Source organism: Poeciliopsis prolifica, unplaced genomic scaffold, assembly GCF_027474105.1.
Source record: "Poeciliopsis prolifica strain line A6 unplaced genomic scaffold, Auburn_PproV2 SCAFFOLD003, whole genome shotgun sequence".
Lineage (NCBI taxonomy): Eukaryota > Metazoa > Chordata > Actinopteri > Cyprinodontiformes > Poeciliidae > Poeciliopsis > Poeciliopsis prolifica.
In genome coordinates, this window is record NW_026562378.1 from 20,065,543 (window position 1) to 20,137,631 (window position 72,089).

The 72,089-nt window shown below is 35.9% G+C and overlaps 3 protein-coding genes across 7 annotated transcripts; 1 reads left to right on the forward strand and 2 right to left on the reverse strand.

Moving 5' to 3' along the window:
• Window positions 1-15,824: 15,824 nt before the first annotated feature.
• Window positions 15,825-31,007, reverse strand: tfap2c (transcription factor AP-2 gamma (activating enhancer binding protein 2 gamma)). Of its 4 annotated transcripts, none has more exons than XM_055026996.1 (8): window positions 30,945-31,007; window positions 27,495-27,944; window positions 27,093-27,141; window positions 26,062-26,133; window positions 25,306-25,528; window positions 24,123-24,241; window positions 21,766-21,907; window positions 15,825-21,530 (listed from the first exon to the last, which is right to left on the reverse strand). In XM_055026996.1, exons 1-8 carry the CDS (start codon window positions 30,972-30,974, stop codon window positions 21,236-21,238), a joined length of 1,380 nt encoding a protein of 459 aa, XP_054882971.1. In that variant the 5' UTR covers window positions 30,975-31,007; the 3' UTR covers window positions 15,825-21,235. The 4 variants fall into 4 exon arrangements, with proteins under 4 accessions (XP_054882971.1, XP_054882970.1, XP_054882973.1 ...); XM_055026995.1 differs by lacking the exon at window positions 30,945-31,007 and adding an exon at window positions 28,503-28,967; XM_055026998.1 differs by lacking the exon at window positions 26,062-26,133.
• A 2,520-nt stretch (window positions 31,008-33,527) lies between these two features.
• On the forward strand, window positions 33,528-50,816 carry gcnt7 (glucosaminyl (N-acetyl) transferase family member 7). 2 transcript variants are annotated; one of them, XM_055027052.1, is made up of 6 exons: window positions 33,528-33,581; window positions 45,999-46,225; window positions 46,474-46,512; window positions 46,605-47,346; window positions 49,592-49,687; window positions 49,809-50,816. In XM_055027052.1, the coding sequence occupies exons 1-6, from the start codon at window positions 33,563-33,565 to the stop codon at window positions 49,997-49,999; spliced, it is 1,314 nt and encodes a 437-aa protein (XP_054883027.1). In that variant the 5' UTR covers window positions 33,528-33,562; the 3' UTR covers window positions 50,000-50,816. The 2 variants fall into 2 exon arrangements, with proteins under 2 accessions (XP_054883027.1, XP_054883028.1); XM_055027053.1 differs by lacking the exon at window positions 33,528-33,581 and adding an exon at window positions 42,820-43,117.
• Window positions 36,550-54,263, reverse strand: rtf2 (replication termination factor 2). Its single transcript, XM_055027054.1, has 9 exons — window positions 54,121-54,263; window positions 53,734-53,828; window positions 53,491-53,584; window positions 53,243-53,382; window positions 52,063-52,141; window positions 40,759-40,869; window positions 40,249-40,303; window positions 38,261-38,335; window positions 36,550-37,814 (listed from the first exon to the last, which is right to left on the reverse strand). The coding sequence occupies exons 1-9, from the start codon at window positions 54,187-54,189 to the stop codon at window positions 37,618-37,620; spliced, it is 915 nt and encodes a 304-aa protein (XP_054883029.1). The 5' UTR covers window positions 54,190-54,263; the 3' UTR covers window positions 36,550-37,617.
• Between the last annotated feature and the right edge of the window lie 17,826 nt (window positions 54,264-72,089).

Genomic DNA, 72,089 nt, shown 5'->3' on the forward strand with positions numbered 1-72,089 from the left:
AGGGGCCCCCAAACGTCTCCCAAGGCTCCACTACTAATTGGTTAATTAATCCTCACAGAGCTCGTCTGTGTAGCCAAGGGCTTTTAGTGTGGAAGATGAGGGAGCGAGGTAAGGGCAGAAGGCTGGAGGGATATTTGAGTGTGGGGGGACAGAACATGTTTGACAATGATATCAAGAGAATAGAAACGATCCCTCAAAGTACCACATGTCTCCCATTATGTTGTAACCACTTTGTTCTTAAGAACCCATTCCAGTTTTTTTTTTTTTTTTTTCATTTTTTGAAACAATTTATGATCATTATTTTAGATTTGAATGGTGGGGTTTTGAGTACTATTTTTTGCTTGGAAAGTTTTTTTTCCCCCTTTCTTCAGTTTCTGCTTAGGCCTTCTTCTGTCTCAATTCTGTCCTTCTCTGTCTCTTTTGTCTGGTTTGCTGAGATGGGTTATAGTGGGCCAGAGGGAAGGGCAGCCAAGTATAGAGTTTGTCTTAGTGATACTCACTAAAAGAGACAAGAATGTAATTTGCCCTTAGCTGCACCACAACACATACATCATTCTTGCATAATTTGTTGATTACACAGGATTAAATTAAGAGTTTGAAATGTTTCAGTGTGTTTCCACATGATATGATTTGCTTATTTCACTTTGAGATGATTTCTGCACAAAAGTGGGATATTTGAGTTTTACAAAATCTAGTAAAGAAGGAAACAGAATTTAAGAGTGTTTTACATCAGCTTACTTGGTTACTTTTAGTTCCTTCATAAAAGCAATAAGCAATAGTAAGCAGGAAAACAAACCTTTCCAGACAATGGGAAAGCATGGCATCCTGCTGGACTTTTTCCCATTGTAACCAGACCTTGTGGGCTCGAGAAATCCCTCGTTCAGAGTCTTGCTGATATCAGATCACTTCAATTGGAAAAATGTTCCCTGATTTCAAAACATTGACTGAATGGTGCTTGTAACTCCAGTGTGGAAACAGAGCATGGTTTCAGCCTCCAGATCAACATCAAGCTCTCATGATAGTCATCTGTCCCAGAGAAAAGTCTGAAACCTCATTACAGTAACCTCTGCAGCACTTGATAAATTTGATAGAGAACAACAGGTGCACAATTTAGTTCCATGTGGATCAAGCAGAAGTTGTGAGATTGTGAATCATTCATAATTTAAGTTCTACTATTTCATTTTATTGTTTATGGGGCCACAATCAGTGATTTTTGTCTCTGTGGAGAAAAGGTTACATGTATTCATCTGCCTGATGTGAGAAGGCACAATGTTGATTATCTGGCTACTTGTTTAGAGTGAATATTAATTAAACTGAATGAAATTAAATACAGTTGATTATTTTAAAATTGTACGAGTGAAAATTCATTGTGACTAGATTCTTTTTTTCAAACCAAATGGTAGACAAAGGAAAAGTCTACTGCTACCTCTGATTTAAATGTAAATATTTAAGTTAAATGTTTATAATTGAATAATAACTGCTGTATGGACTAATTTTTTTAATAATCAATAGAAAAGGCCCCCAAAAAAATTTATGACTTATTATTGAAGATTAATATAGACATCAAAAGTCGTCTTTTTGGAACAACAGCAATGTCATATTTCAAATGGATTCCACAAATGTAAATTCACATGAGTTGACAATCATTTTCTCTTTCTCCGCCCTTGCTTTTCCGGAGATTTATTTGTGCATGTATTCTAACAGTTCTGAGATTTTATGACTCAGGAAAGTGTTCACGGATTCTCATTTTTCATTTTTGTCAGGAACTGGCTTTCAGAACAAGGAAAATTGTCATGTTTTGGAAAGCATTAACTTCTGAGCCCTTACTAGAGAGCAATGCTCCTGCCAACCATACCTCCAAGGATTGCAGGTAGTATTACTGATGCTTTGTGAGTAAGTGTGTGGAAGTTTATTGCTCTAAAACAGCATGATGCTGTTTACCACTTAAAATATCAAAATGACTTCATATTCACTGACACAATAGGACCAAAACACATGGCCCACACACGGATACTGAACCAGTGTATGTTTAAATTTAGCAAGGAGTTACAGCCATGAAAACTTTTCAAACTAAACTTTTCAAACATGAACAGACTTGAAAAAGATAGTGAAATCTTCTGCTTGGGAAGAGGTTCAATGATTACAGTTAAGAGATTTTGATGACTGAAAGAGAATACACACACATCCAATCCCCTTCACGTTGTTGGTAAAACAACCAACAGGTATGGATCCAGCTGCTTCATAAACACTGGCTTTCTAAGAGTCTGTGCAAAAGTGCAGAAGTATCCTAGTAAAGATCTAATGTGCATTTTATCCCCAAAGGTTTGTAATTGCTGTTTAAGCAGGCAGGATTACATCATATAAAGCTTGACTATATTTAGCTACAAAGCCTATTGCACAATATGTTGGTATAAAAGTGAGTGAGAAACTTGAGACTGAACTTAGTCCAAAACCACCAAATTGCTCATCAAAAAAGCAAAACTATTGTTTGGATCCCTAACAAAAAAAAACCTTCTTCACCCTCGTAGGTTGTGAATGTGACACAATACTCAGCCTGCCGACCTTGGAGTTCTCATCACGGACACGCTGCCACACCATAAATCAACCATCAACCACCAGCCGCAACACTGTTTTTAATTCCTTGCTCTGTGTATGGGGATTCTGTTACATGGAAAAACTTTTTGCAATTTCAAGTTTTGTTTATTTATCCATCTTTAAATCAGGGGGAAAAAAAATACAAGTAAAAACTTCCTAAAAACTGTTTATATATTTTACTATTAAAAGTAAGATTTACTAACTCATACCATAAACTGAGCATGACTAATTGACAAAAATGAGAGGCTATGATAAATCTTAGTAATACATTTATTAATTTCTAAATGTTTGACAGAGGTTAAGCAAGATTCCCAGACCAGGTGTCTTCACTTTTTAAACCACAATAAAAAGGTTTGACTCTTGTTTGTGCACTATTGGTTGTCTGAAACCACAACTCAAGCCTTTTAAACTAAGAAAAATTTCTATGACAGAAAATGGTCTCCATACCTTTAATTTCTGCCCTTAAAACTCTGTTGTTGCTTCTTTGTCATAAAATGTATCAGTAGCAACCTAATTATCTTGTGGACTGTCTGAGGTAGTACACAGCACGCTTTTTCTTCTGCATATCATGTCAGGTGAATTTACTGACCAGTCAAACACAGCAATGTTATCGTCATTAAAGCAAGCAGTTGTGCTTTGTGCCCACGTCCCAGGTCCTACAGGAAAATTAAATCATAATCTCCATAAAGCTTAGGGAAAGTTTGAAGACTTTGAATGTTTTCTGGTAGATGGCTCCGCTGATTTTGGACATGGAAAAAAAACTGCCTTGTTCTATCTCAAGTAATGACAAGTGCTACTTTAAGCAGACTGTGTGTGAAACTGCATGGCATCAAGGAAACCCAAAATGATTTCACACTGACAGCCAGATAAATAGTTTATGCATGTGTAATTTACCAATTAGACGATGGATACACAGTGAGGCCCACATTTCATGTAATCCTTGCATGTTTGTTAGGAAAGCACCATGTGTTTTCCTATGATTGTCCCTTTCTCAAAACGCTAACTAGCTAAGATTAGGATGTGAATAGACCATTTCTAATTCCCCTGCTTCGTGAGACAGAAGAGCATCATATTTTTTTTTTTCAATTTACCACTAGTAGACACTATAGTTGTCATTTGAAACATCTTCTCAAATTGTCTAGTTAATGTTAGGTTTTAAACAGCGTTTTCGTGAGTGTTGTTATTGACAAAATTAATGTTGGTGTCCCACGTATGGCATTATGTGTCTTTGTCGCCTTGTTTCTTCAGACATCAAAGAACAAGGCGAGGAGTGTCAAAAGTTATTTGGCCACGATGGAGCCACACGGCACGCTGCCATTCACTTCGAATCAGCCCGCACACTGAGAGATCCAGCTCAGCCTGCAGGGCACTGCCACTGCTCCACACTTACATCCAGAAACAGGGAGCGCACACACCTACATCACCCCTACTCATTTTGCCCTGCAGATTCACAAAACACAAGGCCCCTTAATAAGTCTCATAACTTAGCCAATGGACATCCCTTTTTGACCTGCTTGTATGTGTGTATCTCAAAAGACCTGTGCAGAAACACCTGTAATTTCCACATTAGCATAACAGACACTGAACCAGACGAGAAGTGTCTTTCCCATTGATTGTTCTTCTATCCCTCAAAATTTCTGAGAATTTCATCCTTCCCCACAGGCTTTACTATCTTTCCTCTTCCTTTCTCCTAGCATCCCTTTTCCCCCTCCCATTCAGAGATTTCAGAGAAAATAACTGAGGGGCAGATTAGAGGTTGGCTGCCTCTTTACATTACCAGCAAAGATAAATATTCCCAGGATGACTCGCAATGCCTGGAGGATGTAAATGTGTATGCATGGAGCTCTCCAGCCCAAAATACTCACATGCACACATACGTATTAACACATAGACACGTATATGTAAGTATATGTGTTATAAAGCACACTGCTTCATTTCTGTTTTGAGTAGAGTGACAGAGCAGATTGAGCAGAGGGAAATTACCAGCTATGTTTGCGTGTTGCTGGCTGTACTCACCTTTACCTGTGTATCTGGAGTTTTGAGAGCGCACATGCAGCAAGTGATGAATGGAAACAGCTGTGTTTCAATTTCAACTGTTACTGGCCACAGGAAGACAGAGACAAGGAAGTGTTGGTCCAGAGCAGCAGGCACAGCAGCGTTTTCTGGATTACTTCATGTCTTTCATGTATGAATTATGATCCTTCATGTGGTTGTGTCCTTTATGTTGATTTTCTTAAGGCATAAAAGAAAAAATGAGAAAAAAATGTAAGAAAAAAGAATTCTAGGATTGTATTTTTTTTTTTTTGTCAAAATGGTCAATGTAATTTTCTCTGAAAACAAAGTTATTAATTGGAAAATATATCAGCTGTATTAGTCTATTATATTTGATGTCACTTTTTTTTTTCTTTTACCTACAAGAGTCCTCTACCGTAGTTGGTCAACATGTTTTGTTTTTTTATGAATAAAGTTTCTGGAATGTGTGTTATAAGTTGCTATTTGAGACACCTGACATTCAAATACTTAAAGCATAAAAATTCTGCCATCATTAATTATTAACTCTGTTTTACTTGCATGTTTTGTAATACAATAGAGTAAAAATAACCTTTGTTGTTCTTCAGTGAGGATATTACAGCAACAAGTGACAGGCAAGTGTGCATGGCATAATCTTATTCAGTTACAAGCACTTTCATTGGTAAAATTATCAATGAGTCAGAAATGTATTTTTAGCCTCAGTTTTACAAAAAACTTGATGTTACATACACATTAAAAGTAAACCAAATAAAGGAAATTATATGTCTTAAAAAGTTTGTATGTGGCTGTGAAAATACAGTAAACTCAAAGATGTGAACTTTATTAATGAGAAAGAATCAAATCTTAGCATTTCTGTAAAACTGTATAACAAATATTTAGGAACCATATTTTAAAAAATACATGTGCATCTTGTATCTTATGTTTCTATACAGAATAAAAGAGGTTAGTTACATTCCTAATCTTAATTTTTTTAAATAAATAAAAACAGAAAAATAAAGAGCGTGACAGAAAATATGAATTAAATAAACCTTGTTTAGCAGCAGTTGTTCTACGTTCCGGATCTTTTCATAAGCTGATATTGACATCATGAGGAATAGCGTTGCAGTTGTATTGCTTTTTCAGATGCATAACACACAGTTTTAAACAGATAATGTTTTTACAGAGGACATGTTTATATTTATTAACAACACATAGCAAAAATGCTTTAGTCAATTCCATAACTATTAGCTACATAACTTGACAAGAATTTTACTTTTAGGTGGTTTATTGACTGTATTGAGCAGCGCTGGTGCCTTATGACGATCTTTACAAAAAAGGGGTTAAACACAACATTCTGAATTGACAAAACACACTCCCCACAGTCACTTCACCAGCATTTTTGTTGCAAGATAATAAACAATGGGGATAGATTCCCCAAATGTCTGACATTCTTAGAGAAATATTTCATAAGTTCTCAAGAGTTTCTGTTGAAGCTTCACTCTGAAAGAGCGTAAAAAAATGGCAAACAAATCAAGTCTTAAGGTGAGAAATAACTTTAGTTTCTGTAAATGTTTTACTCTTTCAAGCTTCTGTTCACACTTAAAAGGCTAGTTTCTTCCAAAGAGACACAGAACCATTTATGGATACCACCAGCAATGCAGGATGATCAGCTGCTATAGAGAGGCAACTTGAGTAGGCTGCCAACCTACAAACAGATGAGATATATTAAACATCACAAAAAAACAATAAGTTATTTTTTAACTTTGAGCAGTTTTTGAAATCTCACAGTTAATGTTTTACTTTTAACTTCACATTGAACAAAACAATTAAATTACCTGTATTGTAAACTGTGCATACTACTCTGTGCATGCTATTCTAGACTTGACAAATATATTCCAAAAATGAATCTAGCTTTAGCTTCAATCATGTAAACTTTGAATAATTTTGTCCGTTTCTTACCAGTGGCGTCACGATGGAAGCTTTCAGCTGAAACTTTGTATCTGAAGAGAGTTTATCACCTGATCAAGGTTTATTTGTAGTTTTGTCGGCTGAGATTGAGCAAAGAAAGGAATGGGTGTATTTGATTCTGTGTAAAGTGCACACAAATTGGGTGGAGATAGTGAAAACTGTCAGAGTCATCAGATTTGCTGGTTTAACTTGACAGTTTCAGAACTAACATACGTTTTTTTTTGTTATGACTACTGGATACTGATCACTGAATAACATGCTCTGCTAGAGGTCCTTTGAGTACGTACATGAATGTTGGTCCATACGTTGTGAACACAATTCCTGAAAAGTAGCATAGGTTATAAGAATAATTTGAATGCACCAAATTCTTAGAATATAGTGAGAGAGAATGAGTGATCTAAGAGCTTTTAAGTTGATCCAAGATTTAATGAATCTCAAGTCAAGACAGGCAACTGTTGAGTCAAAACCCAAGTCTTAAACTTGGAATTTCAAGTTCTTTCTAGTCTTTTTTTTTTCACAATGTTGCAATAATATGTTAAACGTAAATAACAGACCATTTTTTATCTGTATTGCTGAAATATATGCAACCTAACTTAAAAAGTGCCAAAAAAAAATTATTCTAAAATAACTTGCTGCACTGCAACTCGTACAGATGTACATACAGAGTATGGAGAAAGGCTCTTGGTATTCATTAAAATAGGTGAAATTAATTAATGGTGTGCACTTTTCAAATATCTGTTATAAGCTTTAGATTTTGTGCAAAATGTCAAGTATTTTCAGGAAAAGAGATTTAAGTCCAATTCAAAACCCGACCAAAGGTGTAAAAGTCCAAGTTAAGTTACAAGTCTTTGAACATTTGGGTCCAACTCCTCACCTCTGGAAAGCATGACAAGTACAGTCCATGTACCATTGCCATCCTGAAATGTTACATCTGAATGCAAAGCATTCTAGTTAATAGTCTGATTCAGCATTAAACTTGAAATTATATCCTACACTGGTCTTTATAGTGTCACTACCACAACATTTTGTGGAACTGTAATTTATACTTTGGCATAATTCATGCATCTGTGGGGAAGCCCTGAGGAAATCTAACCTCATGATCTGAGCTGCCTTTGCTGCTCTGCCCAGAGAGAATCAACGTCTCTATCATGGCATTTCTTCAGAACACTAATTGCATGGAAGAGAAAGAGTTGGCAAGATTTGGCCATGAGCCAGTGGAAAAAAAATAGAGAATATTTAATCCGTTTTTGACTTTTCAAAGCGCTGGTGGGATCTGATCTGATCACAAGTCAGCAAGGACATGTGGCTCCACAGGCAGCAGACTGTTCAACAGGGTTACTGAGTAGCTGCCAAAATATCAAATTTTACAGACTTAAAGAATTTTTTTTAATGTGTGTTAAAACAGTCCAAATATTTAAGAACTGCTCACAATTTATTGGTCAGATGAACTATATATAACTCTAAATGGAAAGTAAGGGTTTTAGAGTTAGATCATCCTCTCTTTCAAAATACTGCCTGAAGAAAAATAACTGTTGGACATGTAATATTATAATGCTTGCTTTAATTTACTGGAAGGGAGCAATGTATATACATTTGCATGTCCAGGGGTCTATATATAAATATGTATACAGTATATATCATCAGTCTGTCTAATACATTCATCAACACTTAAGTAATTTCTCGTGGAAAGTTGAGTTACTTAATTAAACTTTTCAATGATTTTCCAATGTATTGAATGGGTTTGTACATTACCTTTGCTGATCTTTTCACATATATTACATACAGAAATATTATATGCAGAAATAAAATAAAACTGTTTTATGATGTCAATGCTACCACAAAAAATTCAATATAAATAAATAATTTTAAACTCCATTAAACAAATTATTACACTTCATGGTGAAATAGGCTAATGCTAGAATAAGATAGCATCATATGAAGACCAATTGACACGTGAGTAAATTATTCCAGTTAAAAATATCAAGAAAATCACAAGTCGGCATAACTGTTGGCATCATGGCTGATGGAGCATCAGACAGTCAATCAAAACAATGAGTGACAACATAAAGAATGGGTCCAAAAAATATGCCGTACGTCACTACAACATCATGATGTGATTTGATGGTGGTTGTATGTTTGTCTGCATGAGCCTAGGAAGTGGAGCTTATTCATGAGGACACTCATTATGGGAAGGTTTGTACATATAATCTTATTTTTGGTATCATTTTTCTCTAATTTACGTTGAAAAAATAATTTGGGGTTTTTGCCATACCAACTGATTAAGGATGTATGGATTTCTGAGTTGAACTTATGGGTTGTTTAAGAGAGTTTAAAGATTTCTCATCATAGATTTTTTTGCTTAGATAGCAACAGCGTTAATTTGATCATTTGGTGGCATAAGTGCTGCTACTGTCAGGCTGAGAGTGCAGCCATGTTTGTGTGCAGCAGAAAAATGAAGAGACGTGTCAGAACAAGACTGATACTCCCAAGCTGCACTTTTTTTTCTTATGCTAGATACCAACGTTTGTCTGTTTGGACAAAGACCTAAACGAGAACTAAGCTCACACACACAAGCACACACACACATCGACATGAGCTCATGCATGCATACATAGTGACTTATACACTGACACAAAATTTAGTAATCAAACACTCATGGTCCTATTCACACTCATTCATGCATGTAAAGAGAAAAAACAAATATGCAGAAGGATTTGCTGCTAAGGATCTTTGACATGTTCTACTCCTTGTTTGGTTCAGAAAAGATTTGTTGTCTTAATTTTAAAATAAATTTGTGTTTAAACTATAAATTTTTCTTTATATGGTAATCTTTGAAAACATTCTGATGTATTTTCTCTTTTAGCATCTGCACATTGTCACAGTTAGTAGCACTGTTACTTTGCAGTAAAACGGCCCCTGAATTGAATCCTGGTCAGGGATCTTTCTTCCTCTGTCCATGTGTGGATTCTCTCCTGGTACTCCTGCTTCCTCGCATAGTCCAAACAACATGGAGAAGTGGATAAAAACAATATTTTTGGTTAGTTTTAAAATACAATGTAATTTTGCCTTTTTTTTTTTTGTTTGCCTTCTGCCCAATTTAATATTCTGTTTAAAATTGATTATTAATTTCAGTATTAGTTTGAGGAGGTGAACTTGAATGGCTAGATTGGTCGATATCTTTTTTCTTATTTTTTTCATGACCATATAGTATTTTCTATTTTGAAAATTCTGCTGGATGTCAAAATATGAAACTTTTAATATTATTCTATTTAATTGCTGCCCTACTGTTTTATATATTTCATGATAGAGTAGTCAAAATAAGTTTGACTACTCTAAATAATTTTGTTTGGTCATGTAAACATTAAAAAGTTAAGCTCAAACTTTGGACATCTTGTGTATCTTGTGATAAAAAGTTTAAAGTATACTCTGCTTCATATGGAGCTCAAAATTATTCATACTAGTGGAATGTGTAGATTTAACGTAATTGTCTTTTTATTTTTCCAACATGGTTCTTTCGACTGGATTTAATATTAACATTCTGTGTCAGTCAGCAACCCAAGTTGAATCTCAATGAGTGTCTGTGGAGGGAGGTTAGACTTATGGTTGAGACAAGGAGGGCTTCCAACTTCAACTCAGGTAATGATGTCCAAATGTTTAAGAAAATATTCTCAGCAAAATAATGTGAATTTCCCAATATGGAGAAAGTAAAAACAAAGTCTAAAAAAGAACAGATTCTTCGTATTCTGCCATTTAATAAATACAAGCAATTTTGGTCATTGTAATTGATCTAAAATAGAAAAACATTGCTTTTGATTTAATGTAGGAAATAAAAAAGATATCTTATTAAAACAATCATACCTACATTAGAATTATTATTTTAATTATTTGATCATTATGAATAATAACAATTACTAGAAAACAATACTAATTCTAAATTTGTCTTAGACTGTACTATTGTTGATTGATATCACGCAGTGTCCAAAAATATGTTCATAATAAGTTGAGGCTTGGCTTAGCTTGAGAGCACATTGCATGTGCTGCAGTATCAGATGCTTAGAAAGCTGATGCTGAAATGTAAGATCGAAAGCTGTAAGGCAGATATGTGGGAATATTACTAGAATATTGGCTGGAATATTGTTTTTTTTGTTTGTTTTTTCGGCCTTGTGAAATGTGGTTGTGCTCTCATTTAAAGATGCAGTGAATGTAAGTGCTCTGGTAAAAGGTTCAAATAGGATTCTTCTCGGATTGTATATCTTGTTTGTTTTTCTTTCCTTGATTTCAAGGGTTACATTTCTTATCTGTCCATGTAAAACAACTAAAAGGCCATCATCACGGTTTGATATCATGCATTTCATCAGCTATAACCTCCATACAGTAGGTGAAGCCTTTCAGTTATTTTTGAATAAAGAGCACCGTGTCCATTAACAGGAAGATTTTCTAAAAGTGACGCCTCTGTTTCTCACCAAACAATCAGATAGTATACAGCAGCAGTTCTCTGAGTATAAACATGCTGAGATATGAGCTTTATCGCCCTCATTTATCTGACATCTGGGATCTCTCTTTTCAACAGTGGTTGCATCAGCAGAACCGTTGTCCACAGCAGTCAAACCGCTTTTGCTTCCCCTCTTTTTTGTATCCCAGATGGGCAGGTGCATGTGTATATATACAAATACCCCTCTGTCATGTGCTCGCTCACTTTTTCTTTTTTTCTGTCTCATGCACAAGTATCTGTATAAAGGCACGCCACTGAGTACGGACTACAGCATTCTTCACAGAATTTTAACCATTCTTTCCTTTTTTGTATTTAAAACTTGTCAATCGAATGTTGTGATTTGAGAGGTCCAAGAAGCTACATTAAATTCTGCCTCAATCGCCAAAAATCTAACGACAGAGGAGAAAATAGTTTTGCTGTTTCACTTTCCTCCTCCCACTGTTTCCCACTTTCTGTTGTTTAAAGGAGAAGTACACCGATCTGACAAGGGACACTGACACCTTTCATCACCCCCTTCCCTCTTTATGCAACAACTGCATTGTGGCCGGATGCCATGGGTAGGTACTGTAAACATCGCTGCCTTTCTCCCCCTCTCTCTAACACAATAGCATCCAACGTAATTGAGGCATGCAAGTTTTGTGGCTGCCATATGCCAAACATGGCCGAGATAAATTGCTTTGGAGGGAGGAAAGAGTAAAGTAGAAAACTGTTGTTCTGTGATTAAATCATTCAGGAGTAATTCTTTAACATTTTGCAAGACAAACAGAGCAGTTTAAAGATTTCTTTTTACTATCAGTTGATGCTGCTACTGCAACTCATTTTTGGCTATAATTTGTAGGATTAAGCACCCTATCAAGCTTCTTTTCAGTTAAGTGTGATATTACTTAAATGTGGGCTTTTCTTTGTCTCTGAAGAGCATATAGCCCTCTCTCTTTAGCCTATCCTGCACACTGCAAACAAGTCTGGACAGCTATGTATCTCATCCCTCTGCGGATAAACACTGGCAGGAAATGAATGCGGTTTTACAGTGATTCACTCCATACTGGAAGCATTTGTTGTCAAAGAAAAACATTCAGTGCAGCCTTGGCTTCACATGTTTACTATTTTCTCCTGTTTCGGTAGATTTGTATCTTTTCAGTTGGCTGTTTTCTATGCTGAAGTTGCTGTGATTATGACATTCATATCATATGGTAGTTTTACTATACTATATGTATATTTTTGTAGTGAAAAATATATCAGGTTCCTGAATTGTATTTTTGTGTCTTGACTTGTTCTCACACTGTCTATTGCTATTCTCTTCCCTTTCTGCTTTCCCCACGATCCCATGTATCTTTATGTCTCCTTTTAAACTTCACTATCTTTATTAGTCAAAAGTCGACGTGCCCGAGGCCAAAGCTTAAACCACAAAGTACAGCTGGTTAGGGACTGTTGGAAAGAGTAATGAGTTTTACCTTTAGCTGAACCATAAAGGCTGGTTCCTGCCATTGGGGATTCCTAATCTGAAGTGAAGACAACACAAAACCAAACGTACTTGCATAATTTAAAGCCCTATCTTCCTGGCTGTAATAACCACCATTTTAAAAGCTTTTAAATGTCTCTTTTTGTCATAATTGACAACAAAACCTGAGTTTTTGTTGAGTTCTGGAAAGACCAGGATTTTTTAAATTGTTACTTGATAAGTTATGTAAGATAAAATTTAACTCTACACAGATGTGGTGTTTAACTTAAAGAAATTGAGTTTGAGAAACTTGTAAGTAATCCAGTCACCAGAGTTACTCACCTCTCGTGATTGTTTAGGAATCTTTCACATCAAACTATTTTTGTATTACATCTTTCGCTTTTGCACTTTCCAAAAGCTTTCACCATTCTAGATTCTGGCCGCAAATGTTTTCAGCCTTGATCATTATTTTTCTGTGATCATGTTTCTGTTTTTTTATTTACTTTATTTTTGATATCTGTTATATCTGTTTAATCGGGTTCAGAGTTGTGCAGGTACTGGTTCCTTTCACTTTTCTGTCTTTCACTACCCACCAACTGGATTCAGTTCCTCCTGTCACTCTCTGTTTTTTAGGCCACACATACACAGCCTCAATTTACTGTCCTTGGGAATCAGCCATATGTAGGCCACAGATGATTAAATCCCAACTCTGGAATCCTGGACACAAAGACAGATCAATAACCTCGACTAAGCCATAATCCCATTTATAACAAAAACAACTAGGAGGAGTATCGTAACTGTTTCTCCTCAAGACTTGTCTTTTGTCTTTTGATCCACGGAAACATTTTGGGGAGGCAAACATCAGAGTGACCAATAAGACCACATGTACAGGGTCTTTTTATCCAACCCTTATGCTCATGATTTAGCCCTTGGTAAACCAGTAAACATCACTGAGAGTGAAATACAGTATATTTTGTGTTTACAGGCCTGTTCGTTTCCCAAACAGCTTGTACGAATTACTGCACTGAAAACCAAAGTGAACAAGAACCGCTTGTATGGTGTTTTAGAGTTGGAGAAGCCAGATGCCTTTCATTAGATAGGATGAGCATCAGAAACTATATCTTGCCATTTCTCTGCCTTTGTGTCAGTGTGAATGAGGCGGAAGACAGTGTTTTGATTCTAGTTGTGTTTGATTTGGTAGTTGGAAATTAGAGCCTTGTTAACTGCCAGGCTTTCTACAGTTTGCCTAAGGTGCTTGAGTCTATTTTACGAGAATATTCTTTTTTTTTTTTTTTTGAGGTGGAGGGTTGAGGTAGAGGGGGGTCTTTTGCAGGAGCCCAGCAAATATACACATGTTCCCTGAGAAACCAAGACATCTGTTGTCTGTGAGAAGAGAGCACCAGGAGAGGAGGTCTCTGCTGAGGGGTCTCAGTGATTCACTTGGTACCCATTGTGACTACAGTGCTGAGTAATTGGTAAGAAATCGACACATAAGATGTTAAAGGAAGGCGTGTCAAGTCAGAAAGGAAGGAAAACAGGCCACCTCATTCCCAGAGAAAGGAAAAGAAGAAAGAAAAAAAATAACATGAATACAGAGCAGAATAGGAGCAAAGATCTTCACCCAGATCCCACTCACCCTCCTCCCTTCCCCTCTGTATCCCTTCCAGACCTAGACTCCAGACTAGCTTCATCCTTGTAATTTAGATTAATTTCTTCCACATTTTCCTCAGGGATTAGGCTGTACCTCTCAACCCCACCCCCTGCCTTTCTACCCAAAGCACGGCACACACATAAACATGCACAGCTCACCCCCTGCCACAGTTTCCTAATACTCTCATTATTAGACTACATGCCCTTTATGTCTAGCCCCACCCAGTCTTGACTTTCATACAAATCACCCCAGAAATGTAAAAAACAAAAATAATAAGTTTAGTTGAGGAAAGTCAATATATCACTCCACTGCTAATGTCTTTTGTGGCATCCATGAAGATTTGCTGTCGACATTAAAGTTAACACAACTTCTACTGTTTAAATAAAGCATAGTCCAATTAGAAAGGGGGTAATTATTATTCTAAGTAGCTTGTTATGTGACAATTGAAAGAGTTTAAGTTGTTTGACCACACTTACCTCAGTTTTATTAACTATAAAAGTTTTTAGATCCACTAGCTTGGCAAACAATAGGGGTGCTAAAACTTGGATGCAGCAATTACTTTAGAATGAGCTTACTAAAAAGAATAGTCTTATCGGGACACAAATAAAACTGATCATATTCTCTAAATATTGTGGGATACCACACACTGTGTTAATACCAACTATTTAATGTTATTGAAGAGGGGGTTTATTGTCAGTAAACCACTCTAAAGAAATACAAACAAAACTATTTACAGCAACAAGTTAACCAATACAGTAAAGCAAAGACATTTGGAGGGATTACAGACCCAGTCAGTACATCTAAATATATTGAAAGCTAATATGTTTTAGTAACTCTGGCTTTCATTTACACTAATATTTGTGCTACAGTGTGATGCAACAACTTTGCAAACATGACAAGGCTTGCTGTTTCGCTAGTATCAAAAATATGGTTTGAACATTACAAATTCAAAGGTCTTTTATATATTAGTTCTGAAATTATGAGTGTGAAACTATTGCTAGTTAAATTAAAACTAACTAACTGAAGACTTCATCATATTTGATTAAAAAAAATGGTAATGGCCAGATTTGAAAAATATGTTCACTGCAAGGTATGTTTTTTAACTCTCTTTGTTCTACCTGTAGCTGTTTAAAGCAGCAGGAAACTTTTGAAAAACTTTGTCCAAACAGCATTAATAAAGTATACAAAGATAATGCACAGCAGCAATACTTTCAAAATTGAGAATTTCATTACTATTTAAATCCTTGGTTGTCAACCAAGTTTAAAATATCCTCAAAATGGGAATGAATTGATACATTGTCAATGTAAAACTTTTCAAAAGAAAAATCTCGTTTTTCTGAGACAAGCGATTAGTCTTAGAAATTGGGCTCCTTTTCAGACCAGAAAAAGCACAAAGGAAAAGGAAAAGACCAAAATTGGCAAAGAGGCATAAACAAAACAGAACTATAATTTACAGACAATGCACTGTATATTTTTGTTGCTTTATGCTGAATTTTGATATCTAAATAATACCCTTTTTAAGACTTAAGGTGAAGTTTAAAATATACTGCACATTTCACAACTTCCTCAATTTAACTGACCTAAATTGTAAGATTGTTAAAAAATTATCCTAAACGCATTGCTTTGAAGAAGAAAGCTGTCATGTGGGGCACAGGAGCCAGACTACTGGGTGGAAATCATATTGTTTATTTCTCTTCACCACTGCACACAGATAACATAATGCAAATTTTGTTACTCTTTAGAACACACACTCCTGAATATCCTATTTTTAACACATACCTAAGTTTATTCACAGTTCCTGTACAGAACCACAAATTTGCAATTTCCTTTATAACAATGAATGGCTCAAGTACAGCATGAGAAGTGTCTGATGTACTTCATAAAAAACATACATAACAAATTACAATTCCAGAGCTTCACACAGAAATCAGCAACAATTTTCAATTGTGGTTTGAAAAACTTCAAAATTAAATTAACAACAGAAAAACTGTAATTTTGGTTGAACATGGACACAGTTGGTAACCCCTTTGCCCTATTCTGTTTTCCTCTATGTATTTGCATGTTCTCCATGTGTGGGTTCTCTCCAGGTACTCTGACTTCCTCCCACTATCCAAAAATATATCTGGCATTTGGTCTTTCTACGTTGCTTTTAGCTACGAGTGAGTGTGTGTTGCCCGTTGATGGACTCACAACTCAGTGACCCTACAAAGAAAAGCAGGTATAGGCAATAGAAGGATGCACGGATGGATGTTTTTATCAAACGTTCATTATATAAATTATAAAAATAATTATGTTACCCCTAATTGCACAAATTTTAATTTAAACAAAATTATTAACAGGTCAAATATTTTTAGCTTGCCTATTTCCATTACTGACCAAAATGCATTAAATTCCAAACACTGACTACACTAGTAAATTTTTTAATTATATTTTGTGATGCAAGCAAAAGCTATCTAGAGATACAAACAGCCATTTTTCTCATGAAATCACCACCCGCTGCCTATCTTCACAGAGCCAAGAGCAAGCTTAAAGCCACTGGTGATTTACAGATAAGAATGTACTACCGTCATCTTTCTGACTTGTCGTTTATGACTTGGGATGTTAGGACCATAGTTTAACTCATAAAGTGGTTTCGGTGGTTGGGAACTGCAAGCGAGCGATTAGTCTGACTGCAAACGAGCCTTAATGCATTACAGATTTCAAACACATTTCTTGAGACGAAGTGGTTGACTGAACAGAGAAGGGTAACAGTTAACAGCAAAGTATCTGTGAATGTTTGGGCCAAATCTTTTGAAATTATTACAAAAAGAAAGAGGAAAAGAGCATTGACACAGAATTCTTTCTATGTGTTTCTCTGCTCGGAGATGATTGAAAACAATGAAAAATGTTTAGTGAAACACAAGATCATGTGGTAAAATAAAAAATAAAAAAAATTAGACATGACATCAAGTTATTCCCATTTTGGCACATTTCTTCTCTGTCCTTTGAGCTTCGTCACGTGACTTGCCATGACCTACATTAAAAGGTCATGCAGTCAGAGCTAACTTGAACTACAGCTACAGTTCAGTGAAGCTGGAGTTGACAAGTACCCCAAGGCTTTAATAATGAAATGTAAAAATTACATTAGCATGTCAGTTATATATCCAATTAAGGAGGTTTCTGAGTCCCTCTCTTTGTTCTTAGAAGAAGAAGTGGTGAATGAGATCAACAAGCTCATGCTTGTCTCCAGTTCCCAGCTACCTTAGGTGTGTCATATGGGAATTGCTCACCCTTGCTCACAGTTTAGAGTTTGACCAGTTTTTATATTGCCAAAGTTTTAGAAATCACACGGAAAAGGATGACACATGGAAAACAGGTGCACTCACAGTTTGTAGCTAAAACTTTTTTTACTTGGTGGCAATGTTCCTAAGGTTTTAACTGTGTACCTTGGCTGCTCCTTTGGCAGTTCCAGCCAGCTTTGGCTACAGCTGCCAATCTTTGATCTTCTATCAAACTTGCCCATAGAAGATTGTCTTTGCAGACAATAGACGATAAAAATGAATGGAATTTGTGTGTCTTCCAAAACAAAAACTCTCTTATGTGACTGAGTGACAGTCTGAAAGACAACTAATAAGAAAGTGAACAATCAGTTCTGTCTGTTCAATCAGACATTTTGACTTAGGGAGGTGTTAACTCAACTTGTGTTCAGACATTTATCACAGATACTCAAACAGTCCTGCTTTTTTCTTCTTCTGCTTATAGCTTGCACCATCATCTGCTCTCCCTGCAATTATCTACTCTTTCAGGCCCATGCATACGGCATAACATGAATAACTGAAGGCAGTTAAAGTCAACTGCTGTGAGGGCTTTGAGCCACTGGGTTCAGGTTGACAGGTCTGGTTAGACTGGTTTCTGAGGGGAGAGGCTGATACTTGTCTTACTGCAAGGGATCTGCAGCTAAGTGCAACTGCTGCTTCTTCTTTACTGTGTAACATGCTTTTTGTAGATTGGTTTCTCCTACTGACCTCCATGGACATACTTCTGAGAAAAGTAGATAAAAATGATAACATTGCAAAAATAAAAGTAATATAATTTAAAAATAGCTCTTTAAATTAACTGCAAAATGCTTTTCTTCTATCACTACTGCATTGGTATCATTCATAGAGTAGGAATAAATACAGTAACAGATCACATGCATTCTGTCTTAGATGTTCAACTTTTCCTTGTTGCAGCACCTACTGAAATCAATTTTAGAAGTCTGCCCACTTTGCATCTGTCACTGATATTTATCAAACTACTCCTGATATACATAGAGACAGTCAATATAGTTCAATGTGGACTGGCTGGGCAAGTGATGATTAAGCAACCTTGTTTCCTATGCAAGCTTGTCAACAGTTTTTCATCAGTCTCTCACAGACTTCAAAGGTGCTCTCAGCAGTATGGGGAAACTTGTAGCAGTAGACTGAAACAGAGTAGAAAAGGAGAGGCTCCACATTAGCTTGACAACATATTTGTTGCATCTTAAAACTGTAACTCAGGAAAACCTTCAACATTGCAAACCTTTTTTGCAACATGTGGCTGAAGTATCAGATATTTTTATGTTGCTTTAGTTTAGATTTTTGCATAAAAAGCAACATGTAACACAAAGAATGAACTTATGCAATGTAACCAGTAAAGTTGCAGCTGACGTGATTTTAGAGACAGTGCATCTCAATAATTACAGTATCATTGCAATGAGTTGTTTATTTCAGTAATTCAATTCAAGAAGTTAAAGGACGTTATAAAAATTTATTGCGTTGAGTTTTATTTCAAGCATTCTATTCTGTTAATTTGGATAATTGCGGCCTTCAACTTGGCACAAATTTTTGTTTCAGACATTTCAATATTTGTTTTTGAATAATACCAATTACATAATTATTTTTATTGCACAAATGTTATGTCATGATCCATTAATAAATGATGCATCCATAATTGGTAGTTTGGGGAAAGGAAAAAAAGCTAGACAAGCAATAGGCATAAGCACTACTAAAGAAAAAATTGTTTTGACACATGGATGAGGAGCCTTGACCATGCACGTTACATAGACATACTTTTCACTAGACTCGCATTATGTTTTTGAGCCGAATGTTGTGTAAAAAATAATTTTCAGAAAGAAAATTTGAAGTTTTATTTGGTGTGTTTTGTAATTATAAAAAATAACATAAAATACACACTTTGATTATTTTAGTCTGTTTTCAGTTTCAATTTATGCAGTTTATTTATATGTATTCAAAAATTCTGTTTTTGAATTGAATTACTGAAGTAATTTAAAAAAACTGTGAACAACATTCTAAAGTATTAAGATGAACCTGTACACCATTGTCTATGCTTTTTGTCTCATGTAACACAATTTATAAAATTCATGCCAATATACTTTAATTTACTGAAATAAATTAAAGTTGTTAAGAATGAGGACCGTTCTTTAAAAGTAACTTTTGAAATCCAGATTAACATGGGAGCCGAACCACCTGAGCAACAAGAAACCAAGAATATTTCAAATAAAATCACCATCAACCATTTTCTTAGTTCAAAAATAAACAAGTCATTTGCCTGCTCTCCACAACACATCTTTGTCCCTCACATGATGCGCTGTTGAGGTCTACGCCTTCAATGAGCTACACAGCCTATTTGTGAAGCTGACTGAGAGCAAATAATGATGACTACTGTTCGTATTACTTTAGTAGGGGGAATTTTCTTTGGCTGTTTATCTACAAGGAAATCTTCCAACACATGACTTAACCATTTTCTGTGAACTATCGCTGAAAAAAGTAGGCCATAAAAAAGGAAATGTGTGTTTCTGTGATCTGGGCAACATCACTTGCACACCGGATCTGGCTTCAGGCTTTCATTTTTTATTTGTATTTGATCCTGGAACTTTGAAACATTTTTTTTTTTTTTTTTTTTTTTTTTACATCTTTAACAAAAAAAAGGCAAATCATGCCCATTTCCTAAACTCTACTTGAGGAAAGAAAATCTAACCCATTTTAGAAAGTTTCTAACACATCTTGTAAAAAGTTAGACCATATACCTCAGTGATGCTATTATTTACACAAACCCATTAAATTATGACATAAATTAAAAAATATATATTTACATTCCAGGACAACAAATTGAATAAAATTCTATGTTTTGACATTTTGAATTTAATGTCTAGTTAAAAACATTTTAAAAGAAAGAAAAATGTACAAGTACACACATTCTTACGACACGCATTCATAGTAAAAATGTTGTTTGGCTGATGTTACCTCATGCTTTCAAACACCAATATTGGAGAACAAAATTATGTGAATGTCTGTCTTCCACACAAACACGAGTATTTTGCAGCATCTTTAAAGTCTCTGGTGTGTGAATGAGCACTGACTGAAAAATTATTGCCAGACTTGAATTGTCTCCCATTAAACAAAGCATGATAACACTGGAGTCAGAACGGGATGTACAAAACAATAATAAAAAAAACCCCAAAGAAAACAGAGTGTATTGTTGCATCTCACTCTTTCGTTATGTCTCTTCCTTTCTGTCTGTCTCTCACACATAAACACACACGCGCACTTAAAAATTGTCCTTTGCAGGTCCATTGAGACACAGGAAATCAGTGGATTTGCCTCCAGACTGAAGGTTTCGGGCAGGGAGAGGGGTGCTAAGAGGAATTCACAGCCATTGCAACTCATCTTAAAATGATGTCCACAAGAAGAAAAAAAAAAACTGAATGCACTTGTTCCCATCCCCTTTTAATAAAACTGTAGTTGAGTTGAGATTGTATGGAACTGCATTGCTATTATTTGATGGTATGTTTAACCATCACAGAAGCAGCTCCCAAAAAGCCGAGTCCACAGAATTCCCTATTTGAAGTCAGCACTTACCGATGTGTAGCCATCTGTGACAAATCCAAAGTTTTGTAGAAATATACATTTACATCGGAAGCACACATACACATCCACATACAAAATAAGCTCTCAAAATGGTAATACTAAAGATAAGTTTCAAAAAGTCCAAAACAGGGAGAGGGCAGCAAGAATGAGTGTATTCTGCGATTGTGAAATTCAGGTTTTCTCCTTTTGAGCTCTCATTTCCTGTGCTTGTCCATTTTGTCAGTGGACTTGCTCCCGCTCTCCGAGGATCCCTGCGTTTCACTGCCAGAACTCAAGTACATCTTGTCCACTTGTTTGAGCGCCTCATTTAGGTAGTTCTGGAGGGAGGTCATTGCAGCGCAGATGGCTGGAGAACCAAATCCATGAGTGATGAGGCTGAAATGAGTCAGGCAGCCCTGGATTCCAGGCTCCAAGATGGGCGCCGGCCTTGAGTTTCCTAACGGTGACCGGTCCTGTGTGAGCAGGTCAGTAAATTCTTTGCAGATTTGCCTGAGGGGAGAGAAACCAAAGTCAGGATGGATGCAATAATATACTTGGCCTGAAAGCCAACCCAATAGATAACACAGTTGGTGTTTCACTAAGGTAGCTGCTCTACTGCCAAAATAACAGAGCAAAAACAGGCTTTGAAAAACGAAAAAAAAAAAAGGCAAGTTGCAACCTGACTCAGTTACAAGTGAATAAATGCGTGCAAATAAGATGCAAACCACAAATTAGGAATACTGACTTAGCAGCGAGGAGCATGTTCTTGCGAGAGTTGACCTCGTTGCGCTCCACATGGGGCCTGCCCAAGTATTCAGCTATTGCCTTTGCAGGAAACTCAGTCTCGCATACATAACCAAAGTCTCTTGCTAAATGAACAGCTTCACCTGTAGAAACAAAAATAAAAAATCAGTTGTTGTTAGACACAGACACAAGACATTTCTTCTTCCAGACAACTCCCCCAAAAACTACTCTAGAATCACACCATATTCTTGCACACAAAGGGAAAAGTTTATACTGTTGTTTAAAAAGTTGGATGAAAAGGAAACAATTCCCTCTAACTGCTACACTCATTCCTTCCAAAACAACTGCAGTAATTAGGGTGTCGAATTCTAAACCACGTAGAAGTGACAACAGTGGCTCTTCTGGTCTGAGCTCAACATAATTAACATGCACTTTGGTGGCATGAGTCATGTATCTTACACCTAAGTTCTTATAAAAGCTATGCTCAATAATAAGCAAAAAAGACAGACTTCCAAATATTACTTCCACTGGTTCTGAATTGCACCTTTTTCCTGTGAATGTTAAGTTGAACGGCTTTACTCATAGGACACAAGTAATGAAAATGTGAAATATTACATTTAATAAATTTTGAGCAGTTTAAATTGGGTCAGACTTTTGTTTTCATTTTCCTTATTTTAAATAACAAACATACAATTACTAGTAAAGAGAAATGGAAATATGCTTATTCCATATTTGCCCCCCTGATGCCAGTGTACAGTGAATATGTGCCACCCTGTAAAATATTTACAAACGTATTGTAAAGTGTTTCCCACACTGAGCCAAGAATGAACAATTATTTTTGACATTATTGTTTGTCTGCTTTTGTTTACTTGTTGAAAAATAAATGAAACTAGTATGAGGTTTAGCGAAGAAACCTTATATGTGCAATTAATTATTTTTGACCATTTTGCAGAAAAAAAAGGCATTGCATGTGAATTAAATAGCTTCAAATGTGAAATAAAAGTCAAATAAACAGTTTTATTATTTCATGACTGGTTTTTGATTCTATTGTCCAATTACCATAAAATGTGGATTTTTTCATCATGTCTTTACGACTAAATCGGGGTTGTTCTTATGCTACTATATGATATCAAATTTTCAAATGTGACTTGTAAATGTATCAAGATCTATAATTTATCTATTCACACAATATTATTGTCAGCCCTACATTTCAACCTGTTGGAAAGAAAGTCTTGCTTGTGGAAAACAAAGCCAGTGGAAGGAATTTATTTCCATCTTGGGGTTGCTTTGATTTGCTCTGTCATAACGGGCTTATGTGGATAAATGGTAATACTGAGGGCATAAAGCACCTCAAGCTATGCTTTTTTGATAGTCTTGCACATAACTAACAGGATTCAGGCAGATGTTCAGAAGCACAAGCTTTAAGGTCAGTAAGCCCTCCTGGGGAGCTGAACACAACATAACAATGCTTAATTCAGCTTTGAAGGTCTCGAAATAAAACAGGCCTCCAGTCACTCTCCTGCATAGAATCATTAGCCTTAAAAATGAATGGGAATCTAGAAAGGGAAAAAAAAATATCCTGCTTCAGCCAGCGGCAGGTAGGCGATGTGAAAGTGATACTGTGATCATATGAAAGTCTAACCGTATCAAGATACATCTGGCGTGCATAAGGTGACACATTTTTATCTTGCCTTTAGCTCATGCTATGAAATAGCACTACACCAATAAAACTTGGTCTGATGGGATATTGGCTGGTTTGCATTAAAAAAATACAAAATAATAATAATCAGGGTATGTAATTAAAAACTGGAAATGTTCTGTTTGGAAATTTGAAAACAAAATAAGCATTTTTCACTGAACCGTAACAAACAAATATAAAAATAGATTTTACTCTTGCTGCACTAAACAGAGAAGGATTCATTTCTGAGAGAAGTTTGCTTGTTAGAAGTTTTCTGTCAGTCCATTTCTTTTCGGTGGATCCAGATAGCTGTTTATAGAGAATAAAGCCTGAATGCCTCATGGACATGTTTTTATTGTCTCAAAACAAAAGTAAAAAGTAAAACATTGCCATTGGCAAAGCTTTTCTTCTATTTCTTTTTTGACCAACAGGAGAGGCAAATCATCCATGTAAAAGGTTACCTAATGCATACACAGTGCTTGCTACTTAAACACCTTTCTCAAGAACAAAGCTGGTTGACAGGCAGCTTGAATTGTTTTATGACGACGCTCTAATAAAAACACGCTTTGCTGAAGACAATGACACTTGTACATTCCCACGCTATTTGAGCAGCATTCCAGCCGGCGTAAGACGCAGTAAAAGTCAGAAAGGTGCAATATGCTATGAATGATGTGTCATACCTTCTACAAGTGAGGTAAGTAGAGTGACATTGGCTGCCTTCCTCCTTCCAGCAGGCAAATTAAGCCCAATTTTATCCAGCTTCTCTCGCAGAGAACGACCTCCATTTTTTGACTTGGCTCTGCAGGATGACATAAAAACAAATTGAGTCCAACTTCTTGAAATCAGCAACAGAGTTTAGATGTACATCATTTCAGTTTAAGAAAAAAGAATCTCACCAATCCCATTAGTATATTGTTTTCTATTTTATGAGTTTTGGTGATTATTATTTAAGAAAATTGAACGTGCATTAAAAGAAAATAGTGTGTGAAATTTTAGAAAAGAAGGTCTCCCTCTGTTTAATATTCTAAAATATAAACTGCTTCACTTAACCTGATAGGAAAAACAAACAAACAAAAATTCTAATGATTCAAAATCAAAACAGATGCATCACTCAAACATGCATTTGTATAGGCTCTCATACACTTAACTTTCCTTGGCAGAGTCAATTTTCTGCATGGTCAGGCCAACATCTCTCCCTCTATATTGTGGGTGAGAGATCTTTAGAGAGGCATGTGTGACTAAATCCTCCCAACACCCCCCCCCCCCCCACACACACACACACACACACACCCCTCCGACATCATCTCAACACACTCCCCTCCAGCCCCGGTTTCTGCACTTACAAACCCCCTCCCTTAGGTATTTGACCTACATAAAAAGTGCTGTGTATGTCAGCATTAACAAAGGCACATGGGAAGTGGCAAACAAGCACTTTGACAAAAAAATTTTTTTCTGATCAGGGGTGTTAAGCACAAATGGTAACCCCACCTCTTTAACAGACTGTCACTGTAACATTTGTGACAAAAGAGCAACTACTATAGCACAGATAAAACTATACATCATGCAATCAGCAAACACAATCACACACTTTTGAGATTAACATGTTAGAACAAGGAATGCCTTGTAAATTACACAAAAAGAGCACAAGCCAAGCTGAACTTTAAAAAACAAAGAATTTTCCATGAGCCACTGAGATTTGAGCTATGGCTAATACTCTATTGTGTTATTATGATTAATATCTAAGGTTTTTATAATGTATGGTATTTATAACATTTAAGGTTGAAAGTAAAATCAGGTCAAGAAAAAAAAGATGTTAAATTCAATCCAGTTAAACTGTCATGATAAATGAATTTAATCCTTGACCTGCGTAAAACTCCTCCCAGGAGTGATGCGTTCAGGCACTCCGGGGGTGACAAACGCCTCTGGACTTCAGCCACAGTAACCTTGTACTTGGATGTGGAGCTCAACAAGGATAGACGGCCCGGTACGGAGCAGAACACCTCTGTGGGGTTTGATACCATGCCCAACAGTGACTCTTTCTGGAAGGGAAGGCCCAGCGTGTTGCCTTTCGGTAATGTGACAGGGCCTGGAGAGAAAGGGAAAAACCTACATTATGAACACAAAAAAAAAGAATTGTGGTTGGGCAACAGTGATTGTTTGCATGTGCCCTTTTCCAGTGTATGTACATAAGCTCTAAATCCTTCCTTGAATGTCTGGTTTTTTGCATGTAATCACAAGAAGCTGTGCGTGTGTGACTGTGTGTGTGTATGTATGATTAAGCAGCTCCGAGGAAACCAGTCTTTGGTGAATGAGTGTTTACAAGAAACATCTTCTTGAACCTTTCGAAATATTGTGTGGTTTTTGAAACACTGGATGCCTGTAGGTTAGCCCTCATTTTAAACACCATCCACAAACAGGTATCCACAAACAAGCTGAACCTCATTTAAACCCTTACTTTGTAAAGGACCGGCTCTCTTCTAAAAATATTTACAACTTTGTTTTTGATCACATTCAATAAATATTTATTTTAATTAAACACAAAAGGACTGACAGTCTGCAGACAAACAAAAAAACAGTACAGCACACTACAATACAAAATACAGCTATCTTCATCCTCACCAGCAAGAAAGCCCCCCTGATAATAAGTCCTCTGTATGCGATCAAGGTTCCTGCCACCTCGTAGTCCTAATACTGAGACAGAAATCACAGAGTCACATGGGTGTTTCACTTCTCCTCTGGGGCACATGCCTGGGAATGACATGCCATTGTTTACAAGTGGGAAAACCTAGATTGCCGATAGCGTGTCCTTCAGCATGGGAACAACATAATGACCCATCACTAATTTCCATAACATCGTGAAGATGGGCTGCTTTATTCTGCTGCATAAATAGCTTTCTGCTTGTAATTGTGGTATCTATCTACCTATTTATCTATAGTTTTATTGGACCCTGTTGTCAAAGCAGAAAAAGTTTCAAAACACAATTCATGCCCCAGTAGATTACCAAACTGTCCTTCCTGTGCAACCCAAACGCCACACCCAACTAGAAGCTGGTCCTGCAAACAGCCAAACACAATTCAAGATTCAAGACCAATTCCTAAATTCCTGAAAACGTGATCAGAAAAGAGTTGCTATGAAGACCTTGAAAGATGATTCAAAGCCTTCCTCCTCTGCTCCTTCCTCAACACTGCCCAGCTGTCAGATTGCTCAATTTTCCCGTCATGTTAGCTACAGCCTGCCAAATTTGAAAACAGGGATCAGCTCCTTTCCCATTGATGAATTCTTTCAAGCACCTTCATTAATAGAATAGGTGGAGGATCATGTCAAGCTTAGATGAGTGCATCTCGTGGCTACATGCAGATTATCATCGTGCAGAGCAGTAGTGCAAATAAAAGACAAAAAGCTGCCTCCTTCGTGTGCACTGAGTGCCCTGACATGCCATCAGAAGCATGGTATTTTTTGGAATATAGAGTGAAAAAACACAGTTCTTGTTGTATAATTTTCCATTCCTGTTAGTAATTACTGCATTGGCTGTACAAAGACTACAAAGGCAAATGTGCCCCAGGCAGCAAATTCAAACAAGAGCACTCTTTTTCACTTTCATTCTTTCTCTTTTTTTAATTCTAACTTTAAAGAACTTGGGAAAACTTACCTTTTTTGATGACTGTCTGATCTGGCATAATAATGTGGTCATCTACATGCTGATTAAAAAAACAAAACAAAACAAAAAACAGAAAAAAGGAGATAAGGATATTTTGTTGATGCAACATAAATGAGTAAACTTGGATTAATTTGACAGGGTTTAATTTTATAGTCACCATTTGAGTGTAAAAAATGTGAAGATATTGATATTTAATCTGCATTATTGTAAATTTATAAGGTATGGAAAATTACCTAAAATAGAAATTTTAGAAATGATCAATCAGTGACGTTTTAGTTTCTTTGTATAATCCACAAGGCTTTTAAAAATGCAAATGGGTTCAAGAATCTGCTTCCTCATGTTCAGTAACTCCAAAATATACCGTCAAGTAACTACATGTTGCAATTCTCTTACCTGAACGTCTTCCAGTCCAGGGCCCATGTCATGAATTCCCATATTATCACCAATAACAGAAGAGTCCAGGCTGTGCGGGGGTAGCAGCTCCGGCCGCCGGAACCCCTCTCTCCTCACCCCGGACGAGCCTCCCTCGAGGCCCATGATTTGACTCGCCAGTCCGCTCCTCCCGAGTCCCTCCTGGCCTTGCCGGCCGGGCCAGGACGGCTGCTGCTGGTTCGACGAAGGCGACTGGTGTATGGAGTTGATATTGAACGGGTCGCTGAGATGGGAGTATGGGTCGGTGGACTGGGGATAGGAGATGGGCTGGTACGGAGGTGGAAAGTACGGGGGCTGGAAGTCTGAACCAGCCGAGTGTGAGAGGGAAGGAGACGGGCTGTAGAGGTGCTGACTGACCGCTGGCAGGTGAGGCAGCCGGGGGTTCCCATTGCTGGTGCCGTCATGCCTTTCCTTTGAGAGGGAAGAGACAAGACAGCTGAGAGAGATGGCAACTGCAGGGTGATTGGTGATATATATCGCTTAAGGAAATTATAGGTGTCAAATACCTTATCTCTTGAAAGATTTCCAATAAAAACTAATTACCAGTTGGGTGCACATTAGGACTGGTAATAGAATTTTTCTTTACCTATTTAAATAAAGGTGTATTTTAAATCACTTACCATAATAACTATAAAACAAAATATTTTATTTCATATTATTATTATTAGTATTATTACTATTAGTATTATTATTATATTCTTAAAGCTTTATTCAATTTTATTTTCAAGAACTGTGACAAAGTTTTAAAGTTGTAAATTCTTTTGATACGTTTTGCCCAGCATTCATGTCCAAACATGCGTCCTGCTTTTTTAATGTTACAGACTTGTTCATGCTTCTTTTTTCTTTTTTTTTTTTTCGCTATTCGCACATGGAAATAAACACCAGCCCGCGCAATAATTCGTGTTGTTGAAAACCAAACTTTTCCTTCTCGTTTTGAAAGGTGGTATAGGCTATATTATCAAAACTCACCTCACAGTCTTCTTCATATTTTACGTTGTCAGCTAGTTTCCACAACATTCTGTCCGAGTTTCTCCGTTGCAAAAATAATAATAATAATAACGAGAAAGCAAAAGGAAGAGGAAGGTAAAGAAAACGTCGCCTTGGGTTAATCCAGGTGTGAAAAAAATGGGAGCTCCTTTGAGATCATGCACCCGATTGCTCTTCTGCTGCAGCAAACAGACAGCAAAGCTGTGAGGTGAGGGCTCAAGGGCAAACTGACCCACGGACTGACGCTCCCACAGCAGACAGGCTATGAGCCTATGAGTCTCCGTATCCACTGTGAGAGAAAACAGTCGTCAGACAATATTTCTCACCCCCCTTTCTCTCTCCGGTCAGTACGCTCTGGAGTTGTGTTGTGAAAGTGGGCAAAACTGCTGCATAAGAAACTTGACTCCCTCTTTTGGACGAAACAGAGATGTTCAATCCTATTGGGCCGAAATAATTAGCTCTGTGTTATATCTGCACAGCCACTGTGAGAGGGCGTTACCCTGTCCAAGGATGCCGATGACAGGGTGGAACAAAAAATCTTCTGATTGGCGGGAGGATGGCCCAATCAGAGGCCTGTCCGTCTTTGCAGGCGTCTTGTGTCTGTGTCAAAAATTGAACCGCTCCCCCGCCCCCCTCCAAACTTCTAAATCACTTTTTGTGTGCAGCGATGGATACAGCTTCTTACCACAAAACTAATTAGGCTTCCTCTGATTTTGGTTTTCTATTCAAAGCCAATGGGTTCCTGAACCGAAGGGCTTGTGTTTATGAAAAGACAACCAGATGTTCTGGATTACAGTCCTTGTAAACTAACTGGGTCCGGTGTAAATCGTTGTGAAATAAATCCCCTTATCATTAAAAAAAACAGCTTATTTTACCGCAAGCTGAACATGTTTCCTATCGATAAAACTTAAAAATGGCGGATTAAGTTCAATGTCCAGGGTGATCATTGCCCGGAACCGACGCAATGAGAATTAAAAAACGCCGCTCTGTTTAGTTTTTTTTAAATTATTATTTACAACTTACACAATTTACTTGTTTATTTATTTTCTTTCTGGTTAAAAATTGATACATCATATTTTTTTAGTCCTGGTCACCTTCTCTTCCTGCACCCCAGCATCAAATTAAATTTTCAAAAGTCACAGCCATTATTATCTCTGATCGTAGTAGATATTTTACTCTTCTTTACTGGTTTTACTGCATATTCCGAAAATAATCCAATATGTCGTTTTTATTATTATTATTATTATTATTATTATTATTATTATTATTATTATTGTCTCGCAGAAAATGCTGTTTTAATTTATTTTTATTTTTATTTTTTTTTCTCATTCAGCTCTAAAGCAGTTTGGACGCCTAGCGAATCTATAAACAGGTCAATGAGGTTTTAATGTTATGGTTTTTCTCAGTGGTCGTTAAGTGCTCGTTTCAAACCACAACAAACCCCAAAGTTTAGCAGATTATTTATGTCTCAAAAAACTATGATTTGAGGTCTAAGCCTCCATGGAGAGCCTTTTGTCCTTTAGGGGAAGAGTCTGTGGCGTCTATCCAGCAAGCTGTGATTCTCTAGTGAGTATGGGAACCACCGGACGTGAGCGACAGAGGATTATCCTCTTCTTTTATTCTTTTTTTTTTTTTTTCTGCGTGTTACATCTTGGCTTGTTGTGATGCCAAGCAGAAGCAAAATGCACGTTGATTAAATATCATCCTCTTTAGCAGGCCTGCAGAGGGAAATTAATCACGCTTGGCTGGACTGTATAATTCTTTGAACAATCTGAAAAGTGCAGCTTGGCATGATGATGACAGTGATATCTGACTCATTTGATGTCAGGTGTAAAGATGAACTGGATCTGTTCCCGGGTAGCCTACATTAAAAAATACCACACATGCCAATGAGCCTGTCTTGCCAGGTGATTTGTTTAATTTAACTCTGAGCAACAAAAATGAAAAACACATTTTGAAAACGTGGGTAATCGCTGAAAACCGATAGGCTTTAACTTAAAAAAACAACCAAAGAAACAAGCAATTATATTTGTGCAGTAGCCCATTATTACGTGGACATATTATTTACGGGTTAACTTCTAGTATGGTTATAGACATGGTTGCAACTGACTATTTACCCTAAATAGGAATTGATCTTTTAAATAATTCAGAAACATTAAATTAAATCTATCTCCAAAATTGACTACAAACCAACATTTCAATACAAACAAATCAGACTGCATGATTCTGACTATTATTAAACCACAAGTGTTTCCGAAACTCATACAGCGCTACAAGATTACAAATCAATGATTAAGGGAAAATACAAAATAATAGGAATCCAGTTTGAACAGAAAAGACATAAAACAAGATTTGTTTTTAATGAAATCAGTCGTAAGAGAAAACCAACTAAACACAAGCACACAGGGGGAGGAATCAACTCACCCTCCAGTCTATCCTCTCCAGCACAGACATCTGCAAGGCTCCAGTTGCAGCAATCCCTCTGAGACCCAGCGACTGACTGGAACCATGGAGTTTTACTTCACCTGATTATTGTGCTGTGCGCATGCGCTGGTGTAACCGATACACCTGAGAGGGACAAATCAAATGTCACTCATCCGCGGAATCTTGCAGGTGCTTTTTTTTTTCTTGGCTTATGGAATAAAATATTTTTTGAAAGTGTGAAACAAAGTCTAAGACTGAAATAAAATGATGGTTTTGAAGATACACGCTAGAGTAATGTGCGGATCCAGGAATGGCAATATACAAATGAAAAGCGGATTTTTAAAATCCAGTCTCAGCATATTAAAAGGTAAAAACAAAGTTTTACAGGTTGAGGATTGAAAGAAACCGAGAGAAAAAGAGAGGAATTTTGGGATGAGGTAATTCCTCCCCCCTTAAATGACATCGCCCCGGGCTGACCAGAAGAATCTCCTTTCAAAGGCAACTCAAGCTTTTTAAAGGCCAAGAATGGCTGCTGTTATCTGATCTCCACCTAAATGTTTTTTTTTTTTTCCCCAAGTAAAACCAGTGAATACATCAAAGTTTCTCAAAATGTTGCTCAAAATGTGATTGATAAATCTGGTTAAAGGAAAAGAAGAGCGCACCTCTCTGATCCGCGTTCTGACCTGCCATGACGCTGCGGCCTCAAGAAATCTCACTGTCACTGAAATTTCATTTGGGCTAATTTAGATAGCGTCTCTTTATAAAGGCACCACGCAGACAATTACCAAATCAACAAAGAAAAGGTCTGAACATGTAATCAGCACCATACAGATCACACAGAAAGCAGGTAGGATGAAAACTGCTTGCAATAAAGTAATTAAGTACTTTATCAGATTGAAAAGATTAATCATAACTCAAGCATTTATTTGAACTAAGCTGGATTAATCAATTTCCTTTTAATATTTTAGATTTGAGGTTGTTTTTCCATTAAAATATAGTTGTGCGACCTTTATGAATGAAAACATCCGGGCTCAACAAACTGAAAAATAGAGCACAATTTTTGATTGAATTTTGTAATATTTGTTTTATAAAGGTACACCCGCCGGTCAAAGCTTCTTCGACATTTGAAAGACCACAGTAGGCCAAGATGGATGGAAAAAAAAAAAAAAAAATCTAGTTTAATAAATAAAGTATTTTATCGTTCCCATCATTTTTTCAGCCGTGATGATTCTTACTTGTACCACTTAGGCATATACTATAATAAATCTCAATAAAAACAAATAAAAAGGAAAACATTTATAGTGTAACTTTGTGCTTAGAAACTAAAACATCCTTGTATAAAAATTAATGATAAAAATTCATGAATAACGTGATTTTAATACATACGTTATCCGACTTAAATCACAAGCGCCACTCTACTCTATGACTATGCATCTGGTGCCATCTTGTGGTTCAATCCCCTCATTACAATATCGAGAGTTTGTAGACTACACTAGTATGTATTTTGCTCCTACTTTTTTACTGACCAATATAAATCATGTATTACTGTGAAGAGAAAGGAAACAAACAAATCAAAAAATCTGAAATATGTGCCACACGGCATTGTGGAATCACCTTTTGTTGCAGAGCTTGTTAGAAAACCTTTGTGAACATCATCGTCCAAGCCTTAGATTCCCTCAGATTTCAGTTTTGACTGGCACACAGGCATAACATATGGATATGTGTCCATCTTCTAAACCTTATATGTCTCCATACATATAATAATATATGTCTCCATACATATATGGTTTAGAGGTATACATACATATGTATGCATACCATGGCAGCTCTGGCTGCATTTTTCCAGCTTCCACCAGACTTTCTATCCGTATCCTCTAACAGCTTTCCCAACACTTCTGAGAAAAAGCACTACCACAGCCTGACTCTGCCTTCACCATCACCCACCAGGTCAGTTTTCCACTGCATGTAATGTCTTGAGAAGGAGGGCAGAAAGTTCAAATATGCCAAATGACTTGTGACAAATCTGAGTCACAAAATTTAGTCACAAGTTGAGATAACTGCCAGGTCAACAGATTTCCCCATAAGATCCGTGGATATCTGTAATCCTCCAGTATTACCATTGGTTTCTTGGCTGTTTCTCTGATGAATAAAATATATACTTTATTAATCCCAGAGGGAAATTGGCATTTCTGTGTAACCTGTCCAAAATAACACGCAAGATTCTTCTCTCCTTTCACTGAATGTCTTGTTAGTTTAGATAGACTGCTACATCTTGATAGGTTTGCTGCTGTTTACACTTTCTTGGATGATGTATTGAACTGTTCGTTATGAGATGTTTAAATGTTATTTTTCAACTGAACTTTGCTGTAAATTTCCTCCATCTTATCTTGTGTGATCTTTTGACTCCATAATGCTGTTTGATCACATATTACTATAAATAAATGAAACTATTGAATCCACCAGTAAGTTTATTAGCATTTGATTTAAGACTGCAGGAATTCACCGGTTCCATTTCTGTAGCGTTAGAAAAGTGGTGGTTCTGAGGCGCCACCTCTTGGTGAAAAAAGAATGCGAGCATCAAGGTGTTGATAGTATGGCTGCTTCAGACCTGTTCTGAGATGCGCATTTATGACCAACGTAAGTAGTTCCCAGATTGTATCTCGTGCTCTTTTTGTTTTTTATAGGTGTGAGAGGAAATATTTGGGCTTTTTAAATATACTACTGTGTGTTTATTATTAGCATTGCAGATGAATGAACAGAATGGAAATCTGTTCTAAACATTTCCTTCCTGTTAATTGCACAATTTCTGAATCACAGAGGAAGCTCACAGTTTGTAAATTAACTCAACTAATTAATGTTTGTGCACTCTTCCCTCTTAAAGCTTCAAGTATTCTATTTGATTTATTTTCTTTTTTGCTTAGTGGGTTAATAAATGCAAATGTAAGCTGGGTATTTTATATCTTTTTACAAAATTTCTTCGCATTGTGTTTTAGGACTACACAAAACCACCATAAACAGCTATGTAAGCCACCTTAAAAGGCTTTTATTTAAGCGATTGTTCGCTCCGTTATTCTTCAATAGCTGGTGTGTGTGACGTGCGGAAGAGCCAATTCTTCCGAGTTTGATCTGATCTGAACATGTGGCCCAGAAACAGAAGCAGGTTAAGCAGCGGATTTTCTCACTTCCGCTTTGCTCCAGTGCTTAGATAGAGAGAGAAAACCCATGCGCGTAGAGAGAGAGAGAGAGATTGGGTGGGGGCAAGGAGGCGTATAGACACCCACCCTGAAAAAACTTGGCTTTTCATTTCTTATAAAAATATACTCGGAAGGCTGAGGGGCAAGATTGGTAAGAAATAGTCGCAGCAGACGTGAAAGGAAACAACCGAGGGTCTTGCCTCTGGGGTCATTTGTCAATGCTTTGTTTTCAAAAAAGTTAATGAAAAAAATCATGTCAATAAGTTTATGTAATTCGTCATCTTACACTTAAGTTTAGTGAACAACTGTAATTCTTGGCAGCTCCAGGAAAGCGGTTATGTAACACCTCCCACTGTAACTGCTCACTCCACTAATGGTATGGTCCAATTTGGGGGTGTTTGATGTGACCTGCAAGTATTAATTGGTCACGAATTCCTGATTTATACTGTCACATGGAAATTTATATTGAAAAACAGAACATTTAAATTATATACATATATGTTTGTTTCTTTTTTTCTGCGATATAATTCCAACTTTTATCATTTCAAATCAGTTAAATACCCCTCCACACATAGGCAGTACAAGACAAAACGAGGCGATTCATAATTTATGCCTTGTAGACAGGTAAATATCCCAAATAAGACATAACATTTTAATGAAATGTATTTTAAAATGGATTACACAAATTAGATACGTGATTTTGACTTTACATTTTTTTAAGATTCATTTTTTTAGTTCCTGTTCATCTGTGAAAGCTTAAAGTTCTAATTCAAGTTAAAGCCTTCTTTGATTTTAAGATATTATTTCTATACGGGTGCTGCAAAATATTTGTAAAAAAGATTAACAATAATTTTTAAAAGTTTGGATCTGACAGGTTGTGGTTGACGATTTCTTAGCCACAATGTTTTACTTTCTTTTTAGTGTATTCTGTCTTTGTGTGTCTCAATACAGAATAACTGGAAGTAATTTAATATAAGCAAGAACTATAATAATCTATGTCAATATAGCAAATAGCCTATGCTTTGTTACTGTTGACTTTCAAGCGACTTTATGTTAGAAATGTATTAATTTACTCAGATGTAATTATTTCATGTCAAGGATCTGTATTACAAATAAAATGATTTATAATGCCATGTTTTCTTGGCATTATTAATATCCAACCACATGAGCATAAATGTTGCTTTATTTTAGAAATAGATCTTTGCGTAGAGGGTACCCCTGACATAAAGGCTGGCAGACGGATCACACAACGGAAATAAGAAAGAGCAAGGAAGAGAGTGAGTCAATTGTGTAAACTTGTTGAATATGTGAAAATGTCATAATGAGACAGAAAACAAATGTCAAGTAGTTACTTATATTAATGTCTTCAAAAATCAAAATTGTACATAGATATATTTCCCCAGTAGAAGTTTCCTCTTCATTCAGTGTTCTTCCAGCCCATGGGTGCATTGTAGTGTAGAAAGTGAATCATAGTCATAGTGACAGCTTTAACCAACATCTTCACAAGGTCTTTGGCTTTTGTTCTGGGGTTGATTTGTAAATTTTAGAGCAAACCATGTTCATCGCTGAGACAGAAAACCTGTCTTGATCGATGTAATGGTTGGATTTCCCCGTCACTTGTGTATAACAAATGAATACTGCAACTTCAAGCATCGGGAAATTGGTCCCAAGGATGACCCGAACTTGTGAAGCACCATAATTCTTATCTTGACTGATTTCTCTTGATTTCAAAGAAGCAGTGTGTTTCAGGTGTGGGTATAATTAACTCAAAGGTGTCACTTAACCTATCAGAGGTTTCCAAACCCATGGAACCATTACTTGGGATCCCTCATTGCTTACCAAGATAGTAATCAATCTGAATTAAACTTCCGATTGTCTAGATAAATCTGACAAGTTTCTTACTATTTAATTGTGACATTTAGCAAATGGAAATAATCTTGGTAATTCTGAGCTGAAAAAAAAAAAAAAAAAAAAAAAAAAAATATATATATATATATATATATATATATATATATATATATATATATATATATATATATATATATATTTTTTTTTTTTTTATGAAACTTGAGACAGAAAAAAAGGTGAGTCTAACATCTTGTCTTTTTGACCAGAATCATTCTCCTTATGAGAAACATCTTTGTACCCGTTACAAGTTAACTGCTTTCAGGAATAAGTAGGTATGGAAGCTTACGTTGTGAAACTTGCCTCATATTTATATGAATAGTATATTAAAAACTATTTTCCAGAACACAGTCTTTTTGTTCTGACTTTTCTATAAACTTCTATAAACCAGAGTATATAATTTGTAAGTCATTTAACAGAAGTTTTATCTACTTTTTCTCAAGTGCAACACTATAATTTGGTGTTGCTTTAGACTGGTGCAAACAAATCCAAACATGCAACACATGTAATAAACAAAAATTAAGCATTTTATTTCCCAATCTGCACAGCACAGAGCACGGGGAAATCATTGCAGAAAAAACAGAATCTGATTAAATAAAACTTATTGAGACATCTGTTCCCTTCATGCAATAAAATAGCTAATTTCCAAAGAGGCAGAAGAAAGTTAGGGAAAAATAAAAAGACTGCTCAGAGATGTGTGTTAAAGATGTAACAGATTTTCACTTTTCAGAGCAAAGTTCCTGCCTGAAAGCTGGACATAAAGAAGGTTGTTGTTTGAAGAAGAAACTAATTACTAAACATGTTGATGCCTTAAAGTAAAAATCAGGACTTAGACAAAATACATTTCCAGTTATCATATCACATCATAGCTCTCAATTTATGTTCATTTATCATATGCTTTAATATGCTGAAATCAATTTGAAGCACCAAAATGTTCTTAATTTTATTTTAATGAACAATGAAATAAATTGAAGAGTAATTACAAATTACAAATCTTTTGAAGACAAACAGCACAGTCTAATGTATTTCAATTGCATTAGTCTGAGATTGAAATACATTAAAAAGTTAGTTTTTGCAGTTAAGCATAAGCCAGCATGAGCTACTTTCCAGTCACACAAAAGACTATTTTCTGGTTAGTGAACTTGAATGCAACATTGTTTTCTATCAGGATTTTAAATCTGTAGCCATATAGATATGGATTTAAATAGATAAATTCTAGATATGAGGGCAAAGTAGAACAAACAAAGGAGGTAAGAGGTGACAGAGACAAATTAGCAACCTGAAAATACAGGAATACATGAGGGAATTGTATTAGGACATCAAGTTACAAATAACGTCAAAGTGGTTAGGGAAGGGTTCGTAAAATGTTCACAACATGTAAACAAGGAGCTACTGGGAACTGATCTCGTAAACGGGGAATGAATTTGCACACTGGTGGCTTTATTGCAGGTCAGCTGAATGAAGCGTGTGTGGTGTTTACAGAATGAGGGACTTGAATTAATGAATTAAAAAAAAAAGGAAAGAAAAGAAAAGAAACAACAAAAGAACATGTTTTCTGCACTGAGAAATAGCTGTTAAAAGTGATAAGGTGTGTGAGTGACCCAGTTGGATGTCTGGTCTTTAGAGCGTTTAGCAGAGCTGTGGGTGGTGAAGAGGGATTTGAAAGCTTCAGACTTTTCCTCCATGTCTTGGATAGACCTCTTGGTGGCAGAAGCTGCCAAAGATTTGGAGACTTTTGTGGAGCTGGAGGCACCAGAAGGTCCAGCCACAGCTGGGAGGGAGGGAGACACAGCACCAGGGTGAGGCATGGCAAATAAAAGAGATATACACATGTAGACAAAATGATATTCAAAAAGGATTGGACTCATGAAAATTTAGCATAATCTAAGCAGCAATATTTATTACAAAATAAGTCTAAAATTGCCTTTACTCGTTTCTCAAAAGTACAAATTTATTTTTTTAAAAATCTGAAAAATTAAAAGTTTTGTTAGGTTTTCTACACAAACGTGTTTTAATTGAAGTTTAAAGTCATGAAGAAGACAAAACTTGATACCAGAAGGAGTATAATCAGTCAAAACCACGTGTTCACAATAAGCTGCTATTTCAAGGTAGGGAGATTTTTGCAGTGATACTGGAAGAATACTTCATTTGTAAGCATTGATTCAGTCTAAACATAAGCTCTGTCTCCAAGCCCTTCAGCTAAGTGTGTTCATCCACCTGATTGGCTGCTCTCATTTCCATTTTGTTGTGATTTCCTCCCAGCTACATCTATTGGTGGAGACTGGGCATCCTCTGTGGGTGAGAAAAAAATAATTATGACACAGAAACTCATTGTGTCCAATATAATAAAAGCACTGCTGTATTCAGGCACTAGTTTTGTTTAACACATGTTTTAAAGGGAGATAGAGATTCTTATAAGTGGAGAGAAGCCCTCTGGGAAAGGTTTTTGTGCAATAACAAGCAAAGCCAAATAAACCCATAAAAAGAGAAGAGCTGCAATCTGATTTATAATGAACAAAGATTGAAAACTGTGCAATTCTTGTGCTGTAATGATCAATGACTTTCAAAAAACAAAAGAACAAAAAGCTAGAGTTTTATGGAAAAGTTTTGATGGAAAAGTTTTTGTAGCTAGCTGCAATTGTTTTGCAGCTAGCTACTTGTTCTCTAGTCAGATAAGAGATTAACAGGAAACCACGCCAAGATTCAGAATGCAGAGTATGACCTGACTCATGTGAAGTCCCAGCTTTAGTTGAGCTGTTTAACATTTCTTTTATAGTCAAGAAAATCACAATCAAAATAGTTTTGAATGTAAATTAGTTGGACAAAAAAGTCCAAAGCTTTTTCCAAATACATAACTGTACAGAACCTTTTAGCTGTATGAGCTAAAATAAGAAGAAAAAAACCTCCATATGTGTAGTTAGACTTGTTCTCCCCGGTTACTTTACTGGGTACATAATTGTTTTGTCTACTCAAAAAGAAAATTAGCCAATAATATGCCAACAGGTCAGTGCATTTTGACATTCAGCTGTCATTCATCTGTGAAAGTTCAAACCAAGCATCAGCATGAAGAAAAAAGTGGCCTTTTCTTTCACACTGTCACCAGACAGGCTGATTTGAATATTTTACGAACTGTTGAACTTTAATTATTTTCATGGACACCAATCCCACAGTTTTAGAAAGCATGGTCCAAAAATATCCAGTTTGACAATGATCAGAATGTTAACATGTATTCCCAGTATTTCAGCAGTTTGTCTAAATTGTTGGCAGTAAACTTTAAATACACATCAACTTGTTTTTTCTTCAGCAGCTGAGTAGAGGTAGAGGAAATGGAGGCAGAGTTCTGAGGTTCAACCAATATAATTTCTGAGCTTTACTGCACAGCAAATTATTTCTTATTAAATTATAGCTTGCAATGTTGTACTGTTGTAATGAGGAACAAGAGAATCAATCACGCAGCTTAGGAAATGACGACATTGACTATGTCCCTTGGAAACTGCAAAATCCAAGTGTGTGGAGTACAGAATAAGCTCTGACTAGAAACTAGGGCTGGATAGTAATCCTAAAAACTTATCACAATTTTAATGTTTCATATCAGGCATTATCAATAACTGCAGATTAGTCTTTTGTTATCTGAAATACTGCCATTCTGATGGTGTGACCTGTCCTGTTTCATCCATAGTTTTCACTCCACACCATAGCTTAGTACTGGAAATACTAACAGGTCTACTTGACATGTAATTCCCCCTTAAGATCAATAAAGTATTTTGGATTTGAATTTAGATTGAACAGTAATGAATCTATTCCATGGAGTAAACCAAAATGTTCTAATCTTGGCTGTTGGAACATACAGTCAGAGTTTTACATATGCCCCTGCTCTGACACTTCTGATTTAAATAAACAGGTGTTGAACAGGGTTTTGTAGACCTAATGGTGAGTTTGTATGGCTCATTAAGTAATTCTTTAGAATCAGGGCTACTGAGGACAAGGGTAGACATTTTTAGAATAAACAAATTGTATATTCAGTCAGGTTGTGGGGTCAAGATAATCTATAAGTCTCATCAGGCTTAAAGAGAACTTGGTGATAGACAGGTCGCACCATTCAAAGTGATATCCAAATCACAGGGAAGGTTTTACAAGTTGTATAATTTTAATTAAGCAAATACATTTCTGAATAACATAATGTCTCATTTGGGCTTTAAACAGACCTTTGGATTCAGGGGGTGCAGAGACAGTTTCAACTGCCTTGCTCTTCTTTGATTTCTGTAAAAAAGATAGGACAGGTTATGATCATAAAATAAATTAATTATCCCTAAACACTATAAGCCTGTTGCAATAATCAATCAATTAATTACATAATAAATTAAAATCAGCTCCACAATGTCCATTCTGAGACATCATATTAACCATTTAATTAATGGCTTTGGTTGTGTTTTATCTATTTTATTGGTCTTTGTGAAGGCAAACTTGCATTATTATGCCATTATTAACATATTGTCCAATAATTTTTATTATTATGACAGGTCAAGGTGTATAGTTGCATGATTATGTAGCGATCAGTATGTTAGTTGAAAATGGATTTAATACAACGTTATAATTTATCTCAATACTTTATGGAGTGATTTATAATACAGTAAAATGTGTTATCATGACAAGCCTACCAATATGGTCAGAAAAAACTCCAATGCATCTTCATAAACTTTAACGATAAAATTCACCTTGGTTTTTGCTTTGACTCGTTTCTCCTCCATCTTCTCCTTCAGCTTCTGGACCTCCTCTTTTGTGCCATTAAGCACAACTATGTCTTCATCTTTAAAAGGATCCCCACACTGAAATGCAAAGAAACAATTTAACACAATTAACATAAAAAGGAAAAAAAAGACAACAGAAAATCACAAGATGGATCATCTAATTAGATAAAATACTGAAATCGTCGACTAACGTAAAGGATTAAAATAGTCCCAATCGAGAACCTATAACTGTTGTAATGAGCAGTTGAGCTCAAAATTATTTATACCTCTAAAATTTTAAATGATCATCATTCAACAAAACATTTTCAATTAAATGGAACTGAACCGATTATATGTTGAATACACCCGGAAAACATGTAAATAGCCTCCCATATATATAAAAAATATTGATAAATACTTTAAATACTTATTGTACAATACTTCAATGATAAACTAATTTCTTAAACATTTTTTGAAAACATGCATATAGTGGTGGTTTTTGAAATGGGCAGTTGCAGTTGTAAGAAAGGGGTGGGGCACCCAGTAGCTAGAAAATAAAATATATCTTATCTGTCAGTTGTCCCCTGAACAAGTTTGATACTGCTTGTGTCCATGTGTACTATTTCGCATTGAGATCTAGGATACTACATTACTTATTATCAGAGTGTGATTGATCTGAAAAAAATATTGTAATGACAGCACAAAAAAGCCATTATGCTGAATTTAACAGAAACCAGAAAATAAGTTTGTCTACTGAATGAACTGCATTTGCTTTAGCGAAAAACTACAAGTGTCTTAATATTTTAATATTTTTCACAGTACAGACACAATTCACAAGGGCACATTTGATTCATATACTAGTCCAATGGTATGTATGTCTTCCAGGGTTAAATGAGTTCGAGAAGCACATTCAACAAGTAGTCCTGCTTTGTCTTGCAAATTAATTATTTGTTTAGGATAATTGATGGAAATCTGCAACAAAATCTGTGGGAGACGTGTGGCACTGATTAGATAGACAAATGACGCAAATAGTAAAATATGGGAGGCTATTTTCACGTTTTCAGGGTGTAGTCAGTTTACGTTTAAGTGTGTTATGTTTATGACGTAACACACTTAAATGTCAGTCATATGCACACCCCTTCAATAAAGTGTGACTATAAAATCTAATAAAACACTATAAACAACACTGTACATGCTTTGCATAATATAGTGACACAACAATAATGAAGCTTTAGTTACATAGTTCTCAGGCCTTGCTGCCATTACTATGGCTAGCAAATGTAATTTCTGCTTAGACCTCTTTTGGAAACAAATTTGTATCCAATTTTATATGACAAACAAAAATATGCTACACTTAAAAGTATTTTCAGAGATTAAAAATCCTTCATGTGTACATGTCTGTACCACAAGAATAGAACAAGTAAAATGGCTTCCTTGTAATAAAAAGGAAATCACACCCACAAATATTAAAAGGGGAACAACCAGCACAGGATCTATTGTGTGATCATACCCCACTGTGGGTGTGGACTCTGGCCATGTGCTCTATCCAACAGAAGAGGGATAAACACAGAAGCTGACCAAGCAGCAAACAACCCCTGTGCATGTTGCTCTGAAGTCATTAATTCTCATGCTGCCAGTACCACAGAAGGCAGGCCACTGGGAATCGAAGCACTTTAACATCAGATCAACAAATAGAGCAAGTAGGAACCTGTTAGAGTTGAACATCTGCAGGAAGGAGAACAAGGGGGCTGGTATTTACCAGGAAGAGCTGTGTGGATGATTCATTACCTATGACCTAATTACACATGGAGGGACAAAGAGAAAGGGGGCAGATAAAACAGGTTGAGGTAAAACAGAGAAAAATGAAGGGAGAGAAAGAGAAACACAGCAACCACAAGCGAGAAGGAAGCCGTATGATGTGGGAGGAGAGAGGAAAAAAACTGTAGTGTGCAATGAGTCAGTCTGTTCCTGTATGTCACTTGTGTAATTCTGTGTTACTGCTGGTAACCAGGGAAGGATGAACCTTTTCTCACAGGGATATGAGGAGGAGCCACCTAATCAGCAATGAGTACAACTCGAGCATAACACACACAGCTGGCTTTATGAGACACTGGCGCTCAGAGGACTCAGCCCCCGCCAGAGCACAACAAAGCAATCTTTACAACCAAATATAGCTCTGAAGTAGTGTACATATTTCTGCTGCTGTTCTTCTTGATGGAGCTAGTGGAGAGGACTACTCTGTGCGGGATGTAGTTTGACAGCTCTGAAGAGCATTGAAGCTTGAGAGGATTGAAGATTTAAAGGGTTATTTCTTCATAGACACAACAGACTGAACTGCCAACTGAAGGTAAATTAGCATGTTTTTGACACAAATGATTTAAGAGTTTGATATACACAGCATAGAAATAATTGAGGTAAAAGTGTGAAGGAAGTGCAACAATTGACTTGTAAAGTTTACGCAGTTCATACGTATTTGTCCCTTAATGTTTTCTGCTGTTTTATGTTGATGTTTCTGATATCTAAGAAAAGAACACCTATGTAAATACTAAATTTAGTTTTCAAATTTTTTTATTCGCCCTGAATAAAAAGCTATTAAAAGCCAACATAGCATAGAAAAAAAAAAGAAGAGAATAAACCCTCAACGTATTAACTACTTCTCGTAATAGCTGTCCTCAAGTGTTTTGAATATGTGGAAAATAGAGTTTTATTTTTTGGCCCACTCTTCTTTGCATTATTCCAATTGCACACAAATAGGAAAGGTTTTGATACAAACCAAATTAAAGTTATGACACATAGTCTTAATTGGATTTAAACCTGGACTTTGACTGGGCCACTCTAAAAAACTTCCAAATTGTTTATTTTTAAGGACTTCAGAAGTGAATATTGTGGATCACTGTTCTGCTATATGACTCAAGTATGCATGAGTTTAAAGTCATAAACTGAGAACTGGAAAGTGTCCCACAGGGTTTTCTGGTAGAGAACAGAACTCACCATGCTTTCATTTACAGAAACTCCTCTGCTTTCTTAAAGCAGCAAAGCAGATCCTGACCACAATATCAACCCTGTGTTTGACTTTCAGTATGATGCTCTTTTTCTCAAACGTCACCATATATCTTCCTGAAAAATGTTCTTTTTATCTCAGTCCACAAAATACTTTCCTTATGATCGTAGCAATTAAAACATGTATATTTGGGGAAATGGGACAAGGGACCTTGTTTTCTTTTTGGTCAGCAGTGTTTTTATTTATTTATTTATTCAGTCTGATTTTTCCCGTTAAAGCCATTTTAGTCCAGTTATATTTTTATTTTTGAAACATGACCGCTGATTCTTTCTGAGGCAAGTTAGGGCTCAGATGTTTATGATTGAGGAAGCAATTATTTTTATATTAGAGATTAGAGATTTTACATGATTTGAAAGTTTATTAAATCATTCTTGTTTTCTTGTTTCGAGACAAAGCAAAAACAAAAAAAATTTTTTGTAAAAAGTACTGTACTCAATCTGAGGGCGGGAAAAAAGATGTAAGGCATTTCCTATACAAGTATCTGCTGTTTCTTTTATCAAAGCCACAGACCAACATGGCCACTGAGGAAAAGTATTTCAATAGAAGACTATAAATCCACATATTTCCTCAGCGTATCACTTTCCTCTGGGAATTCTGCCTTTTTTGTTCTGCGTGGAATTCAACAAAACATGCTTTTTTCTTTTCTTATCTTAATTTTTTCTAGTACATCATGACTGATCATAAAAGAGCAAAAAAATATCTTTGCTTGTTGAGGCAAAGGTTTTATACCATTTTTTTAACCTGAGGTATGTAAAAACAACTCTGTCAATGAGCTGGAGCATCCATGGTAAACCATTCCCCCATTTATGTTAAGTTTTTTTTTCCCTCTAAGCTTTGTTTAGGCAAGTCTGTAAAAGAAACAAGAAAGATAGAAAATGTTCCAATATATGTCACAACAGCTTACTGAATAATAGTTGCATAAAATACATTTGTGGAACTTTTTTTGTTCTTTCTTTGAATGATCAGTGCAAAGAATTATTTGCACCCTCATAGGGCACCACAAAATTTCACAATGACTGACAACAGCTTCTATATACATTTCTAATGATTACAAGCTAACCAATGCAAAAACATTGAAGCGTACACAGAAGTAAAGTTTTCATTTAAATCCACACCGTTTTTCCACAACAACTAAAAAAACTTGACAGATCCACAAAAAAGAAGGGCATGGAAGTAAGAGTCATTAAGAGTTTGCTCAAATATTAAAAGTAATGAAATGTTTATTATTTAAGTGTTCAAAATTATATATTATAGCCACTACTATAAATAAAAACTAGCTGCATGATGTAATAAAACTACCAATTCATGTGTTACCAAGAGTTTAGCGTACCAAAACTACAGACATCAGTGTTAAAAGCAACTAAGCCACAGCTTTTAACTGTGGCTTAGTTGCACCTAAGCCACAGATGCAACTATGGTTTAGGGTGAAGAGTTTTGTAATAAGAATATTTTAGGTTTGATTCTAACTGCTCACGCCACATAATAATGTGCTTCTTGGCATGGCACTAAACCCAAAGTGGTCTACTGTTCTGTATGTCGGTACATGATTGTGAGCGTGCTTGTTAGTGTTACTGGGTAAATGTGGATATAGGGTAAAAATGCTTTCCATGGTTGATATGATTAGAGAAGTCCTATATACATTTATTATATTAGTTATTTGCAGTGTATTATCATTTAAGGGAATGCACCCTATGCCAGAGACTTTATTTAAGAAAGTAGCTCTTCTTCATTAAAGTGAATGTTTTTCAAGGTTTAAGGGATCAATGCAAAGCCTTTTTATATAGGAAGAATTCTTGTGGTCGAGACTTACAAAAGGAAGCATAAAAACATGTTTTATAACAGAAAAAGTAGCTGCTTCATAATTTTTTTCTTCTGTTTCACATTTAAGCACAACTTACAATATTTGTTTGTGTAGTTATTGATTAGTTTAATTAACATAATGGTATGCAAAATGTATGATACTGTACTGTTGACCAGACTCTTTTACAGTCTGAAAAAGAAACTGGTTAATAAGCAGTTTATATGTTATATGTCAGATATCCTCTTTTAGGGGCTAACTTCTTAAAAACTGGCTTCATCAGTAAGATGTGACCTACATGTTTAACCTTATTTGATATTCCCAAATGAGAGATCTGTCTGGAACTAACCAATCTGGGTTTCTTCGTAGGAAAAAGCTGTGGTGGTGCTGAAATACAAGAGCAAAACAAGGCTATTATGCACCAGCTCGGAGGAAGAAAATGTAGCTTCCTGTTCTCCCTGGGGGTTGTGACGTGTTCAATAATTTATTGGCTGAGTAGAACTAAACTAGTGGGAACGCCTACAAGCAGCAGACCTTTCATCACTGAAAGTAAGCCCAACCTGGCTGGCACTGAGAAAAGAGAAAATTACTGTCAGGTATGTATTTTCTATAACTGATAAAGTGCACAACAGCTTTAACATTCAATTTCATTTTTTCAAGGTAATAGTTAAAAATTTACAGACAACTGATAACATTTCAGCAGTACTTTGTTTATTGCTTTGCCCTGTCTTGGCACCAGTATATATAACAATCGCATATGTCTGATAAAGGTGATAAAAGAAATAAATAATTAAAAAATGAGCAATACAATGAACACAATAAAACAAAAAATTCTGATCCACAGAACGGGAAACAGATCAACAAGTTGGCACTACCCAAAAATGTGAGTGTACATTTTAAATAACTGAAGTGTTAAAAAAAATAATACCACCTCTATAAAGAAAGTGAATTAATATGTATTTCTTCTTTCCACAGGTGGGAAATTATATTCACAGTACCAACCTGCAATGTTCAAATTTGTCTAAAGAACTACACTTTATCAACACAACTTTGAGTCGTGAAGAAGAGAACTATCCTCTGGCTTTCATTGTCACTATTCACAAAGAGCTAGATATTTTTGTTCGCATGCTTCGAGCTATCTACATGCCTCAAAATGTTTACTGCATACATGTGGATGCCAATGCTTCACATGAGTACAAGGAAGCCGTACAAAAGCTTGTCAGTTGCTTTGATAACGTGTTCCTCTCCAGTCGCAGTGAAAAAGTGACATATGCAGGATTTTCACGCCTGCAAGCTGACTTGAACTGCATGAAGGATCTCACTGCCTCTCCAATAGCTTGGAGGAAAGTAATAAATTTGTGTGGACAAGATTTCCCAGTCATGAGCAACCTGGAACTGGTGCAGTATATGCAAAGCACTGAATGGAGGGACAAAAACATGACACCTGGAATCAAACAGCCAGCCACTATGAAGCACAGAACACAATTTCAGCACCATGAGATTGTGGGGTCACATGTTGCCCTAAGGCTGCCAAGACACAAAAAACCTCCTCCTCCTCATAACTTGAAAATGTATTTTGGAACAGCATACTATGCTCTCACAAGAGATTTTGTGGACTTTGTTCTGAAGAACCAAATAGCCCATGACTTCCTGGAGTGGTCCAAAGACACATTTAGTCCAGACGAGCACTACTTTGTGACACTCAACCACATAAAAGGTAATCTGATTGTTGCAAACAGACACACAATCTAATCCAATTGGACAAATCTAAGGAGTTTAACTGACATGAGTTTAAAATGCTGAGAGGGATGACCCACCAGGAAACTCAAGAAATGCCAAACAGTTCAGCAGTATCAAACAGCTTATGTTCACATAATGTGAGACAGCATTACATCATTAATTGTTAGCTTTTTGTAAAATTTTGAATGCTACATCAACTAAATAAAGAGCCAAGCAAAAGAATATTTCATCCTGGCATTTCATTTGTGTCCAAAGACACAAATGAAATGAGTCTTTGCAAAAAAATTAAAATAAAAGAATAAATATATACAACAAACAGCAGACTTGCCTATTTAATAATGTAGTATCACATACATCAGAGATGCAGATATTATCCGGCCGGAGCCAGCATATAAGCGACTTAATCCTCATTATAGTCTGTCATGATTGTTAATTGGTCTTCCTAAAGACCAATTATCCTGACAGTTCCGATCACTCAGCATACTGAGTGATCCAAACTAGTGTCTGACCACAGGAGCATGGGATGGACTCTAACAAAACAGATTTGTATTATGAATTGTTCAATTGGAAAGGAAGTGCTGCACACAAGTGTTTTATACTGACACAGAACTGGAAACCTAACATCACCTCATTATTAAACTACGCAATTAATAACTGCTAGAGGATAAACCATCAAAATTTATAGTAAGAATGTATATATATTTGTATATCCACATCTTACACCTTTGTCCCTAGTGGGGTCGGGAGGGGTGCTGGTCCCTATCTCCAGCTAACGTTCCGGGTGAGAAGCGGGGTACACCCTGGACAGGTTGCTAGTCTGTCGCAGGGAAACACAGAGACAGACATGACAAACAACCATGCACACAGACTCTCACACCTTGGGAGAATTTAGAAAGACCAATTGACCTGACAGTCATATTTTTGGACTGTGAGAGGAAGCCAGAGTACCTGGAGAGAACAACCATAATGGACTATAGTGAGGATTAAGTCGTTTATATGCTGGCTCTGGCCGGGTAACAACTTCAAATATGTAAGCTATGCTCCACTGTCAGCGAACATGTTTACGCCTGTGCACTTCTTCTTTTTATGGCGGTTGGCAGAATACTGAGAACACTGAAGCTATTGCACCCTCTCTTGCACATCCAGGACATTTTCAGGCCGTTTGTCCGTTCAGACTGCAGAACACATACAGGTCACATATGTGTGAAAGTGTGAACAGCCCTGGCAAAAGAATTCGATTTGACAATCAGGTCACTTCAGGCTGTAGTGTGAATGCAGCCTTAGAACACAACAGTCTGTCAATGACCATCAATGATGTTATTTAATTGTAACTAATCCCGCCACGTGCACTGGGACCAGGGGGCACATGGGCACAGAGCTGGCTTTCCTGATGAGCTCATCCATTTCTTCTCTGCTGTAGATAAGCTGCTGTTCCAATATGCTACACAAACAGAGAACTCCTAAAACTAGGGTGTGCGTTTGCTTTTCAATATTTTTTACAAGCATGTATGACACAATTTGATTCACTTCTGCACAAAAGACTTTAAAAAAGGTTTTTCCTGGAAGTTGTGATGCTGTGACTGTTGCTGTTGACAGAAAACAGTTAATTAATTCCATTACTTGTCAGGAAGAAGATTACCTTTGAGAAATCAGACTTCCTTTTAGTCATACATGCATCACATCACACTTCTCTAAGAGTGCAGAGAAATTTAACTGTCTTGGAAATATTTGTGCAATCAGAACTATGACTGCATGACAAGCAGTGAAAAAAACAAGTGAAATCCTCATAGGATGTCTTATTGAAATTCTTTTTTGGTTAAATATTTTAAATATTTTAGTTTTTAAACTTACAAGTGAAAACATATTTTCTACTGTCAGATGAAACTTTAAACTTTAAATCTAAAAATTGTCAGTTAATGATCAATAATTTATTACGTTGACATTTATTTAGAGTTATATTTTATTTCTAAAAACCTATTTAGATACAAAAGTACAGAGTAAATTATATTTAAATTTTCTTACTTTCTTAAGAGTGATAACAAATATGCTACATTTTTTCTTTTTAAATTTTTTTTAACAGAAAGTTAATTTTTTTTCTGAGATAATGTATGAATATAAACGAAAGCTTTAATGTAAAGGTTCATGTTTTTTCTCATGTCTGTAAACACACTTCTGTAATTTTGGTACAGCTGTTCATGTTCATATTGTCATGTTGCATGTAGAAGCTCCAGGCAGTCGTATTGATGGAGGTTGGGAAGGAGCTATTCGGGCAATCAAGTGGAGGGACCAAGAAGGAAAGGCACATGATGGTTGCAAAGGTATGAGACTGTAAAATTATGCTGGTTAACCGCTGGTTTACAGCACTGGGTGTGAAACTTTAAAAAAATATATGTACAGTTCAGATTTTTCTTTAAATGCTTTTTTTCCTTTTTTTTCCAGGGCATTATGTACGGAACATCTGTGTCTATGGGATAGAAGACATTCCATGGATCATCGAGAAGAAGTCCATGTTCGCCAATAAGTTTGAGATTAATACATTTCCAGAGGCACTAGATTGTTTGGAGCAGTGGCACAGAAACAAAGTCCTGAACCAAGCAACTGTTCCTATAAATCCATCATGGCTGCGATGATCCCACAATAACTCAATTAACTTCTGACACAGAAGTGTTGAAATCGCTGCTGACATCAATATGCTAAAGAATCTATAGAGTCTCCCAAGCTGTCTATGTAAAAATGTGAATCCAGTGCCCTGAGTTGTGAAAGCAGCATAACTGCACTATTTATTGAACTCTTCCTTTCCTGTGATTATGTATCGTCTACCCCAATTAGACATTTTTGTAAAACAAAATGTTGGAAAAAGAGTGAATTATTTATTTAAAACCATAGTTTCATTTTATGTACAGCTTAAAAAGGGATTTTTTATAAACTAATTTATTGTTTTAATATTAAACATAATATGTAAAAAATAAAGACAATGTGAAAACAAATGTTCACCTTCTAAAATAATTTGTTTCCTCTGTTAAATGAGTTCATTGACTATTGCTACATTTGTTTCTGTGATGTAAGGTAAGCACTAGATTATTATTAAAAAGTGAAAGGCAAACACCTCTGAAAGTCTTACCATGAAACCAAAAGATCAAACACAGCTGTAGGATCATACTGAGATCAATTATACCTTCATATGACAAAGAATTATTTAGGTGTTGTGCTGCTCCAAGACATAAATACTGAGATATCAAGCAAAACCAACAGGTATTAGCCATTCATGACAATGAAATAATAAAAAATCAGACATAAATCTGAGAAATGGTGCTATTTTTCTTATATATTCAGACCTGAAAATCAAATACTCCACTCCTAAAGTCCAAATGGAAAAACTCTTCAACATAACTTCAAACTGAAAATGAACAGAAATGCGTGTCAAACGTTTTTAGCTAACATTCAACATTTTCTCGCATTCTCCAAATTTCCCAGCAAGCATTTTAACGAGTTCCTCCATGGAACGCAAAAGCACATCTAAAAATAAATCCCTTGCAGTCAGCCAGCATGATAGCCCCAAAAGATAATGTGTCACAAACCCATACAAGCTGAAGTCCCAGCTTGTATCAGGGTCAGTTTCTCATGAGAAAGACAGTTATTTTTGGTAGTTTAACCTTATTTTGACTAACTCAAAATAGCTATGGTCTAACTGCCTTCAACTTACTTTTACTTCAACAGAGACACCAAAAGAGATCAGCTTATATCAACTGCCTTATTCCTAAAAATAGCCTAACCTAGAGAAATTGTTACCACAACCTTGAAGTTATGTCAAACTAACTTCAAAGCTGACATAAAAGGTCAAAACCTAAAATAACTTCTAATTCCATTGCTGAGAGATTCCCATATGGCTACAATTAGGTTAAAAAGGAAATCCAAAAGTCAAACTGAACGTGAACAATGCATCTACAAAACATTGTAGATGCATGGGAAACAACCAGTACATCTCTATATTATTTGCTGGGTCATTGCGCCACATTTAGTAGCAAACACTCCAATTGTCATTTTCTGCACAACATCACATGTGGATTCATCTTTTTAAGAAAATCTGTCTGCAAATCATACTACAAGAAGTCTGGTCTTTAACTCGACCATTGTAACACCTTGATCAATGTTATTTTCAGTAATTCTGTTGTGGATTTGAGCCACATACGATTATGAGCCACATACGATCAACAGTGAGCCAGGGGCCACTGACATTTCACTGACTGAATAGTTATGTGAAATCACAAAAAGACATGAAAAATACTTGTAAGTAGCAAAAAGGGACGATAATAAAGTATATATATATATATATATATATATATATATATAATATATATATATATATATATATATATATATATATAAAAAAAATTCCCTTCTCACCCACCGCGGGTGGTTCTTATCCTCTGAGCTCGGGTCCTCTACCAGAGGCCTGGGAGCTTGAGGGTTCTGCGCAGTATCTTGGCTGTGCCAAGGACTGCACATTTCTGGACTGAGATGTCTGATGTTGTTCCCATTTTCGTCTTGTTCCAGTAGCCCATTTGTCATCAATTAAAAAAAAAACAAAAAAAAAACTATATATATATATATATATATATATATATATATATATATATATATATATATATATATATATATATAGTTTTTTTTTTTGTTTTTTTTTAATGCTTACCTTATGGCAGATCTCAGTCTTTATCTCCTTGAGGGCCCTGTCTGAAAACACACAACCACAGGTCTGCAAGTAGCAGAACCTAAAAGGAGAACAAATAAAGCATAAGTGCTTTCTCAGTTTTCTTCCTAGTTTCTCAAGTATCTAATGGTTAGTTCATGAACAAAGTAAACTTGTATTTAGTTTATGTTGACAGATGCACCTTATAGCAGAGAAAAACATTTTAAAAATCAAGAATATAATTCTGTTTGACTTTCAACATATTAAAAGTATTCCTCACTTTAGTGATGGTAAAGTTAAAATTATACAGTTTTTTGAACTTTAAAAACTTTATAGTTTGGCCAGTACTTTTAAAAATCCGGTAATAAAAATCACGACATGTCGGAATTCCCAAGGTACCAGAAAACAGCACCTGTCTATGAAGCATAATGAGTACATATAAAACAAAGAGTTGCGACAGAATTTCTAAAGGACACAAATGTTTAGCATACATTAATTACATCTGTAACAGGAACATACTCCAGATTAGAGACGTGGCAATACACTAATCTCACAATACAATATGTGATATTCTGATCACAAAATAATATATATCACAATATTCATCAAACAATACGATTTAATAAGATTCATTACATTTTAAGATTTTAGTGACATTTTGTGACTTTTCCACAGACTTGGATTGACTATTTGATGGTGTAATACTGGTGTAACAATATTGTTTTGGTTATATATTTGTTATACATTTACTTTGTTTAAATATTAATTCTGTGGCTTTGTGTATTTGATTATGCAAAAAATTAACCTTTTCTGTTTTATTCACTTATATTAGATTATGTAATTTATCTAATTCATTATTTAAATAATTGTGGCTGGTTGTTTCATTACATGTCATTTTTAATGTACATGAGCAATTGCACAAAAAATGGCATGTCATAGCTGTCATCTAATATATGTGGATTAGACATAAAACTCAAAGTAGGACTTAATGTATTGATACTCATGGATCAAAAAAAATCGTTATTTTCTGAGGAAAAAAATATTGATGAATATGGTAGAATCTATAAAATTACGCATTACCCTAGATAATATACTTTGAACCTATGTGAAAACAGTTTGTGGCATTTTTTCAGCTTTTTATTATGCAATCTTAGTTTTGAGGCAAGAAAATACTATTTATTACCTGTGCTTTCCATTCATCTCTAGGCCAACAACGGGACAGATGAACATGCCACAGTGGATGTCCTCATATCTGTCTCCTTTTGTATTTCTCCTCTCTCCCTCCCATTCAGGATTATCTGTGAGGTTGAGCTCCTTTATATCCTTTAAGGACAGAAACATTCCAGAAAGGTTATAAAATAAACAGATGCAGTCACTTGAGCTTAAGCTCATGTACATCAAAATTCATTTTTTTTCACTTAATAAATATACCTTAATTCCACGAATATGCGTAACAGCCTCAGCGTTTGGTCTTTCAGCAGATTTATCCAGGAGGTATTCAATGATAGCATCTTTGTTATAAAGTCTGGAAAACAACATCGTCAAATATTTCAAGTCGTGTAAATAGATTAATTTAAGGATTCAAAGTAAAACTGCATGGCCCGATCTTATGGGCCATGTAATAATAAATAATAACATTTTTATTTTATTTTTTTTGTTGATACAACATCTTACCTGCCCAGCTCACATGAAACGATGGGTCGCCTGAGTTTCTCTTGGCTCAAGGCGCAGTACTTCCACTTGGCAGCGAGTTCAGCATTCTTGTCAACCTTCAGTAATCAGAAAGGCTATTACTTTAAGTAACTAGTCTTGTCTTTGGTTCGTTAATAATACAAATACGTGTCTTCAGAGAAAAACTTTACGTAATTTCTACTAACTCTGTGAGTACAAATATGTCTACAAGGAAAAAAAATGTCTCTAAAATTAGGCAAAACAACAAATAACTAACATGCGTATAACAAGTTTAGCTGTTAGCATTAGCGAGCCACTGACTGCTTTCGTCAACGGCTTTACCTAAACATAACCCAATTTTAAACGAAATATAAAGAAACACTCACAAACCTTTTCAACTTTTTTTGGTCCTTTCACCAACTCATGTCTTTTTGGAATCGTACCACCATCACATCCCATCTTGAAAACTGACGTTTAGCTAAACTGCAGCTGTTAGCAAACACGGACAAAGCTGAAGTAAAGCTAACAGGAAGTTCTCGTGTTGTAAACAAACAAGGAGAGAACTTCAAATCTCGCGATAGGTGAGATTTATTTAATATCGCCCCTTAGTGGTACTAAATGTATAAATCGTCACAATTTCCCGGATTTTTTGTCTTTGTTGCAATTAGTGCGAAAGAACTGGCTTGCATACGAAAGACACAACAACCACCCACTAAAAATGGACACAAAAATGGCATTTTAACTGTTCACTGTAGAGAACACGATCTTATAAAATGGATATCTAATTTTTAAGTTCTACAGATGCTTGTTTGCTCCTTCGCCACAGTGTGGCACTCTTATTTCAATTATGAGTTCATTTGAAAAGCTATTATAATGGAGAGGTCTTTATGTGTTTTCAAATGCTTTATATTTCCAAAGTGTGAAATAAGAGTACATATACTGCGGTTATTATTGGCGGTATTAATGAATATTATATTGCGTTTTGCACCGAAAAGAAAATGCATTTGAATAAAGTATGGCACGTACAAAAGCGAAATGCATACAGAATGTATTTCAGGTGTTTAAAATGTTGCATAAGTTAAAACAGTCAGAAAACCTCAAATATAGCCATACACAAGACTTCAAACTAGTGCTTAAGCCATGTTGACTGCTGCAAGAATGCATAAGGAAAAAAAAATAACTCAGGTTACTTCACTCTCTTACTGCTCATCCATCTATGAGACATTTTCAGGCACCCATTAAACTCAGAACTAGTAAGTGACATTAGTCTGGCTTTCAGGCCTGTTGTCAGAGTGGTCTAAAGATGAAAGTTTCCTTAGAAGATAGTTCAATGAGTGCTAATGAGATCTGTTTCCTGTGCCTCACAGGCTGCAGATTAGTTTACTATCGACGGTGCTGTCCAAGAGCGACCATTAGTTTGGGGAATACCTCAGTGGAGACTTTGCTGGCGGCATGACTAATAATTTGTGTGGAAGAACAGACTGAATGAAAAACAAAACTGGATTTCATTTTATAAGGGAAAATGAGGTTTTGGTCTCATCTCACAAATACCCACACACTTCTCACTTGGGCGTTTAGATTCTGTCCTCAAAATATGCCAGAATTAGCAAGTAGAATCAAAGAAACATGCATGCATTTTGCCTGTCGGTTCGATTGCTTCTTCCTGTAATTTATAAATGATGTTATGTGTCTTATTGAATTTACCCCCTTTCTCACACAGAGCTAAATGTTTAGTATGGATTTTCATTAGGGGGAATGGAGTGAAAGCTCTGTTAGCAAACTATCTTTGAGACAGTACAGCACCCCCGGCTGATGTGCAAATCAACAACACCAGGAACACACACTGAACAATGCCTGCTGGATAAAGGAGGTTTGGAACAATGGTATTCTGTTGCCTTTGTGTTGTTACAAGTTAATCCCAGTTTTTTCTTGCTATCTTTTCCTCAAGAAGGCCACACTTGTGTCATAATTTGAACATGACATTCACCTTGGTGAAATAAATAGATATTTATCTATTCATGAAAAGATATTTATTTCACCTGCAACTGTTACATTGCAATGGGCATTTTGAACATTTTATATTACATGTGCCAAAGTATGCATAATATCATCTACATTTACTTTATGTTAATGATGTAACAAAAAAGAGATTTTACAACTAGATGTCTTCTAAACAGGAGCCCAACTTATATATATCTGGTGCAAATAAGCATCGAGGCCCCACAAATATTGTAATTTCCTGTGGATTAATAAAGCATCACCTACCCTAATTTAACCCCCCAAGCCTATTTTTTAGTTACATATATTCATTTAATCAATTACTCTATAAGGCAACATTTAATGTAATTCAGTGATTAACTGTAAAATAGGTGTGTCATTTCAGATTTATAGTGACTGCAGTTCAAATTTGAATTGACTTATCCTCATTATATCCCCATTGTATCTAATTTACACAGCTGAAAGGTTGCTTCCGTTTCCTCAGAGCTACCCCCACCTCTTAGAAACTCCAGTGCTCCCTAGTAAGTAAGTTGGGTCAGTCGATAGGACAATTTGTTCCATGGCTGACCCAAAGAAAACCCCAACCACCAAACGCCCATCCGACCTCATGTTTATACTTCCATGATGACTCCAGCCAGCCCAATCAGACTTCCAGTCACTGGCCTTCAACTGAAACTGTATCCATCTTTACCATCTCAGCCATTCTAAGCAGCAACTGGAGACTAAGGCCACATTAATTGCATGAAAAGGCCTTGGTATTGCACCAAGTCTAATGCATTTAGCGACTCTAATTGGGAAGGAATTGCTTTGTTTACATTGGCACAAGTTAATAGAGCTAGATCCTCTCTCCCTGTAGCTAACTGGACTCAAGCCCTCTGAAGCAGACAGAAATTCAGGTTTGATATATATATATATATATATATATATATATATATATATATTGCACAATTAACTATGTTACCTTCAGTTGTTATAAAAATGATGTTTATCAGTTTGATGCCTTGATATTGTCTCTTTAACAATCTATTGCTCTTTTATTCAGCAGCTTATCACAGCATTGTTCCTCATTATGGCGTTAAAAACAGTTCACGTTGGATTGAGAAGTATTTTATGTGAGAGGCTCACCAGACACACATTTTCCCCAGGTGTCTGCTGAGAGGGGAAGAGACGGAGGCTCTGTGACGAGGAACCTTGGGTGGAGACTGCAGCTTCAAGGAGGAGTTTTGTTGAAATAGGCGGTGCTTTGTGAGAGCCATAGTTTAGGCGCCCACTTTTTCTATGGGAAATTAAGTGATCTCTCATTTATTCATGAAAGAATCAAAGCAACACTTCAGCTACGCTTTACATTAGGGAAAAACATTACAAAATGACGTAAGGCTGAAAAAAAGTTGATTTTACATAATACTGTAGCCCCCTTTATCACTGTTCAGACAAAACTGAAGGGGTTTAACATTTCTACAAGGTACTGTGCTGAACAGAGAAAGGTAATTATCCCAATGTTGCCAAGTCTGTTCAATCAAATGATTCTAGGTTATTTTCTCTTGTAACTCCATCCTACTGTATGACATGTTTGACCCCCTAGCTGCACTAAAGTGCAAAGCTCATCGTTTTATTTACCACAGATTTCTGGAGGCATTGGGACCCTTATGTGGCCAGCTGAATTGAGACACAGTTCAGTTGGGCACATAACAACCACACATAGTCTACCTGGATAAGTTTTAGTCATCAGCCAACCAGCTTTGTGATTATGTTTTCCACTGAGGCAAAACTATCTGAACACCCGCAGACAAAAACCCTCTAACAGATAAATGGATTCATACACTCGCACTCAGCTGAAATACTGAGAATTACAGTCTGTACAAACAGAAAAGACTCACACACACGTGGTCCAGAGTCCCTCTTTGGTTGCTTGGAGTTGGTAAGGAAAGTCTGCGTACATCAGCAGCAAGTATTTCAATGGAAGAATTGCCTTTGCTCTGGCACCACACAGTCACAATCTATTAACTTTGACGGGGTACCCAAAAGGATCTGACAGCCTCCTGGCTGCGACTGCTGTGGCCTGGGGTGATGGGGACATACCTGTGGCTGCCTTGTGTACTCTGTGGGCATGTGGGGAAGACTGAGCACACGTAGCAGCTGAAGCCTGGCTGCAACGGTAGCTTTGGCTCTGCAAGTCCACTCCAGCTGTTACCTCTATATATGTTTTTAACAACAATAAATTTCTCTCACTTCTTTCAAGCACGTTTTTCCTGGCTCACACTTTCACAGGTTTATGCTCTTATTCACTTTATTTCATCCAAATATGCTCAAATTATAGTAAAGTGAAGAAATTGGAGTAATTTATAGGTCCAAAATCAGATCCACAAAGGGTGAGACAAAAAACTACTTTGGAATTTTGAGAGAACATAGGAATTTATTTTTTTAAATTAAAAAAATATATTAGTCAATATTAGTCTCAATAATTTTTCTAAGGGTTATACCTAATATATATATATATATATATATATATATATATATATATATATATATATATATATATATATATATATATATATATATATATATATATCTTCTGAATCGAAACAAATATTAACATTTTGAAATGGCCCAGCCAAAGTCATGATGTGACTCCGATAGATAATATGTGTAGGGAAATTAAGACTAAGGAATTGGAAAGAAATCCTTACAAACAATGTCTGCCATTCTTACCAAGCTGCAAACAATGCTTATTAGTTTGACTTTGTAGTAAATGTATGGCACTTTTAATAATTGCATGTTAATCATTAAAAGTGTATAAACTAGGGAAGAGTTGACTTATTCAAGTTTTTGCAATCTGTTTGTCATGTGATCTTTGTGAAGTTAAAAAAAACACATTCAAAATGTTTATGTATTCTTTCAAAAGTATAAAATAATGGTATCTGAAAATATTTTTTTGTGAATACTTATGTTTTCCCCCTCTAAATGTTAGAAGTTTCCACTTCAAAGAAACAAACTTTCTTCAACGATGTGCTGAAAAAGAACCATTTGCAAAGTTTTACTTCTCTCTGAAGGGTCTTTTAGGAACACATGTTTTTTATAAGAGTCTTTTAGCCTGGCCTTGCATAAATGTTTTGCAGCGTTCCTCTTGCGAACTGGGGCCTGTCTTTACAGTGGAGGCTAATCAGTTGTAAATTCTGACTTTAAAAAGGAAACGAAGTGTATGGAAGGAGCTAATCTCCATTTTTTATTGCTCTCTCTGTCTCCCTTTATTCTGTTCACTTTTATAAGTCTATCTCATTGGCAAATGCTGCAGGTATTCTTTCTTTTAAAAAGTGAAAGCACCACATGAGGGCAAAGTAAAACAGAGAGAGTGGAAACGGCTTAGATAAATGATCTGGAGAATGGGTAGGAAGATTACAGGCTCAGAACCCAAGGGGGAAAGGAAGTAGGGCAGTAAATATTTTTAAAAGCTGTCAATAAATTTGCAGAGTGGAGTTGAAAGAGCTATCAGCAAGAGCTGAAGACATTGGGCTACTGGGCTGGGTGTGTCCTTGGCCATAAAATCTAGTCAGTATGTAGCTGGAGACTTTCAGAAAAACTGTCAGTATGAGCTTTGAAAACACAATAAAAGTAGCAATGAAAAAGTTTGAGAAAAAATATTTAAGTGTTTTTATTTATGTATTTTTTTATAATGTTTATAATTTTGAAAAATGTGTGACAAAAAGAAAATATATAAATAAAAATAAAATAATGGACAAGGACAGTTAAATATTTACATAAAACTTTGTTAATTTCAGTTATGTTCAATTCAGTATCATTTATTTATAGAGTGCTGATTTACGAATGTTGTCTCAAGCCACTCAGTTAGATAAACTAATCCAGTTTGTATGCAGAAATATGTAGACAATTCAACACATGTAACTGACTTTGATACATTCAAGTCAACTGCATAGATTTCAGTTCAATCTGAGTAAAAAAGAACAAGAACAAAACAATTTGGTCAAGTTTATTTACAGCAACTTCTGCTATTTTCATTTAGTTCTTAGTTCTTAAAAACGTTCTTTGGCTCATTTTCCCACACCATTCTGACCTCGTTACTTAGCAGCGCATTTAAAGCTGATTTAAGGGTTCAGCTGCATGCCTATTGGGAAATATTCCCCATAGGGTTGTCCTTCTAGATGACTGATGGGTTGATGAGATAATGACAGACAGGCACAAGTCTCAACCAAGGTTGCCTGTTAATCCACATCAACACATTTTGTCTCCTGCATTAACAAAACCCTCCAAAAACTAGTAAAACAACATGGCAGTAAAACTACAGTGAAAAAAAGCAAATGTAACTGTCAAAGCTTTATCTATGACTGTTAAATTACAAATTATATCTAAAATAGGCTGGGGTTTTTTTTACCTCTGTACCTGTACATTTTAATATTATTTTTTCTCAATGAAATTGGAAAACTAGCATTCACTTCTTGTTCAGTGTCACAACACAGGTTACTCAAATTCTAAACAAAATAAAATCAACATGTATCTTTAAACTATAACATCTGTCTTAACCTTTGATTACAATGATAGACTTTACGGATACTGGTTGTAGGCATCAGCACTTTAACACTCTACTTATCTGAAATGTTTTTACAAAAATGTTAATCAACAAAAAACAATCATTGCAAGTAATTAGTTTGACTAGAATTATAAAACCTGAGAGGATTATAATGCATTTAAACTCTTTGTTTCTATTTCTTACTCCTGTTACATCAAAAATCTTTGCATTTACAGGGCTCTAACAAGACGTATCAAAACATAAAAGACAGAATACATTGACCTATTTAAACAATCATTCATTTATCAACCCAACTTCTTGGTTGGTTATGATTCTGATAGTTTCTTTAAGCAAAAAAGAAAAAAATAGGTCAGTATACTAAAGGCACAGTTATCTAGAGTACTGTGTTTTGATTATAAGAAGAAAAGAGAAACAACATGAAGATACTTATGCATGTTTAATTGTATTAAGTACTATCACAATAACGGCATATGAAGCTGCAAAAGGATATATGGGCTGGATCAGTTGGTTATGCTTTATTTAATGCTTTTCTCCTAAAAACCTGGACTTTCGTTTAGTTTTAAGAAAGTCAGACTGAAGGTAAATGGATTCACAAATATATTTACAGATATCTGGTGATCCAAGACAGGGATGCAGGAGCAATATGAAGCAGCAGATGGGTTGAAATCTGAAGGACAAGATAAAAACTTCAAACGTTGTTGAGTGAGAGAAGATGATGCTGACAATCACAGAGCAATGTAGACCGTACAGGTCACACAACCGTGGAAGCACACATTTTCCCCTAAAGTCACCCTATACCTATAGTAATCATTTAATCTAGAAGCTATGGATTTAGACTGTGAGAGGCAGCCAGAGTGTGGCAAAAACCAAGGAACAGATGAGGAGAAAATACAAACTATACATAAAGAGCAGGCTAAGATTTGAACTCAGAATGTTCCTACTGCAAGGCAGCGATGCCAACAGGGTGACACTATCAGCATTGGTGAAGGTAAATATTTAATCAGGAAATTACTGAAACACATTTGTTTACTGACCATCACCGTAGCGTGGCAGCGAACAGCCTGATATGCCATGGTACACTGACAGCAGAGACAGATACCATTCGACACCTGCACACCAGGAAATACTTCTGCTGATGGGAAGAAAGACTATATGATTCTAGAATTCTTTTTTTCTGTTTCTTTCCTTTTCCATACATATTTTCTATAAGATCCTATTTTGTATGTTTATTATCTAAAGAAGGAACAACAAAAATGATTTTGTGGGCTGGTTTCTAGTTGATCTCTATTGTTTCTTTGCCTTGCTGTGTATTGTCAGATTTACAAACACGGTGTATTATTTATCTTGCTATATTTATTTATGGACTAACTAATCATTAGGGTCATAAAGTTCAACTCTCCATCTGTGTTCCCAAGTGGAGAAATAATTATTAGCTAAGCTAATCAGAAATTAGATCATGTTGTTGCCTCTTTAACAGATTGGTGAGCCAGCTTTATCTATGTAGACAGAGTGTCTGCAAAAGGTAGCCTTGAATAATGTAATTACTGGCTCACTGCTAAATTTCACACCAGTGGACCGCATCTTTCCTGTTCATCTCTGATTGGCTACCTTCATGAAATTGTGGCGGTCAAGCTTAGTGGATGATCCAGTGTTGTATCTTCTTGCAAGTGTAGGAAGACACACAGCTTTAAGCTATCTAAGCAACCCCATGGACAAGGAAAGGAAATGTGTAATAATATAATTGAATAAAAACCTACAGTCAAAGCCATGTAAAATTGATTGTATGTCATAGTCACAGAACTTGTTCATACCTTGATATTAGAACAGATTTTTTATACTATACTTACCTTGTGCTATCCCAATTGCTCATCAGTAAATATCAGTAAATACCTTTAAAAATAATTAGGCACTGCATTGAAAATGTTGTAACAGCATCCAGTTTACAAAGTAAAGCAATCTTAACCCTCAAAACAATGAAAAAGACCAGGTTAAGATTGATCATTTCAAGCTACTGTTGTCTGATTTTATGGCTGTTAACATTTCTGATTTTTAATCACTCTGAATATGAATTACCAGAATCAGTGCTAATTTAAATACTCGTATGTTTATGTTGTAGAATTCATTGGAATTTTTTATTTTTTTTATTTTTTTATATCATTGACATTTTTTCAACAACATACTGAACAAATATTTGTTTCTTACAAAAAGTTTTATCTTATAAAAACATAATTAAATCCTTGTGGTAAGTTTAATAAAACACATTGTAGATTGATAAAACATGACAATACAGTACCTTGTTGTAAAAAAAAACCCAAAAAAAAAAAAAAAACAAACAACCCCTGTTATATCTGTTTATTAAAACATGTTGTGAGTATATAATGTTTTTACTGGCTTCATGCTAAGGTTGTGATACTTAGTAACTGGGTATGTATTTTCTATTTCGTATATGCTTTATGCACACTAACAAAAAGCTGTAATGAAGGCCTTGAGTATGAGGGGAAAGTGTCAGGATACAGATATTGTCTTTAACACCTTTCTCCTCACCCTTGGAACACATCTTCTTGAGTTTCTGTTTGATAAGCAGAGAGAACATCCTCCAGTTACTCTGGCTCTCCTCTTCCCGGCTGGTTTCCCGTCCTGTGGATAATGTTTCAGTAATTCTCGAACACAATGTGTTGCTGCTGCTTCTAACCTGTGGTGGTCAGTAGTTCATGACCTCAAAACCAGTTTAATTCAACAGAGTGATCACAGAGCAAATTGATAGATGGAAAACTAATATGTAAGTAAATATGAAAGATTTACATACTGGATTTTTTTTTTATATCCAGTAAAAGCTATGATGTAAAAAGTTAAAGGGAACCCTTTATGCAAAACTGTATTTTTGCACATGTACCGGTACTTTACTGTTTCCAAAAGCAGTGCTAAAACACGTCTAATTGTTTTGGCAATAGCTAAATGTTTTTTGGTGTCTGCAAAACGATGCGTTTCAAAAACTTCTTGAATATTACATCACAATTGGCAGGCACGTCCGTGATAGCTACCCCAGCCAAACCCTTCAGCAGCCCAAGTGGAGCGATGCTCCCATTGATTTGAATTCCCTCCGGTATAATTTCTACTGGGCCAATCAGTGAATGGAAGAAGAAATTGTGAATTGCAGTTCAATGGCAACTAATGAGGTGAACAAAGTTGTGCAGTCTGAGTTAGTCAGGCTTCCAAATATTGAATAAACACGAACCGTCATCTTGTTTAGTTTGGCACCTCTCTCTTCGCAGTGGAGGATGACACAGGCAATTTCCGGTAGGCTTCGTAGAGTTGAACTGGCACATTACATGTGTCACAAACAAATGCCAGCAATTGGAAAACATTTAAAACAATTGCACGCAGGATCAGTCTAACCTTTACAAATTGACATGTGGGAGTGGGAGTCATATCTATATGCTTTGCATCATTTTGCATTTTAAATGCCATATGATGCATGTCAAATAGAAAAGATACATAACGAACATTTCAGCAAGTAAGCTTGTTTACATAGAAAAAGTCTCATTTTACTTTAAACTGACTGGGTGTGTATCTGCATCTGCCTGGAGCATGCTTGAATAAGGCATGCTTATTCTTCATTCAGTGAAGTAAACTGAGGCATGTAGAATTACAAGAAAATGTTTTCAATAAGAGTAGAGTTATTTTAAAAGAATACAATATCAGTCAGAGTGAAAGTGAGATGTAATAAACTACTCTTAACAGACCATTTATTAAATCTTTGCTATTCTTACAAATAAGGGGAAAAGAGACAGTTATTAAAGTAAGGAAGATATCTGTTGATTATGAGCTAAGAAATGGCAGTAAAATATCTACTAGATAAATGTGCCCATATCTACAGTGAGAGCAGTAATTACTGAGTTTAAAAATATTTAAACTGTCTCCAACAAGGTTGAATACGGACTCAATTTTACCTTCCTACCCACACACTAGAGGATGGTAAAATTGCTTTTAGAGTGCTGCATAATTCTGTAGGATTTCACTACAAAATAAAAAAATGTTGCGATAATATCCAGAAGGAAGTTATGCCAGTCTTAATCATTCTTTTGTCCCTGTCTGACTTCCGTCTTTTTCTTGCCAGAAACCTCGGCCCAAACTCCCTTGACATTTATACGTCTGACATAGAAGCAGAAGCAGATATCGCTTTCAATCATCATCACAACCTCATAGTCCTGTAGAAAATCAGCAGCCTTTCGGTGGTCTCCAGTTTCTTTCCAGGCCTTCCAAACCTTGCTGTACATCTTTATTCTAACTAACCTGCAGTATCTTCTGCTCTAAAAATGTATGTAACTCTAGCAACCAAAAATAGTGGCAAGAGGAATAATTTCATGATGTTTATTTAAGCCATTAACTTTGGTTGATGGGCAACTGACTCTAGGGAAAGACATTTCTGTAGATGAAGTCTGGCTCTGCTTGTGTGCTAAGTTTGGCTTGGCCTGAGTCACTGTGCTTGATGGTTTATTCATACTCAGTGGTGCAGGACGCTGTGCCATTAGGTTCCTCTCACACTCAATATGTCAGCAAAAAATTGACAGATAAGAAGGTTTGGATTCTAGTTCCTCCTCATTTGTATGGTCAGAACATTTGAGCAGTAAGTCTGCCACACTGATATTTAAATTTTTTTTAGGGAACAATATATGGTTATGAAATTATTTAAGAGACAAATTTAATTTCATAACTGTCTTTTCTTTACTCAGGTGTTGTCTCCCTAGTTGTAGTCATTAATTAAGAAGCCGCTTGCAATTCAAAAACAAACAACATCAACTTCCCCTGAAAAGCCCAGTCAAAACAAGCAGTAAAGCCAAGCTTGTCCATACTGCCCCCTCATAATCAAAGCCAGATGTCCCCTTTAAAAACTTTTTTCTCTCTTCTGCTCCCAGTACCCCTCTCCAATATCTCATTCCCCTTCTTTTCCCCCACATTCTCTTTCCTGTTTAAGATTGTATAGACGGCTGGTCCTAAGCAGACATGATTTGGCTCTCGTTGGCTTGGTCTTTTTCTCTCCGTCTAAAGCATTTCCTTCTTCTACTGTTTTTTCTGTCTCTAGAATCAGCATCTTGTCAAACAGGCGTGGACTCAACGTGAACCTCCTCAGCACTCGCAATCATTCAGGGTGAAAAATCAGACCCACATGGCACTAAAAAGAAAAGGGTTTTGCAGAGAGACTTTCAATTGCCAGCCGATTCAATGTTGTTGCACTTTTGAAATACATGTCACAACCTGCAAGTCTTAGTAAGAGTTTTGGACTGCTTTGTGTTTATCTAGGCACAAGCCATGTCCCCTTACAGCTCTTGAAAGAAAGCAATCCTGTGCCTGTCAACGCACCATTTTCAGTTTGTCATGGCCAGAACCAGACACAGAGTGATTGCTAATTTACTTTTCCACCTCAGTGAAGAGAGAAAACAACCTCATGCGGGAGATGCTAAACATTATAGGCAGTTCTGTTCTCTTAACTGCCCTTTTGGGGGGAAACCTCTGGAGCTTTTCCTACTACTACTGCTCTCAGGTGGTTATCTTAGTCAGCCTCTTTAATCTGAGAAGCAAATAGCTTCCAGTGTTGTCTTTGGAGCCAAGGCACAGCTCTGGACACCTTAAATAGGTCCTTGGAGAGAAGCAATGAAAGCACAAGTTGATGTGTTTGAAGTTTGCTTCATGATTGGCACTAATATCCTGGCTCTTTACTCCTTTGGGTTTTAGTATGAAATTATGTTGTAATGCATTGATACTAGCCTGGCCATTGCCTTCCTAAGCTATTCTGTTTGATTCTCATCTCCCTTCGGATTTCTGTCTTGGATTTCTCCCCTTGAGCAAGATTTCTCCAATTGAATTCACAGACCAAATGTTTGGACACAACCTTCTCATTCAATGGTTTTTATGATTACTTATATATATGATTATTTCTAAATAATTTATAATGATTAATAATTATAAATTATGAATGTATTTTTATATTAATAAAATATAACATTTTTAAAATAAAATGTGAATCAGAGGTGTAGTTTTTCTTTTTTCACTGCAAAAATAAAAATCAGTAAAAAATGTGTGCATTAATAACATTTTTGTTCTATTTGGAAGATAGAAACAAAATAAAATGAAAATGTGACAAACAATCAAGATAAAAAATTTATTTGAGTTGCTTTAGTGAAAACAAAACAAAACTCAAAAAACAATTGAGCCAGTTTTTAGGGCTGGCTCAATTCTATAACAATTGAGTCAGTGCACTAAGACTCAACAACACTCATTTATTAACATTAATCCAGGAACAACAAGCAAGAAAAAAGTCAGAAGAAATCAAGAAAAAGTGAAGTCTTTAGCTTCCCTCTCATTGGATGAAACCTGCATCAGCTTTGCAATCAGGTTGCACACAGAGCCAACATGATGTCTGCCAACATGATGAGAAGAAATAGAAAATTGTAAGCAAACAAAGTTGTGGAACACAAAGAACATCTCTTACTGACCAAGACTGTAGTAGTCTTACCTCTCATGGTAAAAAGCCATGCAAAAGAATCAAATTGTTTGTGAATGTCACATAATTGCTATATAATATAGTGTTGTAGTTTTGGCAGTGGCAGTGGAGGAGTGAACAAAGCGGTTCAGTATATCCCGGCCACACTTCCAAGTATTGAGCAGTTAAAGTCAGTGCAAAAAGAAGGTATAAGACACTCCTGGCAAAAATGGCTTAACTTCCCACAGGATTGTTTCCAAAAATGGAGGAAACACGGAACAAAAGTAAACCTTTTCAAAAGAGGTTGGCTAACAAACCTATTTAAAGAAACATTGACAACGCATCCAGGAGATCACAAAAGAGCCGAGAACGAGATTTAAAGCACTGCTGGCCTCACTTGCCTCAGTTAAAGTCAGTGTTCATTCCTCAAAAATAATGAAGTATTTGTTAGTATCAGTTCCATGTTGTAAATCACTTCTGACCAAAAAGAACACAAAGTCCCATTTTGTCTTTGTCAAAAACATATTTTGATGATCTCTAAAACCTTCAGAAAAATATTCTGTGGACTAACAAGATGAATATGGATTATTTTTGCAAAAGTGTTCATACTTTTACATCTTACACAACATTTCAGATAGAGAACATTATAACAACAGATGAGGGTAGGTTAGAGATCTGGGGCTAGTTTCCTGCCTCAGGACTGACCATGCTTATTGGGATTATGAATTCTGCTTTCTGTGTTATGAAGAGAGTGAATCTCTCTGGATTTTGTGTGACCTTAAGCCTAAGGATGGATTTTACATAGAAGGAGAACTATCCAAGGTAATTCCGCAAGATCTTCTGCACAGGGTTAAAAAAAAAGTTTTTCATGATGAAAGTTTGCGGTTAAATTTAACTGAGATGCAATGGCATGTCCTTCATGGACACGGCATCCCGTGTCCATGAATTTAAGCAAATTTATTTATTTATTTTAACAGAGTGGCGGAAATTCATACTTGAAACTTTTTTAATATGGTCAAAAAATTTCCACCAAGGAGAATAAACTTCAACATGTCCTCTGTTTGGTTTGGAGAATAATTGGTTTGCACATGATTCCATGATTTTTGGATATATATTTTTCTTTATTTCACTAAGTAAAGAGAATTACAATCACTTGGATTATCTTTGCCTGATATGACAATTGGTTAAACTGTGATTTAAAAAAATAAAAGCAAAAACAAAGGAAATTATTTTTCTCAGCACTGTTCATTTGAAGAGCTAACAATAAAAAGTCACTTGACAAATCCATGTCTCTCAGAGGGATGCCGTGTCCATGACATCAATACCACAATCAACAAACCTCTGAAAAAAAGAAGCAGGAGTTTCATAAAATACACGTTTTTAAATCTCTTTTAGAAAAAATTATCAGTGGAACAATTTGCTCTTTAATTATTACCCCTTGCATTTAAAATTTATTCCAAACCAGAACAACTTAGAGAAACTCTTGAATGTTAATGAAAACCTTTGAATATTTAAGCATTTTGGATAAATAAAGATTTTCAATAGACAGGAAAAATGTCTCCCCTGCAGGACGTAAACTGCAGCTTCACTTGTATTGAAGCAGCAGTTGAAGCAGGATGGGGCAGCATATTCTTGAAGGGGACACTTGTGGGAAGAAAAAGGGTCTTGTTGCGAGAGATCAGCTTATGTAAACATTCAGGTTAATGAAGCTCAGTGGGCCTAATCCCTAACCCTCTTTCTCACTCTCCCTCACCCTGGCCTTAAACCCTGTTACCCCTCCCCTACACACCACCTGCTCCACCCCACAATTTTCCACCATAATCCCTAGTTGGGGCAGGCACTGTCAATCAAAAGGACCTCAAGGGAAGTCGTATGCATGTGCTCCTGTGGGTATGCGTGAGTGTGTTCGGTTTTAAGTTTGCATACAGTCAGTGTATGCAAACTTGAAGAGTGCTTGCACACATAAACCACAAACACCATGTACCTACTTAGATATGTCCAGGTTCTGGTTGCTTTGAGGCAAAAGTCAGTTAAGGGAGTTCCAACAAGAAAACCACACCACATTAAACTGTTTGAAATCAAACAGTTGAATCATGATTGCAGACCTTGAATTTGAGGTTAATTAGCAAAATGTAAACCACTCCAATGAAGAAATGTCATCCTTTTTTAAATGTTTTCTCACAGCAATTGATTTCACTTACATATAACTATAAATGAGCAGGAGCAAATAAACTTGGAGTTATATTGTATTGTTTGAGTGTCCCCTTTATTTTTTTGAGCAGTATATATTTATTTATATATTAAATAAATATATCTATTTTGCTAACACCTGGAGCCCTTTCCCTCACAATGAGCAGAATCCATGTTTGGTAGATGACCCTAACCTGTATCACAGGTTTAAAAGGCTGTCATTCACACCTCATCCACAACTTAACCACCTTCCTTTCTTCAGACCCCCTAAATCATATGTTTTCAAACAGTCAGTGTTTTTATGTGTTACCAATGTTTGCATGCAGTCAGAATGGACTGAAGATCTCCAAGGAAGATGTCAATAGTCTCTATGAATGTCAGAAGGTCAAGAAAGCTACAGGCGTTGATGACTTCTGCCCCCTCATTCCTGTGAGCCCATGTTGACCAACTAGTCTCCAATAATCTAAACTGAAGACTTTTAAGGCTCAATTTAGCATATCAAGATTTATGTTAGCGAACATACTATCTCAATATGAGACAGTAGCTCATTATAATGAGATTATTTTTATTTATTTATTTATTTTAACAGAGTGGCGGAAATGGTCTTCCCTAGGTTCATTTTGTGCTGAATAATGACACAGCAGAAATATATATATATATTTTCCTGCTTTATTTACCTGAGATGGATGTAAGGATCTTCTTTCATATCACTTGATCTGTGAAGTTTGAATAAATATTTATTTTATACTATTATTCTAAATAAAAACTCAAAGTGAAAGAAGGGAAGGGTAAATAATTAAAAGCAATTTGTTTGTCTATTTATTAACCTCAAACATTGTGGTTGAGGATTTGTTGCTATATGATGAAGCCAATTATGATAATTCACGAAAACACACATAACATTAATCTGTACTGAATGTATAGCTAATTTTATATTTAGATGAAATGATGGGAGTGACATTTTGCTATGCTAATATGATTGGTGTATTCAATTCCGTTATTTGATATATCACAAAAAGCTTAACATTTTAACAACATAGAAAACTTGTCACAGAAGGTCCATACATAAGAGTTTAAAAGGTGGTTGGTGTTATGTCAATTTTTAGAGAAAAATTGAAGCAATAAGATAAATAATGAATTAAACTTTTGACATAAGGTACTTTTCTTTATATGTTTGGCTGAAAAGGTGCACATATAAAGAGTAAATTATTTTGCTTATCTCTAACTGAATTAGTTTACCACCTCAAGTTAAAAGTGCAACAGTCCCACTTGCAACTAGCTCATCCACTCTGCAAATGTCCTTTACAATGAAACAAAATATCGTTCTCGATCTCCCAAAGCTATTTCAGGTTTGATCATAAAGGCACAGTATTGTGTAAAATCAACTTTTTTTAGCTTTCCATCATGTTGTCATGTTATTCTCTCATCAAGAACATACCCAGAGTGTTGGCTTGATTATTTCATTCATGTTTGAGAAATACTTTTATCTCCCATCGCAACCATTTAGTTGTGCTCAGATGGCCGTAGCACCGCCTATGGACACAGCTCCTCCTCAGGGTTGCAGTTTCCAAGTTTACGAGTTTCTCAAAAAGCTCCTCTTTCCCAGTGACTCCCTCACTTAGAACCTTTGAATAACAATTAGCAAACATCTGGTGGAACTGTGCATCTGCTGAGCTCAGTATACAAACTACTTTTCAGTGCTACGCTGGTAAAAAAAAAAAAAAACATTGTTGAAGCGTTACAAGTGGAGAGACATGATGACTACCTGGAGACGGAGTTTTAGAAAAAGCTGGCGTTTTTAAAGAAACAGAGACCCAATTCTAAGGTGTAAAATATCAAAATAAATTATTTTTAAGTCAAATTTGATATATACAGTTAAGCGTGTGTGTGCATGATATTTTGAACCAAGCCCCCCCTCTGAGGTTGACCAATATGCTTTTTGAGTCTCATGCTACCAAAATAATTTTCAAAGCTCTCTGACTTTGAAATAATTTTGTGAAGGACATAAGTCACTTTATCTATTTATTTTTCCTAGTTGTAGTCAGCAAAGAACTTAAATATTTATGTCTTATTACAATCTGGTGTCCCTAGGTTACTTGCACTTTTTAATTTTTAAAGTTTTGATGGATAGACTCTATTTTGAGTTTTACCAGACAAAAAAGAAATGTGCTGGTGGAATATTATCCGTATTTGCATAAAGCATACTTTTGTATGAGACACATAAAATCTGCCCAGAAATAATACTTATTTTGATTAATATAAATGAGAAGAAAGACAGGCATATCCATTTATGGTTCTGCTTGACTGGCTATGTATAGTGCATGTGGGGTAATTTTATAAGAGTATGGATGGCATGACTAATCACAGTAGTATTATCTTACTGGGTCGTTTTTTTTTTTTGTTTTTTTTTCTCTGTTCTTTTTCTCACAGTTCTCTTTTTTCTACCTTTTTATGGATTTTCTTTTTGGCTCCACCAAAGGTTTGGCTGCCAAATACTGATCTCTGAGTTACTTGTGATGATGGTGATTTATAGTCTTATACTCTATTTCTCTCATTTATTTTGACTTCTTGTGTTTCCATAAATCACTGAACATAAGTTTGGCTGCTCAAGGAACAAACCAGAGCTAAGGAAAACAGGGTCATGTGCAAATAACCAAAATATACCTGCCTTGATTTGGTCAGTTCATCGTACAATAAATGATTTTGTTATGTTTTGTGTAATCTGTATAAAAATCAAATAAACACAACTTTCTTGACCTAAATGTTATCTGTGTACAGTGAACCCTGCTATAACGCAGTTCACTCTAATGTCTTTTTCTGAAAAGACCGGAGTCACAGTCAGAAGCACAGTGAAATACAATTTGTCCTACTATACTTTGTATTGATGATTACAATGATTATTTCATTGTAGTTATTTGTAATAAAGAGTTGTATTTGTTTTAAAAAGAATATTGGCCCTGAAAAATGTTTTTTTCTTTGGTTTCAATGCAGAGTATTTAAATATGCTGTATAATAATTGTCAAAAATGAAGGTAACTACTTCACGGATTTCGCAACAACCACAAAATCAAGGGTTTACTGTATAACTATAGCAGTAATGCACTCTTCTTCATTTTATTTTCAGTTATCCTTTCTATCCATAAGCGGC

Excerpts from the sequence above, each read along its gene's own strand:
- tfap2c (XM_055026995.1), bottom strand. The coding sequence starts at position 28,550 with ATGTTGTGGAAACTAGCTGACAACGTAAAATATGAAGAAGACTGTGAG. Across the intron at positions 26,134-27,092 it reads TCAGACAGTCATCAAAAAAG|TATTAGGACTACGAGGTGGC; the intron begins GTAAGTTTTCCC and ends TTTCTGTCTCAG. Across the intron at positions 24,242-25,305 it reads CTGGGAGGAGTTTTACGCAG|AGCCAAGTCAAAAAATGGAG; the intron begins GTCAAGGATTAA and ends GTCATCCTGCAG.
- gcnt7 (XM_055027052.1), top strand. Across the intron at positions 46,226-46,473 it reads AAAGAGAAAATTACTGTCAG|AACGGGAAACAGATCAACAA; the intron begins GTATGTATTTTC and ends TCTGATCCACAG. Across the intron at positions 47,347-49,591 it reads GACACTCAACCACATAAAAG|AAGCTCCAGGCAGTCGTATT; the intron begins GTAATCTGATTG and ends TGTTGCATGTAG.
- rtf2 (XM_055027054.1), bottom strand. The coding sequence starts at position 54,189 with ATGGGATGTGATGGTGGTACGATTCCAAAAAGACATGAGTTGGTGAAA. Across the intron at positions 53,383-53,490 it reads CGCATATTCGTGGAATTAAG|GATATAAAGGAGCTCAACCT; the intron begins GTATATTTATTA and ends CTGTCCTTAAAG. Across the intron at positions 38,336-40,248 it reads TGCACCCCCTGAATCCAAAG|AGGATGCCCAGTCTCCACCA; the intron begins GTCTGTTTAAAG and ends TCTCACCCACAG.